The following is a 72089-nucleotide window of genomic DNA, read 5'->3' as shown; positions in this document are numbered from 1 at the left end:
TCTTTTCAGGTTCTGGCATATAAGCCATATCATATGATATTTGTTTTTCTCTGTCTGACTTACTTCACTTAGTATGATAATCTCAGGTCCAGCCTTGTTGCTGTAACTGGCATATTTCATTCTTTTTAACTGCTGGGTAATATCCCACTGTATATATGTACTGTGTCCTGTTTCTCCATTCTCTGTTATGACATTTACATTGCTTCCAAGCCTTGGCTGTTGTAAATAGCACTGTGATGAACCTCAGGCGGCATGTAACCTTTTGAACCATGGTTTTCTCCTACTGTGTATCCAGGATGCGTATGCTGGGTCACACAGTATTGAGTTTTCTCAGGAACCTCTGTATTGTTCCCCTTAGCTTTCGTATCATTTTACATCCACAGTAGCAATGTAGGAGAATTCCCATGTCCCCCTACCCTCTCCAGCATTTATCATTTGTAGACGTTTTTAATGATGGCCCTTCTGAAAGCTGTGAGGTGATATCTTATTGCAGCTTCAACTTGCATTTCTTTAATACTTAGTAACATTGAGCATCTTTAATATGCCTGTTGTTCATTTGTATGTTGTCTTTGAAGTATCTAAAACAGGATTATTTTCCTTCGCTAAAACTGGTTTGTGTGCTACCTATTCATCCCATTAATTCTCCTTTGGAATTTCCAGAAACCACTATACTTTTTCCTGATTCTAGTTTTTCGTTTTCAAGAAAGGAAATTCATAATTCATATATGTGTATATAAATAATTCTTTCTCAAGCATAAATAACTTCTGACTTATCTCATTCATCATATTCCATATATTAATATTTTGAAATTCACTAATATCAACTGTCTACACTCTATCTCCAACCCCACATAAATCTATTTATTTTATAATATATATCTATATTTATAATAGTCCACCATTATTGTTTCAATATCATGATTGGTATGATTCAAGAGAAACCTTAATATTGTCCCCAAATTAGAAGAAATCATATCAGGAGCACAATGTGCACGTGAACTAAGTCACTTCAGTCATGTGAGGAGCACAGTGTAGATTTTATTTAAAATGTTAAACTGAGAAGAAACTTAACAATTAAAACCTTCTTAAGACTGAAAAAAACTGACCTCAGAATGTTAACTTTCCATCTGAGAAGGAAGGGTCTGGTTAAACATATGGTAAGAATTTGGAGTGAACAATAAATAATTGAAAGAAAAAAAATGCTAAATTATATACTGTCTCTTACTACATGAAGCTACTGCAGTTATTTGAATCTAGTATTAATCAGGGGGAAAAAGGCTAATTGAAGGGCATTGAATAGATATGATGAAAGAGAAGCTTTTAATAAAAGTTAAGAAAACAAAAAACATACTAAGCTGTGTATATAAGACTATAGGGCAAGGTTACATAGGAGCAAACAGTAGACAGCAAGGTGAAGAAGGGTGGGGAACACATTAGATGAAAACCACATAGACATTGATCCCAGGCAAGTGAGAGACATAGAGACGCAGCATCTAAGCTACTGGGCTTTAGAGCCTGCTTATACCTACTGTCCTCTCGTCCTCTACGTAAGACTGACTCAACGCTAACGAGTATCTGCGTGCACACATGCTTTCAACCTTAAGGGCAGTGGCTGTCACACGTGAAGATAGAATTACATGACTTCACAACAAGAAGAGAATGGTCTCTATGGACTTTTTCTAGGTCAGTTCAAACACTGAATAAATCTTGAAATTTCTATCCATCTTTTGTCATCTGACATCAACTTCTTGCTCCATAACATCCTCAGGGCATTTTTCACTTCTGCATTCCTCAGGGTATAAATCAGAGGGTTGATCAAAGGTGTCCCAATTGTATAAAACACAGCTATCGTCTTATCCATGGAGAAGGTGGTTGCAGGGCGAGTATATATAAATATGCATGGACCAAAGAACAAGATGACCACGACGATGTGGGAGATGCAGGTGGAGAGGGCTTTTTTCCTCCCTTCAGCACTGTGGTTTCTCAGAGAGTGCAAGATGACGACATAGGACAACACCAGCATGAGAAAACTCACTGTACAGATGGCCCCGCTGTTGGACACCAAGAGTAAGCTGGTCACATAGGTGTCTGTACAGGCAAGTTTCAACAAAGGCTGCAAGTCACAGAAGTAGTGATCAATTACATTGGGACCACAGAAAGGCAGAGTCAAGACTAGAAAAATCTGAGCTGATGAATGCACGCAGGACCCCAACCAGGTCAGGGACATTAGCACACCACAGACTCGATGACTTATGATGGTCGTGTAGTGTAGAGGCTTACAGATGGCCACATAGCGGTCAACAGCCATGAGGACAAGGATGAAGATCTCCAGGCAGCCAAAGAAATGGAATGTAAAGACTTGGATCATGCACTCACTGAAAGAGATAGTGGCATTCTTCAAAAGGGCATCAGCAATCATCCTAGGAGCTATGGAAGTAGAGAAGCAGGCATCATATAAGGATAAGTGGAAAAGGAAGAAATACATTGGACTCCCAAGTGCCCTGCTGGTCTTGATGGTAACAATAATCAGCAAGTTACCCAGCAATATCCCCAAGTAGAAAATCAAGAAAATGACAAACACTATTTTCTTCCTAACAGGATCTTGTGTCAACCCAAGCAGAATAAACTCAGTCACATTATTTTTCAGCTGCATGATTTCGTGAAAGAGGAGAAGAGATGAGTACAAAATGATTAATCTGCAAAAAATAAGGAAATAATTCATAGGATGTTACATGATATTATGAAATATTGCTTTTGGAGGCCATTGTACCTGTGATTTCTTTATGACTCATGTTAACACTTTGTGTGATAATTTTTAATGGTCACTGCAAAGGTTTACTGTGAGTTTCAAATAAGCTTCTGAAAGTAATAATTTCCTGTAAGATTTTCTTTTTAGAAAGATTGCTAAGTTTGATATCATTATTGACTAAATTTTCCAATGTGTTGAATGCATAATTAAGAGATATGTCTTTGTAATTTTTTTCATTTGTCATTTTCAAAAATTTTATGGCACGTGTTTTTCATGGTATATCACTTGGGATTTAGGATATACATGACTGCCTATGGAGGTTCATGATATAAAGTCACACTACACCTTTAACTCTGTTAAAAACATCATACATAAACACTTATGTATCACATAATTGCTATACATAGAAATATACAATCATATATGTGTATACATATATTTAATATGTTCTACCTCTTCCTTGAACTCTTATTCCAATTGTTGCAGCTTGAGCAATGGAACAGGAAATATACCCTTTAAATTATCTGCTGTTAACATCTTGAATGTGAAATTTTGTATTAGACAAATACTAACAATCAGAAGTAAACATTATTTCATATGCCATTATCTCATATATCCCAGTTTATCTTTTCTTCCAACTTCTAAAAACACTATTTAGAATACTCAGAATTCCTGAAGTTACAATATTAAATGAAGGATGGTGGGTTATTACTCAAAAGTTAGTATTTTTCTCTTAAGTATCTTAAATCTGGAATAATTTTGGGAGACAGCTGTGTGTCATCAGATGGTTGGTATAGGATCCAATCATGGTTTTATTCCCAGGAGAGTTTGTATTGTTCAAGTGTCTGAAAATTTGCAAGTCTCAGAAAAAACCAAAGAAGGAGAAACTGGAAGATGTACTTTTAAAAAGAAGCAATACTGGTTTTCAATAGATACGGTCTTCACTTCTACTCTTCAAATGGATGTTACAAATTTAAAATGACTATATTTGTTAAAAATAAAGAGATAATCTTTTGACATGGGAGCTGGGAGAGAAGAGCTAAAAGAAAAGCAGGCAGGCAAAGCTGAAAAATGGATAAGGGTGAAAGATTATCTAGTTAACATTAGGCAGATTCTTCCATGTTTAAAGAGCTATCTTACGGCAGAGGCCACAGGGAGAAGCATCGCTTAATTTAAGGAGACTCTTTGTCCACTTCCCCCTGACTCAGTTGCCCTAGATGTCCATCTTTAGAGGAAATTCTACACTCACTTTATTTCTTTGCAGAACTTGCCATTCTTTGTGAAAAGTTTAACAGATTGTCCGAAGATTATTTATCACTCAATAGTCCAAGTAAAAGAGTATATAATCTACCCTCGTTGAGCTCCTCACTCTGTCCCCACGATTCCTGATTATCTGACCCACAGACACCTTAGAAAACAGCCGGCCTGCGAGTCAGAAGTGCCCCCAAGGTGCTCGTTATTCATGCCATATATATATATATTTATTTATTTATAGATATATTGATAAATTAATACTTCTTTTCTTTTCAGATCGTATTAGACATAGAACTGGTGCCTGGTGGAGGACCAGGGTAAGTAAGGCCAACTGTGGAAGAACACTGGCAGGTACAGGTGTTGACGAAAAGGGAACATTTCCACCCAGCATTTCTCAGCAGCGCTCATCCCACAGAAAGGGCACATTACCTTTCACCTTAATTATTCTTTTCAGGTCTTCATGGCCATGTTTCTTCCAAAAGCTTTCTGAGAATTAGGTATTCACCTTTTCAAATTAAACCTTTGAAATGTGGAAGGTGCCAATTAAAAACTTGTGGTGCTATTTGGGAGAATATGAGGAGTGATGATTCTGTACTGTGGTATACAGTACTCTGTGCAACGCTGTCACATGGGGGTGGAAGGGTTGCTCTTCTCCCAGAGCTCTGTGGGGGTCACTGTCTCCACGAGCCTTATGCTTATTCCCAGGACTCCTGGCTCCAGTGAGGGTTCATCTTGTCACACTACCTACATCCACAGTACGTATGAACTTTCTCACACTCTGCTGTCTCTAGAATTTGTAATGAAAACAATAACGCATGAAATGCATTCCTCTATTATTTAATGACAATAATGAGCTTTAACATGTCAAGATTCATTGAGTTCATAACATCATTTTTCCTTGTTTGTGTTCATTTACTTCTTATATTAACAGTAAATCTTAAAAAAAAAAAAAGAACTATTTCTTTTGCAGAGTTTTGTGGTAAAAAGTGCATTCAAAACAGATATGGAAATATATTAGAAAATTGTGATGGCTAATTTTTAATTACACCTCTAGAGTAAAACATGGAAACTGTTTTTCACCTACCTGTTAGAGGACAGTGAGTAAGTGTCGATTCTGACCATCCCTTTTGATAGCAACCTTTTCACAGAGCAGTGAAAAAAATGCTCTTCTCTGAATCCCAGGGGGAATATTTTAAGAAATAATGACATAAGGTTTTGGCTTCATAGTGTTCTCCCTAAAGTTTTCCCCACTATGCTAGTCAGAAACATCTCATATGTAATAAACAGCTTTCATTTGTCTATTTAGCTTATTAGGAAAACAAGTTAATTTTTCTCATGCCCTTTAATCACACATAAACAAGTATTTGGAATTCTTAGCTTCTTCACACTGAACAACCTTACCAGGGAAAAAGAGGAATAAAACAAATGAATGATAGAGAGAATAGGTAAAAAAAAAAAAAAAAAAAAAAAAAAAAAAAAAAAAAAAAAAAAAAAAAAAAAGAAAGAAAGAAAGAAAGAATAAAAATAGTTATTCATGTAAATCCATGGCTGATTCATGTCAATGTATGAAAAAAAAACACTACAATATTGTGAAGTAATTAGCCTCCAACTAATAAAAATAAATGGAAAAAAAAGGAAAAAAAAGAGGATGAGTTAAATAAATTATGGAATGTATTAAAAAAAAGTTATTCATTAAAAAGAAAGTGGGTCATCCAGAAACAACTCTGCTACCTGTTAGTACCTAAATTATCCTTCCTGGTGTTCTAACTTAGCAGATCAGAAAAGTGTGTTATAATATAGTCAATGAAATGAGATATTTAGATAGGATCACGGACTCAATGGACATGATAATAATGACATAGGGCATGAATTAAATATTTGAAGTAAAAAAAAGCATAATCTAAACTAATCTTAGCTCTGCCCTTTTTAGCTGCCTGATTTGAGGTAGGCACTCTACACTTCTACTTCTTAAAGTGTAAAATAAGTATAAAAATGATAGTAGTAACTACAGAGACAGCCAATCCCTAGGCAGGTTGATAAGAAGTCTGGGGTCCCCAAAGAGGAGAAGGGGGTCTGGTGCTCTCAAGGAGAAAAGGACAAATGCTTTTTTTCTGTATGTCTTAGTCAATATAACAATGCATCTTGCTTGTTTCTCCTTAAGAAGAAATTTCTGACTAATCTTGTTATCTTAAAATGTATATTATGGGAGTAAATGTATATTATGGGAGTGGGTCTGGTAATATCTTTCTACTGTTAGTTCTAATCCTGTCATCTTAAAATGTAAATTGTGGGAGTGGGTCTAGTAAGATCTTTACAACCTTGAGACATCATTTTGATTTTTTGTAATAATCAACTGAAAAAGTACCTAACTCCCTTTTCTAAGACTAGCGAAGGGGGCACTCTCCGTCCCCCTCCTGAAGTCTATGTCAGAAGCTTTCTCTGTCTCTTTTCATACTTTAATAAAACTCTGCTACACGAAAGCTCTTTAGGGATCAAGCCTGGTCCCCGGTCCTGACTCAATCTTCTTCTTCAGAGATCATGAATCTGACACCGTTCACCATAAGCTATCACACCTTATGTGTTTTTAATGAAGCCTAAATGACAATGTATCTTTCCTTTACAATTAGCTTTAGCTAATATTATTATTATTTTTTGTGTGTGTGATTTATATTTTTATTTTTTTTTTCTTTTTTTTTATTTATTTATTTATTTTTTTTTATTAGTTGGAGGCTAATTACTTCACAACATTTCAGTGGGTTTTGTCATACATTGATATGAATCAGCCATAGATTTACACGTATTCCCCATCCCGATCCCCCCTCCCACCTCCCTCTCCACCCGATTCCTCTGGGTCTTCCCAGTGCACCAGGTTATTATTATATTATTAGTGCTATATAATAAGATTGTTTCTCACCTGTTTTATGCATGAAATAATACCAATCACGATGTGGCCATTTGCAAACCCTTGCACTATACAAATGTCATGAACTGGCAGGTGTGTGGAGTGACATAAGTCTGAGGTTTTCTTCATGGAATCATACAGATCTTCTTCATCTTCAGATTACCCTTCTGTGGCCCTAATGTCATAGACCACTTTTTGTGTGATCTGAACCCTTTGCTCGACATTGCCTGCACTGATACTCACACTCCAGGATTCTTTGTTGTTGCCAACAGTGGATTCCTCTGTCTGTTAAACTTCCTCCTCTTGATGGGCTCCTATGTGGTCATTCTGTGCTCCCTAAGGAACCACAGTTTGGAGGCAAGGAGCTAGGCACTCTCCATTTGTGTCTCCCAAATCACAGTTGTTATCATATCCTTTGTGCCCTGCACATTTGTGTACCTGAGACCACCAGTTACTTTACCTATTGATTAAGCAGTTGTTATATTCTGCATTTTAATAACTTCCATGTTAACTCCCTTCATCTATACCTTGAGAAATGCCCATATGAAAAATACCATTAGGGATGTGTAATAGAAAAGTGATAAAAAAAAAAAAAAAAGACGCATGGAACCCACCATGGGTTCCACTGATGCAAATGTCAAAAGTGCATTACTGATGTTTCCATCAAAGAATATGAGATAAAAGAAAAATAGATCGCCAGTATACTTGATAGATGCTGCAAGGGAAGAAGAAATGGGTGCAAGAAAAGTGAGGAAAATTTGGATATCTCACGCTTCCTGATCTTAAAACTTACTGTAAAGCCACAATAATCAAAACAGTGTGGTACTAGCATAAAGACAAACATATAGAGCAGTAGAAAAGAGAGCCAGCAATATACCATCACACGAATGGTTAAATGATTTTTTACAAGTGTGCTAACATCATCCAAAGGCAAAAGAGGTTTTCAACAAATTTTTTTGGCAAAACTAGATGTCTATGTGTAAAAGAATGTAGGTAGATCCTTAGCTTACATCATATCAAAATATACTCAAATGGATCAAAAACGTTAACATAAGAGCCAAAATCTTGAAACATTTAGAAAAAATAGAGGAAAAGATTCAGGCCATTAAAGTAGGCAATGATTTTTTTTTTCGATGACACCAAAAACAAAGGCACAAGAAGAAAAAGTAGGTAAATAGGACTGTATCATAATTTAAAACTTCTATGTATCAAAGGATGCAATCAACAGAGAGAAAAGGCAACCCACAAAATGGAAGGGAACAAAGACATATCTGATAAGGAGTTCATATCCAGAATACATAAGGAATTTCTACAAATCAGTGACTAATAACAACCCAATTAATAAATGGGCAAATAAGTTGAAAGGAACTTTTATTCCAAATTTGTATAACCATGTTCTTTACAGTATTATTCAAAAGAATCAGATGTTTAAGCAACCAAAGTATCCATTTCTTCATGAATAAATAAACAGTATGTGGTATGCAGTCAATAGGACATTATTCAACATTTAACAAGGAGCAAGTATATGACTCATGGTACAACACAGGTAAATTGTGAGGATTGTTAAATAAGTTATTCATTTCTCATAGACTTTATCTTCTCTAATAGGTTTATATTTACAGGTGAAGTGAAGTGAAAGTCAGTGAGTTGTGTCTGACTCTTTGCGACCCCATGGAATGTATAATCCATGGAATTTTCCAGGCCAGAATACTGGAGTGGGTAGCCGTTCCCTTCTTTAGGGGATCTTCCCAACCCAGGGATCAAACCCAAGTCTCCCACATTGCAGGCAGATCCATTACTGTCTGAGCCACTAGAGGAACTCATATTTATAGGTAGTTTGTAAAAGCATACAGTTTGCATACACCTCACATTCAATTTCCCCTTCATCAGATTATATTATTACAGTACATATGTCACAGCTAATTAATGACCATATCACATATTTTAACTAAAGTCCATACTTTAATTTGACTCCTTTTTTACTAATGCCATTGCTTCTCCTCCAGAATGTGATCCAAGCAACCACATTATATTCACTTCTCGTTTTTTTCAGCTCCTCCAGACAGTGATGATTTCTCTGACTTTTCTTGAATGACCTAGACCTTGATAGCTTTGAAGAGGACTAGTTATACGCTTTGCCTTAAAACTCTCCCTGGGGGCTTGTCTGATATTTTACTCACAATTAGACCAAGGTTATAGGTTATTGGAGAACCAACCACAGAGATAAAGTGCTATTTTCATCATATCATATCAGTGGGTAAGTACTCTCAGTGTGATTTATCACTGGGCTCTTAATTCTGACCACCTACCTGAGGTACTGTTTGTCATAATTGCTCCCACCTACCCTCCCCCCCCCCCCATAAATTTACTGTTTTCCCTCATTCTGCACTGCATTCTTTGGAAAGAAGTCACTTAAGTGTGTGCACAGCTCACACTGACGTGGTGGAGAATTTGAGGGCAGAATATCTATATAAATTATTTGGAGTTCTTCTGTCTATTTTCCCCTAATTATTTAGTTATTCAATTATTTGCATCATTATGACTCGCAGATATTTATCTTGTACTTTCAGGTATATCTCAGTTTTATGTTCTTTGTTTTCTTGCTGACCTTTTTCCTAGCACTGGGCATTGGGGGCGTTCTTGTTTGGCCCCTGTGTCCCTTTGAATTATCTTCATCAGTGTGTGTGAAGGGAGGGGACACTTAAGGGAATGGCCTTCTCGAGAATTCTATACTTTGCATCATCCACAGGTAAATACAAAGGCAAAAGAGATACATTTGCACAGTCAAGGATTTCAGAAAGTGTGGGGTGAAGTTGGAATCATCTCTGTCTTCTGATATGCAGGTGAGGACATAAGTCTCCTCATGAGATCAAAGAATCCCTGGTTCCAGATAAACAGAATTTTAGGATTACTTGTTTTATTCTCAGCCGAGTAAACAGTGTTCAAATTTTCCTTGGGCTGAAAAGAGGGCAACTGAACATCCTAACCTCTGCATGAACTCTTAAAGAGCTAACATTACTTTTATTGAAGAGTAACAGTTTATATGACACTTGGAGAAAGAGAGTCTGATTAATGACACTGTGAGTGTCTAACACATATAGCCCAGCTATGGAGAAATAGAAAGCTTAGAACATTTCTAGGTGTGTTTTGCATTCTAAGGTCAGATGATAGAAATAAAGGACTTGCACAGCAACTTCTGATGAAAACGAGCCCTGCTTGGTAGGACTACTGGAACTGAGGATGCAGGAGATGAACAAATAGATATAATATCTTCTTGTGAGTTTCAGGATATATTCCATAGATATGATAGTTCGCGGTGGATGTATGAGAATGCAGACTTCCCTTTTCCTCAATGGCATCTGTGCATAGTAAAGTGAGAAACACTGCTAAACTGTAATCACAGAAGGTTTCCTTAAAGCTTCCATCCATTCAACAGACATTGGTCAAGAAAAGCACCTACTATTTTCTAGGGGCTCAAATTCAGTAGTTTATGGGTAAAAACTCTGATCCTTGTTGCTTCCTTCCAACTAGTGTGATTTGTATACATGCAATTTTAATATATGTATATCTATATGTCTACATAGTTATACAGATATAAGTGTGTTATGTGAATGATTCACATGTGGCTATTATTGATGTGTATATATATATATATATATATATATGTATGTGAACATACATAAATATAGATGAGGTATATTTATATAACATTCTTCATATATATAAACAGCAAACAATTTTTTATTTGATTGTTGAAGTCTAGACAAGAGTATACTTGGAAAACACATAATTAGACAAGTACACCTTTAGTTAAATGTAGCTGCTGCTGTTCAATGTGATTTCAAAGCGTTTAGTTCTATAACTACCTCTATTCTTGCCTCAGCATCTTACTCATGCTCTCAAGTCTTATATTCTCTCCAAAATATCACTGTCCCTCCTGCCTAAATCAGAAGACAATTGTTATGGCTCAAGGATGTGCAATTGTTAATAATAACCCATCAACTAAGATGAGGTTTCAAGCAACATTAATTTTTTTTTAGCAGAATAAGTTTGATTTTTGTGAGAAGATTCAGAGTCTTGGGCATTTAATAGAGATTTATACAATAAATTTTTTCAACATCAGAATAAGAAATGATACCTAACTATGATAATTGAAGTATCATGTTTTCTAGAATAAATCTGGTTAAAAGAAATATTGTTTAGTACAACACATGATAATGATGTATTTCAAATTTACCAAAGAGTACATCTTAAAAATTAGGCATGGCTCATGTAGCTGATGCCAGCAAATGTTTCCTCACACAGAGAATACAAATCTATGCTCTTGTTGACATCCTTCTAAATATACATTGTTAATATATGAGTATATACATGTAATATGTATTATCCTATTTTTAATTGACTTATCATTCTAGCATACAATTCTATGCTCTTACTTTTCACTTTAAAAGACTTTAGATAGCATTGATTATGTATCTGCTTTGTTTTTATGAATGGCTCTATCAATGGATGGTATTACTGTAAGCATCCCTATTCATTAAACTCCTTTCAGATGTGTTTTAAGTCATTTTTTATCTTTCGCTGCCTTAGAAAGTGTTGCAATGATAGCTATTGTCCTTATGAGCAAGAGTATCTGTAGGGAATGGAATCACTAGATCCATGTCCATGTGCAGTTGTAATATTATAGATGGTGAAAATTACCTCTTAGGAGATTGTGCCCAATTACACTCCTACAAAAGTGAGGCTGACTAACACCCACAACTCATCAGCACTCTATGTCAACAGACTTGCACCACAAAGGACACTTTATAAAAAAGATAGATGAAAATATCATCTAAATGGACATTAAATTTGAATGTATTAACTAGTGAATACAAATGAGCACATTTTCATGTGGTTAATTTTCTGATTGCTGTGACCCCATGGACTGTGGCCCATCAGACTCCTCTGTCCATGGGATTTCCCAGGCAAGAATACTGGAATTGGGAGCCATTGCCTTCTTCAGAGGATCTTCCCGACCAAGGGATTGAACGCTGGTCTCCTGCATTAAAGGCAGGTTCTTTAACATCTGAGCCACCAGGGAAGCCCCTAAATATATTTAATAAGGAGAAAAGACTCTTTTAACATGGATTATTTTGCCTATTATTTATTTTGCCATATTTTAAGCTTTAAAGTGAAATCCATTTATATTTGAAAATTATGATCTTTCTAGCATATAAGTAGTAAACATCCTTTTCCAGTTTGACATTTGTAATCTGCTATTACCTTCTATTTGAATAAAATAAAGGTGTGAATGCATGCTCCTTCACTTAGCCGTGTCCTACTCTGTGACCCATGATCTGCAACTCACCAGGCTCTTCTGTCCATGGAATTTTCCAGGCAGGAATAAAGAGTGGACCGCCATTCCCTTCTCCAGGGGATCTTCCCAACACAGGGATTAAACCAACTTCTGCTGCATCTCCTGAATTGGCAGGCAGATTTTTTTTTTACCATTGAGCTACCCAGGAAGCCCTAATATAGGGGACATAAGCCAATTTGTCTAGTGTTTGGCATTTAGCTAGATACGATAAATAATAATTGCCTTTTAATTTCCATATTTTCTTACTTAAGATGAGAGGACAGGACTTTTAAGACATATCACAAAAATGTTAATGAAATGTTTCAGGTATGACTTGGAGCTTCTTGGGTTCATTTTATAATTTCCTGGTGTTTGATTTTAAACCTGAAAATTGAAACAGTGTTCTGATTTATGGGAAATGTTCTATTTATATTTTTCCTTCATTTTAGATTCACTTAGACTCTGTGTCTTAAGAAAGCATATTGAAAGAAAAAAAAATAATGAAGTGGACAGCATATTATAGATTAAAGATTTTACATGTTAATAACAGGAGCTGTCTTTAAAACTGTAAACAACTCGAAATGTTTGAGAAGTAGAATAAAAAGTAAACTTTGTCAAAAGCAACCTATTAAAATAAGTGACATGATGACCTGGACCAAATTACTGTGTATTCATTACTAAAATTTTATGTTTATTTTTTCTTTCTCTCTGTCTCACCCTCTAGCCTGTGTGTGTACTTATTATGTCTGAAGAATAATTTATTTTTCATTGTTTTCCCATTTCTTGTATTATTATTTTCATATGCAATCAAGGAAATTAAGTATTATACATTCCTTTTCATTCAGATAAAAGTAATACATAGCGGATAAATGAGTGCCCATTGAATAGTGGCAGTCCCACACTTATTTGGGCTCCGACCCTTGTAATCATAAGTACCTTTCCTTATGATTACAGAATCTTTTTTCTAACCAGTGTTTTCCTCTCATCAAGTGAAACAATGCTGCAAAACAACAGTGTAACTGAGTTCATACTGTTAGGATGGACAGAGGATCCTGAGACAGAAAATGGTGTATGCAATCTTCCTCATTTTCTATTTCGGAACCATGGTGGGGAATTTGCTTATTATCGTGACCATCAAGTCTAGCCGGACACTTGGGAGTCCCATGTACTTCCTATTTTATTTGTCCTTGGTTGATACCTGCTTTTCAACTTCCATGGCTCCCAGATTAATTATAGATGCTCTGTCTGCAAAGAAAATCATATCATACAATGAGTGCCTGACTCACGTCTTTGCACTGCACTTTTTTGGCTCCATGGAGATCTTTGTCCTGTCCTCACGGCCATTGATTGCTATGCAGCCATTTGCAAGCCTTTGCATTACCCAACCATTATGAGCCGGAAAACCTGCATCATCTTGATTGTTCTTGCATGGACAGTATCTTTTATACATTCTATGGCCCAGATTATCCTGGCCTTGAGATTGCCCTTCTGTGGATCCAATTTGATTGATCACTCTTGCTGTGATATGCAGCCCTTGTTGAAACTTGCCTGCATGGCTATTCATGTGATGAACCTACTGGTGGCGTTTAATAGTGGGTTCATTTGCACACACAGTTCTATAATTCTGATAACCTCATATATTGTTATCCTGCATTCACAGGGCAGAAGGGAAGAAAAAGGCTCTCTCCACTTGCCCTTCCCACGTCATTGTAGTTGTCTTATTTTTCGGGCCATGTATATTTATCTATTCCCATCCCCCGACCACGTTTCCCATGGACAAGATGGTAACGGTATTTTACATGATTGGAACCCCCTTCCTCAATCCGCTCATCTCCACACTGAGGAATGCAGAAGTGAAACATGCCATGAGAAAGGTATGGCGTGTCAGAATTACCTCAGAAAGCGAGAGATGAATGGAGGGCCTTGCTTGATTACTTACTGAGTCATGGTTTGACTTGTCTGTACAGATATATGAGAGTATGTCTTTATTGTGGGAATGATCTATTCTCTCATAAAGGGTTATGAGTTGCTCCTTTTTCTAGTTCACAAGTAAGATGAATGCCAAAGTTTCTCATTCTTACATGGACCATACTTACAAATTCTAACCTTGTTCTCCTGTTTATTTTGAAATAAATTCAGTAAAATAGTATGAGTTTTCTTTTTCTCATTTTTTTTTAAATTTCCGAGTCAATGCAAAGTTCACTGACTACATGTCATGCATAAGGAGGGCCATATAGTATAAAAAATATTTTTAAAATATAAAAATTAAATATATATATATATAAAACAATAATGGCTCCATCATAAAATCATCTAATTTACTCCTGTATAAAACCAGCACACACATATATACATACAGACGCTGTACAGGTTGTCATGGTTATTTGTATTTTAGATGAAAAAGTGATGAAGTTAAAGAGATAAAGAAGAAAATAAAATGAGTTAACATGCAGGTGAAAAATAAAGTTAAGATAATAGAATAAGAAGTTGTACAAGGAAAGAAAATTTAGGATTTTTTATGTGTTTCAAAAGTATTTGTAGTTAAAATTTGGAAATAATGCAATCTTTAAACAATTTTTAGAACATCATATACACACGATGCATAATTTTGAATATTTACCTGCCCTCAAAAGTGATTCAGAGAAAAGAGAAACTATGAACTCTAAGCATCCTTTCACTTCTCTCAGGAAGAAGTAGAATTCCTGATATATATCCAGTGCTTTTTTGTTTTCATGCTATGTCTCAAAAAATATTACAAAGTTCCATATGTCCATTGAAAATATACAAACAGAAAATCTGAAGTTCAGAGAAGTGAACATACCCTTGAGATTGTTCTAAGAAGTACCAGAAGCAAGGCTTTAAACCAGATCCATATGTATTCTCTGTAAGAAATAAAGGCCTCTAATCCGCTTTATCCCTTAATTCACACATCTTCAACATGACCTACAACACAGGAAAAGTCAGGAATTGATGAAGTGGTCATGAACTGTTTTTATTCTAGTTTAGCGATGAATAGTAGAATATTATGATTAAGAGTATATGCTTTGAACTCAGACTCTATGAATCTAAATCCTGTCTCTACCATCTTATGGTCCTTTACTTTCAAGGAAAAGAGATGGAATGCTGGGCCTCATTTTTGTGTGTAGATTGAAAATGAAAATAATTCCTGTATTATAGGCTTGCTGTAAGGATTAAACAAGTAGTATACATAAAGAACTCTGAATAAACATGACAATTTAGTAAGTCTATTTTCATCATAAAGTGGATTTTTTTTAAAAATCTACTAAAATGTATAAATTTTAATAATAGCCATCATATATATTTACCAATAATAGTTTTATTTCACTCAGTGAAGGCACTTTATAATTACAAATGTTCAGTAATGGAGAAGGCAATGGCAACCCACTTCAGTACTCTTGCCTGGAAAATCCCATGGATGGAGTAGCCTGGTAGCCTGCATCATGGGTTAAAAAAAAAAAAAAAAATTTTTTAATAAATAGATAAATGTTCAGTAAATATATCAGTCTAGTATTGTTAACACTATTAAATTTAAATCTAAGAGAATGTTAAACACATTGCTATTGCTTAAGACATAAAGAAATCTTTAGGGCACAAGCGTCAAGCTTTTTACATTTTGTGTCATCAACTTTAAATAGAGTTAATGTGGAATCTAAATCTAAAATCTAAAAACCGAAAGAATAACAAATAATAGTCAACTCACAGATGAATGGATAAAGAAGCTGTGGTACATACACGCAATGGAACAATACTCAGTAATAAAAAGTCAATTCTAAGGAGGTGGATGAAACTAGAGCCTACACAGAGAGAAGTCAAAAAGAGAAAAACAAACATTGTATATGAACACGTATATACATGGAATCTAGAAAGATGGTACCGATGAACCTATTTGCAGAGCTGCAATGGAGACAGACATGGAGAACAGAGTTAGGGAGGAAAGTGGGGGTGGGGAGGAGGGAGAGGGTGAGAGGCGTGGAGAGAGCAGCCTGCAAACACAGACGCCACCGCATGTAGAACAGAGTCAGTGGGGTTTGCCTTTGGCTCAGGGGACTCAGACTGGGGCTCCGTAACAACCTAAAGGGCTGGGAAAGGGTGAACGTGGGAGGGAGGAACGTATGTACACCTATGGCTGATTCATGTCGGTGTATGGCGGAAATCAAACCCATACTGTAAAGCAATTATCCTTCAATTCAAAATACATGAATAAAAAATAGTCACCGCATACAAAAAGAGAATAGGAAAGTGTGTGCTAGGGGCTGAGGGCTTGAGGAAATACAAATAGGTTGATGAAGCTCTACAAACTTTCAGGGACAATATGAAAAAGTTTTGAAGATATAACGCAGCATAGGATGACGACAGTTGAAAGCATGGTGACTGTATTGCATCACTGAAATGTAAGAGAATAGAACTTAAACACTCTCACCAAAAGAAAGAAAAGAAAGTTGAGGGTATGGATGTGTTACTGAACCAGATGGGAGAAGTCATTTCACAATTTATTGCTGTTGTTGCTAAGGGCTGAACTCCTTTGCTCCGCCGTGGACTGTGTCCGCCAGGCCCCTCTGTCCATGAGCTTTCCCAAGCAAGAACCCTGGAGTAGTTGCCATTTTCTCCTCCGAGAGATCTTCCCGACCCGCCAGGGATTGAACCTTCATCTCCTGCACTGGCAGGTGCAGTCTGTACCCCGACTCACCTGGGACGCCCAGGTTCCTCTGTCCAGAGAATTCTCCAGGACAGAATACTGCAGTGTGTAGCCGTTCCCTTCTCCACGGGATCTTCCCAACCCAGGAACTGAACCTGGGTCTCCTGCATGGCAGGTAGACTCTTTACCGTCTGAGTCACTTCCACGGTCCTCTATGTGTGTGTGCTCAGTAGCTCAGTCGTGTCTGACTCTTTGCAACTCCATGTACTAAAGACCACCAGCCTCCTCCGTCCATGAATTTTTCGTTCAGGAATTCTGGAGTGGGTTGCCGTTTCCTCTTCCATGGGATCTTCCAACTCAAGAGTCAAACCATGTCTCCTGTGTCTCCTACATTGGCAGGTGGACTCTTTACCTCTGTGCCCCCGTGGGAAGCCCATGGAACCCTCTAATGTATGAAACAGATTTTGAATTCAAGTACTTTGACGTGGCTTCCTGCAATTTTATGCTTGCACTGCAGTCTGTGACTCATGTCTCATGCATTGGCAGCCAGATTTTTTAACACTAGCTCTAACTGGGAAGCCCAATCAATACTAGGTTTCCAGAAAAGGTTTAATGTTGAAAAGAAGAGAGAAGTTCTCTCTCTGACATGAGTGTAGAAATTAACTATATTGCAGATCCCACACTAGAATTATGCCATTGTTGCTATTCACATAGAAACTCAGGTTCCGATGGAGAAAGGGAATTCACATGCTTAGGTTACATGTGCAGGGGATACAAGTCCCTACTCAAGAATAGGTGTTTTTCAAATATGTCTCTTCAGACAAAGCTTTTCCATCAAAGAAGATAATTAACTCCTTGGAGAGAAAAAGAACCTATAAGACAAAGTACTTGAATCTTAGTGGAAAACTCTTTAAATATCCATGCATTGCAGGCAACAATGTTTCTTTAGCTTGTTCACATCTACAGAGCAAGATTCATCAAGGGTGAAATGAATCCTTCCGTGTGTTTCCACCTCACATTATTCCTCCTGTCCCTGAGATGAGAGCCATCTGAATCCATTACGAAGTGAAGTTCCAGGTTTTCTCTAAACGCTTTTTGATGCTTTAGGCTAGAAGTGAAGATTTAAGCCTTATAAAATGACCTACTTATGCACTGTGGATGTGGTACTGAATTGTATGAATACTGTCTTTCTGAGTGTGTCATAGTTTTTGTACTGAAAGCTATTTATCCCAAGAGGAGGTCTGTTTGCAAATGGGATTAGTTCTGAATACCCCCAAATATCACTAAGATCATAGAAAATCTGAAGGTAAGTTCTTCAACAGTGCTGATTCTTATTAAAGATTGTTAGTTTCCATATATAGTAATGACTATGTTTCATCGCTTTTCAAATAGGGTAATAGAGCATTTAATCTTCACCCCATTCCTCTAAAGAGAGTTAATGAATATAATTAATCTAATTTAGCAGAAATAATTGAGGCTCATAGAGATTAAGAAATTTGTAGGACTTAATTCTCTAACACCAGATGCTCTTCTTTCTCCAAGAGACATGTCTTTTAATAATTAAGACTAATCATGAGAATGAAAACAAATTTGAAACACACTTCACACTCAAGACTTTTACATTTAGCAATGTAAATACTAAAGGATGTAAATTGTCATTTGTTTAATCCAAACATGAATAGGAAGAACTCTTCCTGTAATCAATCATTATGGATAATGTGAGTCTCTGTGGTTTTTTTAAAAATAAAATCCCAGGTGATTATTCCTCAGTTTATTTCATGGTTAAATATCTATTTGTATTATTGATCAAAATACCAATTCTTTCTGTCTCCTAGGTGCATAGACAGTCATAAAAATAAGTGAAGGTCCTCTGTGTACCCTCTGCAGTGTGGTGGAGATATTCATATATGTTTCCTCAATCAATTCACATAACAGCCTGTGAGGTGGACATCATTGTTCTCATTTGATACTAGAAAGAGAGAGAGAGAAACTGGGATGTGAGTTACCAAGAAATATACCCCAGAATCAAGCAGCTGCAAGTGGAGAAATACAAGATCCTTATCTGTTGTGGTAGTTTTTTTTTTTTTTTTTTCTGATTCTCAAATCAGTATGTTTAACTGCTGGAATCATCATTTCAACATTTTGCAGAAGAGTCTGTGGGTTAATGCTTTGTAAGGAAATTGTGGAGAAAGGAAATAGGGGTGAGGAAGAGACAAAACTAAAATTGACCTTCAGTGAAAGTAGTACCACATGGTTATTCAAAATTAAGAATTTCAGTAAGTTTTACTGTGTGTGTATGTGTCTGAGTCTGTGTATATATATGTATATTTGTATTTCTTCAATGACATTGCCTCATAAACACTTGCCTCTGGAGTAGCATTAATTATAATTATTGTGATAATATATAAAAGTCTTTATTAGATCAACATAGTTTATTTTAACCTAACAAGATAGAACACTATTGCTAGTCTTAGATCTGCTCTATTTTGTCAAGATCCTTGCTTTCTCTAAGCTTCTCCTCACTAGTGTGAAAAATAAGTGTAAAAATGATAGTAGTAATCATTTCAGAGGTCTTCAGTGATAAATAATCAAATGTCTGAAAAAACATTTAGAGCACAGCAAGTGTTCATCATGATTTTAAAACTAGTTTTATTGTTGCTAGTGATTAGATTAGAGTTTGCTATAATTAGATTTTATTGTTATCATTATTAGTCTTACTATTAACATTAGTCTCTGATATCCTTTACCTTATGAAAATGGATGAAATAATACCATGTACAGGTTACTACCATGTCATACACATAGCAATCAATCACTATTAGCTACCGTTAAGTTACTGGATTTAGGCAACATGGCTTTTCAGTTCTATTACAGTATCCAGAGTCCCCTGTATGCATTCCTTTCCTATTATGGATGCCCCATAACACTTAATGTGAATGCTTAATTACTCTGTTACTTATAACACTTTGATCTCTATCTCCTTACTGAACCTCATCCAAGTCCACTTGGTCCCAGTCACAAAAAAACATCTTTACGAGAGTTATATGCAAAATTCACTCTTTCTCAAATTCGCCTTCATGCCTACACTCATGTGCTCATATTCTTACACTTATATTCTAATATTTACACTCAAATCCTCATGCACTCACAGTTGAAAAATCTTTAAGATATCAGAATATCTTCCATCTTAAAAAATCTTATTAGAATTTAAATATCTATAGAATCTAGGCAATTGCTATTTATTAGATGAAAAACAATAAATTCAAGACTGTGTTTAAAAAAAATGTGACTTTTTAAGGTACTGTGATCAACATGAACACGAAAAACATGGAAAATAGGAACAATGTGACAGAGTTTATTCTACTGGGACTCACACAAAATCCAAAGATGCAGAAAATCATATTTGTTGTGTTTTTGGTTGTCTACATCATCTCTATGGCAGGAAATGTATTCACCATGGTCGCCATCACTACCAGCTCATTACTGGGGTCCCCAATGTACTTCTTTCTGGCTCATCTCTCTTTCATTGATGCCTGCTATTCCTGTGTTGATACCCCTAAACTGGTCATAGATTCACTCTATGAAAAGAAAACCAGTACTTTCAAAGGATGCACAAATCAAATCTTTTGGGAACATTTCCTCGCAGGTATTGATATTATCCTGCTCACTGTGATGGCCTATGACCGCTATGTGGCCATCTGCAAGCCCCTGCACTATACAACCATCATGAATCGCAGGTTATGCTGGCTGCTAGTGGGAGTGGCATGGATGGGAGGCTTTCTTCATGGACTCATCCAGATCCTCTTCATCTTCAGGTTGCCCTTCTGCGGCCCTAATGTCATAGATCACTTTCTGTGTGACCTGACCCCTTTGCTCAAACTTGCCTGCACTGACACCCACACTCTAGGGCTCTTTGTCGCTGCCAACAGCGGTGTTCTCTGTCTGCTAACCTTCCTTCTCTTGGCTGGCTCCTATGTGGTCATTCTGCGCTCCCTGAGGACCAAGAGCTCGGAGGCCAGACGCAAAGCCCTCTCCACTTGTGTCTCCCACATGACAGCCATTGCCATATTCTTTGTGCCTTGCATATTTGTATACATGAGACCTGCAGTTATTTTGCCTGTCGATAAATCAGTTGCTGTATTCTACACGATGATAACCCCCATGTTAAATCCTTTAATCTATACCTTGAGGAATGCCCAGTTGAAAACTGCTGTTAGGAAATGGTTTAGTAGGAAAGCTATTTCAGGTGAAATATAAATGTGGCCAGAACTCAAAATTGATTGAACAGAGGTAACTGCCAAAAGGACATTGCTGATAATCTCTGCAAAGAATAAAGTGAAATAAAGAACAACAACAACAAAATTACCAAACAGATTCTGTAGGAGGGGAGTAGGAATTGGTGCAAGAAAATGGGAAAAGCCAAACCCAGGACCATTCTTTGAATATGTAGAAAATTTTACCAAATTGGGACTTGATATCACTGAATCCATCAGTTTATATGGATTCAAAATGTTTATTCTAGTAAAAACAAAAGCCATAAAGTACATTCTTTCTTATTAATAATCTCAGTGACAATCCATAGAGATAGGCACTGCTATTTTTCCCTTTAACAAGTGAGAGACTAAACAGAAAGAAGTAAATTCCAAAATGAAAATATCAAAGAGCTAAAAAACAGAATCTAGCTGATCTCTCAAATCATGCTGTTAACTGTCAGGAAACAATGACAGAGGGTAACCTAGTTACCATGCAGAGGGACTGGGACTGTTTCAGACTATATATATATACATATATATATATATATACACACACACACATACATATCTATGTGTGTGTTATATTACATGTCATATATTATTACATGATAATATTACATATTATTAGCATAGTATATACTATTATTATATAATCAGTTACATTCCATGTATAGTAATATATATAGTTACATATACAATTAGTTATATAACATATTATCATGTTAGTATGTATGTGTGTGTGTTCCCAGTCATGTACAACCCTGTGATCCCACAGACTTCAACCCACTAGGCTCCTCTGCCCACGGAATTTTCCAGGCAAGAATCCTGGAGTGGGTTGCCATTCCCTCCTCAAGGGATCTTCCTGACCCAGGTAACGAAACTGCATTTTTGGGTCTTCTGCATTTGCAGGCAGATTCTTCACCACTAACACCACCTGAGAAGCCCTAGTATGTATACTATTATATAATAGGTTATTACATAATAGCTAAATACTAATAATTTTATTAATAATTATGCCTATCTATATACATCATAGTAGATTATTAGACATTGACTTATCACTGTGATATGTAATTGCAGTAGCTAGTCTCTTCTCCAGGGTATCTTCCAAACCCAGGAATCACACCCAGGTCTCCCACATTGCAGCGGATTCTTTTTCAGATGAGCCACCAGCAAAGTCCTAGAATACTGGAGTGGATAGACTATTCCTTCCCCATGGATCCTCCCATCCCAGGAATCAAACTGGGGTCTCCTTCATTGCAGGCAAATTCTTTACCTGATGAGCTACCAGGGAAGCCCTCATAAAAGCAACAGGGCATTCAATCTCTAAAGGGCAAGTAATGAATATCCCATCATGTGTCCAAATTTCCCTTTAGCATTCAGAATCCTTTTGCACTGTCTATGTGACCTTCTGATGTTTATGGTCCATCACAAAGAGTGATGATTCAAATCAAAGAATATTTTAAAGTCAAACAGAAATTTCAATTTATTAAATAAACTGTCATACTCATTAAAACATTTGCTTACTTGATAGAAATTGTTTCTACAAGTAACATGATGTATAGTTTATAATAAATATCAAGTGAATAAATATAAGTATTTACAGCAAGCAGAATAACAAGCACCTAGAATGTTGTCTTCCCTGGTTAGGGAAGATCCCCTGGAGAAGGGCATGGCAACTCACTCCAGTATTCTTGCCTGGAGAATCCCATGGAAACGGAACCCTGGGAGGCTACAGTCCATGGGGTTGCAAAGAGTCAGACATGACTGAGCAATTTAGCATGTGTATGGCACTGTCTAATTGATTATGGAATTTTAGCTCAGGTCGCAGGGACTGAACCCATGTGGTTATTTTCTCAGATCTATAGTTGAAATAGACAAAGAGCAACCAACAGATTCTTATTGTTGTTCATTGTACCATAATCCACTATGTTGATCCATTACATTCATTGATATTATGCTGACTGCATCTTCTGATCAAGAAGCAACAATTGCTTTAGATTTTTTTGTAAGACATTTCTGTGTCAGACGTTAGAATAAATCCAAATAAAATTCAGAGTACCAAACTCAGTGATCATTTATAGGCACAGTGGTATGGGACATATCAAGGTATTCCTTTTAAGGTGAAAGTTAATTTGTTCCCTCTGTCCTCTCCCATAAACAAAGAAAATGCACCATGCTCAGTGGACATCAATGTTCTTTGGAGAAAGCACATATTTTGTGTGGGTGTATTTCAATGACCCATTTATAAAGCAACTCAAAGAGCTGCTGGTCCTGAGTGAGGCCCGGAAAAGAAACAGCTCTCCACAGGTTAGACTGGCATTCAAGCTTCTCAGCCACTAGGGACAAACGATCCAGTAGATCCATGGTCCTTGACGTGTCAGTGGAGATAGGGCTGCGGGAGCCTTTGGCAGGCCTCCACATGTGAGCTGCCATGCAGGCACTTAGGATTGTGGAGCAAAATCTTGTGATCCTTTTCAGATAACTACGCTCATTTTGAGAAATAGCTCTTGGTTGCTTAACAGAGACTGAATACTAAACCATGGGCCACCAAGTTACTAGGCAACCTGGGTTGCTCATCATGAGCTTGGTGCTGGACCCATCAAGGACATATTGCTTGGGTATACCCAGTAATAGCTCATTAGTCATTAATTTCATCAAATGGAAGCACAGTATATGTAATCGGGCTGAGTTGATATGTGTGTGTGTTCAGTCGGTCAGTCATGTCTGACTTTGGCCCCGAGGACTGTAGCACACCAGGTTCCTCTGTCTGTGGAATTTTCAAGAAAACTGGAATGGGTTGCAATTTCCTACTCCAGGAGGTCTTCCTAATCCAGGGATCAAACCGTTGTCTTTTGCATCTCCTGCATTGGCAGGTAGATTCTTTATTTTTTTTTTTTTTTGTTAATCATATTTTAGTTGATTTATTTTTTAACTGAAGGAAAATTGCTTTATAGAATTTTGCTGTTTTCTGTCAAACATCAACAAGAATCAACCATAGGTGGACCCATGTACCCCCACTTCCAGACCCTCCCTGCCATCTCCCTCCCCATCCCACCCTTCTAGATTGTCACAGAGCCCCTGTTTGAGTTCCATGAGTCATAGCAAATTCCCATTCTTTACCACGGCTCCATAAACTCAAAAGTGGAAGGTTGCAGTGCTACAGCCCCATTCTGGGAAATCCCTAAAGGTCAGAAGGAAGGTAACTCCTCTCAATTGATAAAACTTCAAGCAGTGTACATGGTTTTTTACTTTGCTTGGAAGGAAAAATATCCACATGTGTACTGTATACTGACTCATGATTTTAATCAATGGTTTGGCCAGATGGTCAAGAGACTTGGAAGGAACATGGTTGGAAGATAAGCAACAAGAAAATTAAAGGAATAGGTATCTTTACGTACTTTTTTAGATATACTAAAAAAAATATGTGTGTGCCACATGCCACAATGTAAAGATTGGAGTGACACCACTCGCTACCACCTTTAGAAATCTATTAGCAAAATCTGTGCTTTCTATTGCCATTAACTTAGGTTTCACCTGCTTAAAGGTCTTATTTCCAAAGGCAGAAATGAGTCACCAGGAAACACAACAATGCTATATTGATCTGAGAGTTAAGACTCCTGCCTGATCAGTTTGGGCTCCTCATGCTTCTGAACCAAGCAGAAATGTAAGGTAGTGTGATCCTGACTGCTAAGGAGAATTGGACTCCTCCTTAAAGGAGAGAAGAAAAGTACGTCTGGAATAGAGTAGCTCCCAAAGGCCCCCCCTGAGTTACCATATCTGATGATTAAGATCAATAGAAAACTGCAACTACCCAATCCATTTACAGTTACTAATGACCAAGAATTTTCAGCAATGAAGGTCTATGCCATCCCACCAGGCAAAGATAATGAACAATTAGGTGATTATTGAAGGCACAATCATTCCTCTTTGCTAAAACAGCTCCACTTAATTTTATCTCCCTTTTTACTGTTTTCTGGTCCTTAATCTTTTTTGTACAGTACCTCCTAATGAAAATAACTGTTGCATTTATATATTCTAAAATTCTTCCATTATTTTAACTGCATTTCTTTTCATAAAATCCCATTATCCAGTTCCTTCTCTATTATGATATTTTCAGTGATATTTCAGATCATCTTAAATGATCTTATTTTTAAAAACTAGTAAACTTGCACAAAAGATCTTTTCATAAAAGTGAAAAGTGTGGGGTTTTTTCCCCTAAATTTACTAGAAAATCTTTCTGAGATTCTCTTCTTCACTTAGTTATAAGATTTCGTTTAAGTATTGTACCACAATATATTTGCTAATCAGTAAAACTTTATTTTAGAGAGGTTTTAGGTTCATGGCTAAACTGAGATTAAAGTACAAAGATCCCATATAACCTCCTGTCCCCACAATGGGACACTCTCCCCCTCAGAGGGATACACTTGTTAAAATCAAAGGAACCTACAATGATGCATCGTTATCACCCCAGATTTACAGTTTACATTAGGGGTCACTCTAAGTACTGCATATTTTGAGGGTTTTGACTTATACATTGATAAAATTCAAAATTATAGAAACAAGCAGAAGAATCTCACTGCCTTAAATATCCTTGGTGCTCCACCTATTCATCCTTCTCCCTTCCCTAATCCTTTACATTCATTTATACTCTTTCTGTCTCCATAGTTTTGCCTTTTTCAGAATGTCATGTAGTTGAAATTATATAGCAGGTAGTCCTTTCAGTCTGGTTTCTTCCATTTGGTAATATGCATTCAAGTTTCCTGAATGAGTTTTCACAGTTTAATAGCTCATTTATTTTTAACTCTGAATAGTATTCCATTGTTTGGATGTACTACAACTTATTTATCTATTTATGTCCTATTGAGGGACATCTTGGTTGCTTCCAAGATTTGGTAATCACTAGTAAAGCTTCTATAAACATCCATGTGCAGCAAAACTGCTTTCTTCGTGTGTGTGTGTGTGTGTGTGTGTGTGTGTGTGTGTGTGTGTGTGTGTGTGTGTGAATCTGTTTATAGGCCACATTTTGTCTTTTTACTAGTTTTTGTTTTGTTTTGTCTTGTTATTTTTCCCCCTTTATTTTAACAGCTCAGTTGGTAAAGAATCTGCCTGTAATGCAGGAGACCCCGGTTTGATTCCTAGGTTGGGATGATCCACTGGAGAAGGGATAGATTATGCAATCCAGTATTCTTGGGCTTCCCTTGTGGCTCAGCTGCTAAAGAATCCCACCTACAGTTCAGGAGACCTGGGTTCGATCCCTGGGTTGGGAAGATCCCCTGGAGAAGGGAAAGGCTACCCACTCCAGTATTCTGGCCTGGAGAATTCTATGGACTGTATAGTCCATGGGGTTGCAAAGAGTCAGACACAACTGACTGACTTGCACTTTTCATTTTTACAGGAGTGGGCTTTGATTCTGGTTCCAATGACTAGCCACTTACTTATCAATTTAGGTAAATAATTTTATTATACAACTCTTTAATTAATATTGGAAATGGTTTTAAATTATGTCATTAGGTGAAAAGCAAGTAAATATGTTTACAGTGATCTGAATTATTGATTCTATCTTTGTATTATTATTATTATTATTTTCTGTAGGGCACCAAGAGAGTTGACTCACAGGAACCACATTAAAATAGTTGCTACTCTAAATATCTCTCTGCTGCACAAATTCTTCCTTAAAGGTGTGCTTCCTTTGAAAACAAAGCTTGATACTAAATTTTTTCAAAGTATTTTTCATCTCTGCATTTCTTAAAGTATAGATTAAGGGATTGAACATGGGGGCAATGATGGTATAAAATAGTGCAAATACCTTATCCTCAGGAAAAGTAGTGGGAGGTCTAAGATAGAGAAAGATAACAGGTACAAAAAATAAGATGACCACAGTGATATGAGACCCACAGGTAGAGAGGGCTTTGTGTCTTCCTTCAGCTGAATGATTTTTTAAAGTGAATAATATAACGCCATAAGAAACAAATAAGACAGCAAATGTAACTAAGGCAACCCTTCCTGAAAAGGCAATCACAAGCACACCAGTGATGTAGGTGTCAGTACATGCAATTTTTAGCAATGGAAAAATATCACAGAAATAGTGATCAATTTCATTAGGACCACAGAAAGGCAAGCCGATTGCCATAAAAAATTGAGGCAAGGAATGGACGGCTCCACCAGCCCAGGCAGCTAAGAGGAGAAGATTGCATCTTGTTCTTTTCATGATAATCACATAGTGGAGAGGCTTGCAGATGGCAACATAGCGATCAAAAGCCATGGCAGTAAGAATAAAGATCTCAGCACCTCCAAAGAAGTGCATGATAAGGACCTGTAGCATGCAGTCACTATAGGAAATAGTCTTCTCTCCACTAGCAGATCTCCAATTAATCTGGGTGTCACGCTGGAGGTATAGCAGATGTCTTTGAGGGATGAGTGGCTGAGGAAACAGTACATTGGCTGGTTACAAAGAGGACTGCACTGAATGGAGAAGAGGAGCAGAAGGTTTCCCACCAACAGGACAAGGTAACAGAATAAGAAAAACACAAAGCAAAATATTTGTATGTTCTGGTCATATGCAAGTCCTAGAAGAATGAGTTCTGATATGTTTCTCTGGTTTTCCATTTGAGTTTAGTGTAGGTTACACACAAATGACTTATGTTTCTGAGAAAAAGAAGACATATGCTCGGGTGAATATGAGCACAATAATATAAAATTTACCAAAAATACATTTACATGAATAAAACCTTAATATTAATTATTGATTTAATAAATGTTTTTAATCTAACTTACTTTATAAATCTATTGCAAAACAATTTATAATGAAAATGATTTTGATTTACTCAATTACTTGTAAAGGTTTTAAATGTTTAAACACTATTTTGAAAGTAAAAAAGTTAATTGTTGTTAATAAAATATTTTACAAAACAAAGAAGGCTAATTGTCCCAAGGCAAGAAAATATTCTTTTGTATATTTTTCAATTCTTTTTTTATTCTTTTTCCATTTATTTTTATTAGTTAGAGGCTAATTACTTTACAATATTGTAGGGTTTTTTGCCAATTCTTGTGGCCACATACATGAAGGCAACTTTCCTTTCCTTCTTTTAAAATTATCTAACCAAATTCCCTGAATTATCTGGGATGAATCCCAAAGAAACACAAATTTATATAAAATCCCAGCTTGAACTGCTGAACATTAACTTAAATAGGGCATCCTAAGGTTTTTATGATGGCTCAAGTAGCAAAGAATCTGCCTCAAAGCAGGAGACACTGGTTTGATCACTGGGTCGGGAAGATCCCCTAGAAGAGGGAATGGCAGCCACTCCAGTATTCTTGCCTGGAAAATCCCATGGACAGAGGAGCCTGGAAGGCAATAGCCCATAGCGTCTCAAAGAGTTGGACACAAGTCAGCATGTACACATACTCTGTGATCAAACGTAGTTAATGGGTCATGGTAAATCAATGTGATTGTTGTTACATCAAAAGGCAAAGAATTTTAAGAAATATACATTAAGATTTACATTATAATTTATATTTTATTTATATACTATGATTTATACACTATGATTTAAATTGCAAAAAATCTACAAATTAATTTATTTCTCATATTTATATTTCACGTGTTAAGACAATTAAAAGATACATACTGATATTGAAGTTTGTTTCGGATATTGGTAAAGAACAATAAATGTTGTGAAGTTGCTCAGGTGTTTGTTGCTGGAAACTTCACGCAAAAAAAAGCTACTGTTAATAAAAGAGATGATATAGCAACTTTTGGTCCAGTTATCCCTCAGTGGCATGTGTTGCAGTAAAGAATTAGTGAAATGTTTATAGGTTTTCATCTTTTGTAACTGAGGGATAATCTTTAGACACTATTTAATCAGTGTAAAATAAGTGCAAGATAGAACAAGTTCACTTCTAGATGTTATTTTAACCACTGATGAGGAATTATTTGTCCACAGTGGGTTTGCAAAAGTTAGCACACTTTTAGTGTTTGACAGTCATAGCCAGGCCCCCAAAGGTCTATTTAAAAGAAAAAAAAAGCAAACAGAGAATGAATGCTTTTATAGCAAGTGCATGATTTTCATATTTAAAAACTGTCAAGTCTAGGGCTTCACAAAATTATTATTAATGTTATTTATAGTCTCATTGATGATTTTAGATGGAAAATAGTTAACAGATAGCATTTTAAACAGCCTGTATGACACCAATTCTATTTTAAACTATTATTCAAAACTGCAATATCACAGAGGTTAAATTTTCTCATTATCCTACTTTGTTTTCACTCTCACTATAAAGCTTCCAACCTGTTTTTCTGTAACTACCAGAACAAAGTATCAGTTACACAGTGTTCATCAATTAGCATTAACTCAAAAGTATTTAAAAGGTTTTTTTGCAGGAGTTTCAGTGCATTTAAAAGTTTTTTTTGAGGGGTTGCAGACATTGTAGAATAATGTCTTCTACATAATTGCAATTGATACATAGATTTTTTTGTTTGTGAGGTGGAATAATATTGATATGAGAAATAAAAGCATTTATATAAAATTGATTTAAAGAAATGTATTATATAAGTAGACAAAAATAAATAAATAAATTAGAGAGAGATAACTTCATTAACTTGAATCTCTGACTTTAGAAGAGACCTAGATAGAGAGTCAAAATAATTCCTGAGAATTGGAAAGTAATTCACTAAAATGAGAACACACAAAACCCTGACTCTTTTTTAACCTGAGGTTAAACAGGAGAGTTGAGATAAATGAGGAAGAAGGTATCACAAAGGGCAGCAATGAAAATAATGAAATCTCAATTCAGAATCCTCATCTGACCAGAAAGCAACATGCAAATATTGGGTTAATGAACGTCCAGTATGTCTTTCTGAGTATTTGCACTTGTAAAAAATATTATGTATTTAAAAGAAACACATTTAATTGATAATAGATTAAAACAATATCCTATATTCTGAGTTATTATAATGTAACGAATGGTGTTAACAGAGGTAAAAAGAAATGTGAAAAGTCAGGTGAGGAGAAAACATTGTCATAAAACAACATTTTGAACATGAGATGGTAAGGAAATCTATACAAAATCTGAAGACACAATGGATGAAATAAAGAATACCAGGCAACCGCTAAACAGATGGTTCAAGTAACTACAGCAAAGTTCTGGGAAAGTTGAGGAGTGCTAACCTAACTAACCAGTGTGATTCTCAGGCTAATGGATTAACATGTTTGAAAGTCTCATCGCATTTATCTTAGAATTACGATATTATTACATAATACAGAAATTTGATGAAGAATATAAAATACCCAGTGATATATATGGTTCATAACATACTTCTTTTTAACACTCATTTTTGTTTGAGTAAGTCGTTTAGCTGTCAAAGAAACTGTCATGCCTACATAAAAGTTTAACAAAAAGAAAAAATCCCACATAATTTTAAAAAGTGCAATCACATAAGCGTCAATTTCAACAATATGGTAATGAAAAACTTTCAATTATTTTTGAAATTTTCGTTGGTTATTTTAAGGCAATTTTAACCCATATCAATTGTCTGATTTTCCTTGCATCATGAAAAAAATTCTCCAAAATTATCTTATTTCTTCATTTTGAAAATATCTTTGCTGTTCACTATGCTGTCAGCATAAGAACAGGCCCTCTCATATTTAACTTACATTCTCCAAAATATACTTAAATTTTCTCCTGTTTTATTAAAACATTGCATGTTACAAACTTATTTTTATTGATCTAGATGAAACTAGTCTATGTTAAAATGGTAGATGCTTTAAATGGAGAATTACTCATATTTATGGATACTCAAGCTGAAATTTGGTCTTATCTTAAAAGTAACAAGGGAAAATGCACACAAGTAGGTGATGAGGCGCAATGAAATGCATTGCCAACTCGAGGATGCTTTAATTCCGTTATTAAACAGAACTTTCCTTTTAAATGATACATGATTAAAATTAAATATGCTGTGACATTAGTATAGTAATTAAATTATCACGTTACAAGAGAAGCAATAGCTTTGAGAAAGAAACTACATCAAACAAACACACAGCATTGAATCAAGCTAGCACACGGCTGGGGACAGGACCCAAACCAGGGCCACAGACCTCAGGCCTGAGGGGCTGTCAGGGGAGTTCTAGGACGCATCGAGAAAACTCCTCCCCCAGATACTTACTCTGTCAATTTGTTCCTTGTATAAAAAATCTGAAGTTAATACAGAGAATAAAACCAGTAATTCAAACATAGCTCTCAAATATTTTGGAAAGTTAATGCATCTTAAATTTTCCACAGGTTTACAAGGGAAGCAGGATTAAAATATTCACTAACATTATCAGTAATGAAAGAAGTGTGTCTTTATCCCTCAGGAAATCATATTTAGGTCCTGGGTATCATCTCTTTTATACCTATGCCTGAAGAAAATTTGGTTGGGAAGAACAGAATATAAACTAAGTAACTAAGCAAAAATGAATGTCTTTGAAATCTCTTAATAATTATATTCCCAAAGGTATTTGTAAACATATCCAAAGCAAAGATTGTCAAGCCACTGTCCAGGGTAATGTCCCTCTTCCTCTGATTGTTTACTTTCCAAATTTATCTTATCTTGCCTCAGATAGTATTCACTCGGGGGCTCACAAAGGCTGTAGACAAGGCATTTCAGAAAACTCTGCTCTGTCTTCATCCAGTTTTCTGAAGGCTGGGAGGGAAACTGAAGTAGCTTTCAGAAAAACCTGAGATGACATAGGACAAAGAGAACCAGTCATGTGCATTTAAAGAATCAAACACGTGGACAATCAAGGTCCTACTGTGTAGCTGGTGGCTCAAACAGTAAAGAATCCACCTGCAATGCGGGAGATCTGAGTTCAATCCCTGAGTTGGGAAGATCCTCTGGAGGAGGGCATGCAACCTGGGTCACAAAGAGTCGGACAAGACCAAGCGACTTCATTAAGTCACTTAGACATTTAAGAGATGTCTGAGATCAGAATCCTGACCTCAGAATTTTCTTCAAACTTCATGATGATTGAAGATTCTTGTCTAAATTAAGGAAACACCTGAATGTGCCAAAAAAGATTTTAGTTTAAGCCCTAGTTGTCAGCTGGCTATACCTGTTTCTTAGTCTAATCACCTTTATTTCTCCGTAGAATGAAAACCTGTCTGAGGGAAAATGAGACAGATTTACCTAGTTTGACTAATGGAAGACACCATCAAAACACATTATTAGCATAATGAGAGTGAGGATTAACAAAATGCTTCCCAGGAGCTTCCATTTCTTCAGCTATATGCCTCCTTAAGCTCATGACATTTCACAGAATGGGAGATATTCCATGTCGCACTTTTACAAAAAACATCAGTTTTATATACTCATGAAGGTTGTTTAAATACAGTGATAAATATGGTCATAGAAATGCATTTATAAAAATGAAAAGAATTGCTCATTTTTCAAGACTTTTAATTACCTGAAATAAGGTACTAAGTTTTACTTACAATTTCTGTAAGTGTAGTGTAAGTAGGATAATTATATCCAATACATTGTTTTAGATGCAGGATTTGTTAATGTAAAAATATATATATATATATACAACATTTGTAAAACCTTTGGCATTGCTTTATTTGAAATTATTGCAGTGGAAACCTCAAAAAAAAAAAAAAATGAAAGTGTTTTAAGAAAGCTCTATGAGAGATGTCTCACCCAAGATTATCTGTTTCCTGAAAGAGGTCAGAAAAGCCAATCATGCAGTTTTCACAACTTTCCCTGAAAAAAAGTGCTGAAATGCACTCGTCATGTCAGGGAATACAAAGGACAGAATGTTCCCGAATGTCAGTGCTGGAAAGGACCCGAAGGGCATCAGATCCACTCCCCTTGTGGGCAGTCTCAGTCAAGTGACAGGGGAGAGTGGCTGAGGGGGCTTCACTCCTCAGGGTTGCCCCTTTGAATGACAGCACACGCTCCTTCCGTATCTGTTGCACTTGTCAACATTAACGATTGTGTGGATAAAATAGATCCGGCAAAGGGCAGGACAGCCAGATGTTCGTTTTCCCGCAGAGTGTTTATCTCGGCCCCACACTTTCCTCATGGCATTCTTCATGTCTGCGTTTCTCAGGGTGGAGATGAGAGGGTTGAACATGGGGGCAATCATGGTGTAAAACAGGGCAAAGACCTCCTAGCTCCTGACACAAACAGCCATGGGGACATAAGTGAAGATGAGAGACAAGAAGAACTTGAAGACCACAGTGATGTGTGAACCACAGGTGGAGAGGGCTTTGCGGCGGCCCTCGGATGAGCCAGTCCCCAGGGTGGACAGGATGATGATGTAAGAAATCACCAAGGCAACAAAGGTCAAAATGGACAACACCCCTGTGGTGGTAATGATTGCAATCACCCGCAGTCTAGTGTCCGTGCAGGCCAGCTTCAGCAAAAGGAATGCATCTCAGAAATAGTGGTCTATTTGATTGGGGCCACAGGAAGGAAGTCCAATAATAATACTTGCATGAGAATGGCTAAAGGCTCCGATAGCAGAAGCCATCACAAGGACAGAGCACACCTGTCGGCTCATGATGACCATCAGTGAAGAGGTCTGCAGATGGCGGCATAGCGGTCACAGGCCATGGCCACCAAGATGAAGAGCTCAGTGGCTCCAAAGAAGTGGGCATAAAACACCTGGGCCATGCAGCTGCTGTAGGAGATGGCCTTCTGCTGGGCCAGCAAGTCAGTGATCAATTTGGGTGCCACCGTGGAGGTGGAACAGACCCCCATCAAGGACAAATAGCTGAGAAAAACTACATGGGCTGTTCACTGAGGCGCCTGCCCCTGATGGTGAGAAGAACGAGCAGATTCCCTGAGAGGATCTCAATACAGCAAAGTAAAAACAGCACGAAGCAGGCAACTTCCGCATTCTCATCAGTAAAGAGCCCCAGGAGGATAAATTCTGTGACATTTTCACGTCCCGTTGCTTCTGTGGGTTTGATCGTTTAGAAGGGCAAGTTAGTATACCTGAAACACGCAACTTTTTCAAGTTATCTATGTATTTCAAAAGTCACTCATCTAGTCAATAAATATATATTGATGTTTCCAAATGAAACAAACATTATAACTGCTGCTAAGGGTACCGCAGTACACAAAATACACACATCTCACCCGCACATAAAGTTTATTAGAGAAGACATACAGTGACAATAATAGCAAAAGGTAATCGACTTATTGAGGTGGAGCCAAGGAGAATGCAGAGTCTGCATCTCCCCACTGTAGGGAACCTAGATGACAGTGGTGGGGATGTCAACACCCAAGCAGATGGGAGGAACCTCTGAGTGACTGGAGAATATTAACTCGAGTGAGGTCTCCTGGAGGTCCACATTTCAACACCAAGACCTGGCTCTACCCGACTCTCTGCAAACCCCAGTGCTGGAAACCTTGGGCCAAGTAATCAGTAAGACAGGAACACAGTCCCGTTCAAAAAAAGGAAAAAAAAAAAAAGAGGCAAGAAAAATATATAGATTACAGACAAAGAAGCAAGGTAAAAACCTACAAAACAAAATATATGAAGAGAAAATATATTCTTATATTTTTTAAACTACATGAGAAAAGAATTTAGAGTAACGACAGTAAAGATGATCCAAAATCACAAAAAACAGAGTGCAAACAAAGATTGAGAAAATACAAGAAATGTTCAATAAAAACATAGAAGGACTAAGGAAAACATGTGGAGATGAATGGCACAATAACTGAGATGAAAAGAATCAATAGCAGAATAACTGAGGCTTAAAAAAGGAATAATTGAGCTGGAAGATAGAATGGTGGAAATGACTCCTGAGGAGCAGAATAAACACAAAATGAAAAAAAAAAAATTGAAGACAATCTCAGAGAACTCTGAGACAACAGTAAACACACTAACATTCAAATTTTAGGGGTCTCAGGAAGAAGAAGGAAAAAAGAAAGAGCCTGAGAAGATATTTGAAAAGATGATACTTGAAAACTTCTTTAATGTGGGAAAGGAAATGGCCACTCAAGTCTAGGAAGCTCTGACAGTTCCTCCCATTCAGGATAAACTGTAGGAGAAACACACCAAAACAATATTAGTCAAAGTAATAAAAAGCAAATGCAAAGAAAAAATATTAAAACTGAAAGGGAAAAGCAAAAAAACAGTGTACAAGAAACCCCCATAAGGCTATCAACTGATTTTTCAGCAGAAACTCTGCAGGCCAGAAGGGAGTGATAGGATCTATTTAAAGTGATGAAAGAGAAAATTCTACAAACAACATTACTTTGCCCAGCAAGGATCTTAGATTTGACAGAGACATCAAAAGCTTTACTGACAAGCAAAAGCTAAGAGAATTCTGCAACACCAAACTAGCTAGCATCTGTTCAAGGCTAGAATTAGCCTTGAAATTCTCAGAATCTAAAAAAAGAAAAAGATATGTATAGAAAGGATCTAGAGTTCATTGCAGAATTCACAAGTTTCCATTTCCACACTGATCTTTTTCTCAAGATAGAGAATATAAACTTCTGGGTACAATGAAAGTAAAACAAATTTTGTGCTCATAATAAAATTATTAACTTGTAAGTAGAAATAGAAGCTCCAAATAAACAAAAACACTCGTATTGAATTTTCTGTATGGATACAAATGCAAATAAGAAATCAGGCAAATCATAAAATTTCTTAATGACCATGTAATTAGAGACTTCAGTGATAATGAATGGTGAAAGATGATATCCATCTCCACTGGATACATTTAATTTTCATCCAAATATCTTAGTCTTTCTTAAGTTACTCTACTTTCTATATTGTTTTAAAACTCACTAAAACAATTCATATATGTGGTATAACTATGTTTCAAAGCCTAAATACCCTCCCCTGGATTAGAATGTTCCTAATTCAGTTGACTCTTATTTATAAATTCCCTACCATTGACTACATGTACACATTTCTCTTTTTTTTTCCATTTATTTTTATTAGTTGGGGGCTAATTACTTTACAATATTGTAGTGGTTTTTGCCATACATTGACATGAATCAGCCATGGATTTACATGTGTTCCCCGTCCAGAAACCCCTCCCACCTCCTTCCCCATTCCATCCCTCTGGGTCTTCCCAGTGCACCAGATTTCTTTAAAGCTCCATAAATGTATCTTCCTTCATTTGCAGCTTCTATGCTATAATCATAATAAACTAATATTTAAACATACTATTATAATTGGTATGATTCAAGAGAAAACTTAATAGATCCCTCAAAATAGAAGGAATCATTTTAATAGCAAAAAGTTTTTGTTGTTGTTGTTGTTTTTACAGAAAGAATGTTAATATGAGGTAAACCCCAACAGTGAGAACCTCCCTTAGGAAAAAATACTACAAAAGGGTGAATTTTCTCATAATATTCTGTCACTTTTCTAGAACAATTAGGCAAATATACAAAAAAAGATTTTAACTGTAACCCAAGAAAAAGAAGAGAGGTTTCCTAGATTAAATATTTTGTCTTTATAATATGTATGTACTATTATTATTTGAACCTGGTGATTTCTGCTGAGTTAGTAAGAACCACCAAGTTGAAGGTCCATGACCAGACATTTGATCACAGTATCTAAGAAATAAACTCTTTGAGACAAAAATATGTCAGGCTGTAGATAAAAGCATAGAGTGTAATGTTAAACAGAGGAATCCAGAAGTCAACACAAGGGAGGAAAACAGTAGATGAAAACCACAGTGATATTAGACAGACAAGAGAGCCAGAGACAGCAGTGAATAACCAAGACCATGATCTTACATGACTGTGTGTACCTGATGCTGCCAGGTCTACAAATATTTGACTCAGTGCTAACTAGCATGTGTGGTCACATTGCCTATTTTATTAAAGGAAGTAATCTTCATGCTCTGAGTTAGGATTATACTAACTCCACAATAAGAGGATATTATTGTCTATGGGCTTCTTTAAGATCAATCCAAACTCTGAAGAAAACTTTGAAACTTCCATTCATCTTTTGTCATCTGAGACCAACTTCTTGCTCCATAACTTCCACATGGCATTTTTCACTTCTGCATTCCTCAGGGTATAAATCAGAGGGTTGATCAAAGGTGTTGCAAGTGTATAAAACACAGCTATCATCTTATCCATGGAGAAGGTGGTTGCAGGGCGAGTGTATATAAATATGCAAGGACCAAAGAACAAGACGACCACGATGATGTGGGAGATGCAGGTGGAGAGGGCTTTTTTCCTCCCTTTAGCACTGTGGTTTCTCAGAGAGTGCAAGATGATGGCATAGGATAACATCAGCATGACAAAACTCACTGTACAGATGGCCCCGCTGTTGGACACCAGGAGGAAGTTGGTCACATAGGTGTCTGCACAGGCAAGTTTCAACAAAGGCTGCAAGTCACAGAAGTAGTGATCAATTACATTGGGACCACAGAAAGGCAGACTCAAGGCTAGAAAAATCTGAGCTGATGAATGCACGCAGGACCCCAACCAGGCCAGGGACATTAGCACACCACAGACTCGATGACTTATGATGGTCGTGTAGTGTAGAGGCTTACAGATGGCCACATAGCGGTCAACAGCCATGAGGACAAGGATGAAGATCTCTAGGCAGCCAAAGAAATGGGATGTAAAGACTTGGATCATGCACTCACTGAAAGAGATAGTGGCATTCTTCAAAAGGGCATCAGCAATCATCCTAGGGGCTATGCATGTAGAGAAGCAGGTATCAGATAAAGATAAATGGAAAAGGAAGAAATACATTGGACTCCCAAGTGCCCTGCTGGTCTTGATGGTAGTAATAATCAGAAAGTTCCCCAACAAGGTCCCCAAATAGAAAATCAAGAAAGTGGCAAACACTATTTTCTTCCTAACAGGATCTTGTGTCAACCCAAGCAGAATAAACTCAGTCACATTATTATTCAGTTGCATGATTTCATCAGTGAGGGGAAGGTGTGAGTGTTAAATGCTTAATCTGCAAAAAATAGAAAAGAATTAATTTGTGATGTGATGTGTGATTTTTAGGAATATTTTAAGTGAGATAAATATTCTTCATCACGGACATTTTAGTTGTGGTTTCTTAACAAGTCACCTCAACACTTAATTTGTAATGACAAACTCATGGGGTCATTATGAGTCCCATATAAGATTGTGAAAAGTAGACTTTTCTGTAGCACTCTTCAAATGCAACTGTTTGTTAATTTTACATGATTCTCATTAATTTTGCTTAATGAATATTAAGTTAAGAAATACAGTTTCCATTTTATTAACTTAATAACTTTCCATGTTCATTTAATCGGGGTGAGGGGAGGAAGCATGTTTGGAGAGTGTATCAGTTGGCATTTTGGATGTATTTTACTGCTTATGGAAGTTCATAATGTAAATGTAAAAATTACAGCCCAGTCCCATCCCCTAAATATGTCTCCATATATCAATGAGATATATATATATATATTATGCTTGTTATACTTACTTATAGAAATGTTTATTTTTATTAGTCTATAATATGATCCACTTCACTGTGCATTCCCTTCCATATGTGGCAGCTTGAAAAGAGGAAGATAAAGTACTTATTATCTTTCAATTATAACATCCTTACTTTGAAACAACTTTATGATACTCACTACTTGAAATACACTAATGGAGAGAAGTGAATGTTCTTCAATGGTTGATAATATCACAAATATTTCCAATCCCTGTTTTCTTTTTTCTCATTTCTGGAAACACCCTTCAAAACATGCAAAGTTCCAGAATTACTTGTAAATTACAAGGGGTGTTCACTCAATAGTTTATATGTTTAAACTTTAAGTGCTTTGCTTAAGCATTTTAGAACTGAGGTCCTTTGAAGAGATGTCAGCAGGTAGTTCTTTTCAGGTCTAATCATGGTTGTAATCCCGAGTATAATTTGTTTTATCTGGGTACCTGGAATCTCCACATTATTGTAACAGAACAAATGTTCAGAAGAGAGAAAGGAACATATATTTTTAGTCAAGAGGAACAGCAGATAGTCAGTAACTGCCTATATTCAAATTGTTTTCTGTCTTTGCAAAATCAATGATTATTCAACTTTGAAACGTCATTTCCTTCAATGAAAAGTTAGTATTTTTTCATGTGTGGAAAGAAATATTATCACTGACTTCACTTCATAGATAGAACAAAATCTTTCCTCCAGGTTTTTATTGTTAATATGATGCTGAAAAGAACACCATTTGCAAGTAAAGATATAAACTGAGTGTGACAGATTTAAATATAATTTGGAAAACGTACCCCACTGTATCCATCCTCAGTCCCACCCGTATCTTCAGTGCATCATCTTGAAAGCTGTGAGCCACCAAAACACAAACTGATAAACCAAATAGACAATGATCCTTACTTATTGCTTTTCTCCCCCTCAATAAATTTTCTTCTCCTCAAAGTAGTTGAATCACATATTATCTTCCTGCAAATTAAAAACCCCTGCTGTGAAAGTGTCGAAGTTACTTAATATTTCTGATATTTTAGAAAATAATCTCTTTAGACCGTGCAATCTTTGGCAAAGATCTTAAATGGTCAAGGAACTGTGTCTTGGTACTTCAGTCAGTGCAATAAACTCATCCTTTCCATATGCATCTGGATGAGTGATCCATCATGAAGTATTTGTACTTGAAAATATGGCCTGTGATTGTGGCCACTCTTTTGAGTATATGGCTTTTGTTTTGTATGTTATCAATCTCTTTAAATTGTCTATTTCTAGAACAATTTTATTTATACATTAGGACATACACTTGTAAGATAAATTAAGAATCATAAATACATGTGTGTGTGTGTTAGTCACTCCGTCATGGCTGACTCTTTGCAAGTCCATGGACTGGCGCCTCTGTCCATGGAATTTTCCAGTCAAGAATACTGCAGTGGGTTGTCATACCCTTCTCTGGAGGACCTTCCCAGCCTAATGATCAAACACAGGTCTCCTGCCTTGCAGGCAGATTCTTTACCATCTGAGCCACCAGGGAAGCCCAAAAATACACATGATTAATCATTAACTTGCAAATAATTGTGAGTTTTTATCAAATATTCACTCAATAGTGTATTCAGTAGTCTCCTTCCTTCCTTAATTTTATTTCTTGTAATTTTATTTCTAGTTACACTGTCTCGAAACTCAGGACCCAACTGCTAAGAGCACCTATGGCTGATTCATGTTGAGGTTTGACAGAAAACAACACAATTTTGTAAAGCAATTATCCTTCAATTAAAAAAGATAAACTAATTAAAAAAAGAAAAATAATCTCTTCTGAAAGCCATCAGCAATCACTTTGAGATGAAGGAAATTCTCCAGTTCTCTAAGAGTTTCTTTTATAGCTTATCTTATACTATCACATATTATACTTAAAATCAAAGCTGTGTGAACTTCCTTTGGCTGCTTTCATAGAAGCAGAATTTTTGAAGTTTTCAGGATTTTGCTTTCCCGAGATCCAAACCTGATGCCTTGCACAATGTACATGCTTAATAAGTATTTTTAAGCTGAACCTTCTTAGTTACTTCTTGTAATAAACATCTGATTGTTTTAGTACTATTCTGATTAAAAACACATTCACATTATTAATTTACTGTGGCCATGTGTATAGTATGTATGGTAGGGTAAACAGATAAATGTGCTCCCAACTTATATATTTGAAAAAACAAATTGGCATAAATTTTAAATAATTTAATCAGCTCCACAACCCGGAGTAAAACATGTTTACTCAGAACAGCACCACTTGCCCATGTAAGATTTTAGGACTTTGGCATGCCTAAGATGATCATCATGAGTTTTCTACACTTTTTACATGAATCCTTGGCCCTTCAAGAATGCAAGGACAGCCTTGACATTTTTCCTATCCTTCTAGCTTCAATGGGTATTTTTCTATACGTTTCTCCGTATGACCATATGTCGACTTTTCCCAGAAGTGTTGACATCTTAAATCAGATCCTCAAAGGTATCTGACACAAAAATGGGTTGTAATAATCTAGAGACAAAACTGCACTGATAAAACAGCATTACTTTCTACTAACTACTGTACTTTAACTCTTCAAACAAGCTTGGCCAGTTTTAGAACAGCTAAATTTCTCAAAACAGCAATAAAGAGATAGTATGTTGAGCTGGGAGCTAAAAGAGATGAGCTGAAAGAAAATCACACAGAAAAGGTGCTGAACAAAAGAGAGTGAAGCATAAGGTGTCATGTTGATCCTTCTACCTGACAGGGTTGTGTGTGCTTAATCGTTCAGTCATGTCTGACTCTTTGCGGCCCCGTGGACTGCAGCCCGCCAGCCTCCTCTGTCCACGGGATTCTCCAGACAGGAAATTGGAGTAAGTTGCCATGCCCTCCTCCAAGGGATCTTCCCAAACCAGGAATTGAACCTCGGTCTCCCACATTGCAGGCAGATTCTTTACCGTCTGAGCCCCCAGAGAAGCCCTTCTACCTGACAAATCTGTTTTATTGCAGAAGCCACAGTGAAAACTTTGGTTTCCTTAGGACTCTCTTAAACTATACCGCCCTCTCTGATTTGTTTATCTTTCACCTCTATCTTTAGGAAAATCTCTATATTCATTTAATTTCTATGAAAAATGTACCTTTCCCTGTGGGAAGGAGAACAGATCTGCCCAAGGTTCTTTATCCCTCAAAAGCCTAAATTAGAGAAAGATGGAAATTTCCCCCCACATATATGGCACATTACCCTTCACCTTCATTATTCAATTATTACCTTTCACTTTGTTATGTTTCCTCTGAATCTTCCATCAGGTGTAGTTATTCGCTGTTTCAAAACAAATCCAGATGCATATCAACTACAAGTTATATTCTTAAAATATCATTTTAGAAACATGCAAAGAGTAATACTTTTAATCTGTGATATACAGCATTCTGTTTAAAGCTGTCTCTTAGATGTGGAGTGGCTGGCATTCTCCAAGAAGCTTATGTCACAGTCATTATCTGTATTAGTTTCTATTTCCTACTTCAAGGGAAAAAGCCATATGGAAATATATTTTTAAAATTTGTTAAATTATTCTGCATGATGCCTTTCTCAGTACAATCATGTAAGTAATCTCTCACTTACCTGTTAGAACCCCCTAAATTAGTCGTCTTTCCATCCTTTTTTCAAAACAGCCTTCTCATGGAATGCTGAGAAAAAAAATAAACCTTTCTGTATGCTAAAGGGAATATTTTAAAACATAATGATGTTAGGTATTAGCATCACAGAGAGTAGTATTCCCTAAAGTTTCCCTTCCTTTGTTCATGACAAACATCCCCAATGTTGTAATAGGTTTAACTTTTGGTTTGTCCACTTAGCCAATAGAAAAATAAATTACCCTTCCTTATACTCAAGAACCAAGTGTGTAAAAGGATTTGAAGGCATTAGGTGCCTTGGGCTGACCAAAGTTACCAGGGAAAAAGAGGAAAATTCAAATGGATGGCAGGGAAAGTGACAGAAGAGAGGAAGAAAACAACACTGACTTTAGTTAAAAAACAAACAAACAAACCAGTGGATCACAAAAAAGCTACTCTGCTCCACCCAGTGCTCTAGGGTGCCCCTTTGTTCTTTTTTTTTTTTTTTTTTTTACTACAACCAAAGAGATTCAACATTTATTTTATCATAAAAGTCCAGCAAATAAAACTATATACAAGATCCATGCAAGGAATCCAGTTACACACAAGACACATTTAAAACCTGGTTAAAACACAATCGCCACAACAGCAGGGAATAAAACCGGTGAGACCAAGTATCCTTAGTGAGAAACATAATCGTGTTTATATTTTGGATGCTGCTTGAATCCAATTCTCTGCCCAACAATGAGGCACTGGATCACCCACTCTTGTGACACCACAGGCAGCTGCAATGCTTCAGCACACTTCAGCACGGAGGCTGGGCATGAGGGGTCCGTCACCACCACGTCAAACACCCCTAAAGCAATATCTTTGTTATGGGCACTTGAATGGTGCTGCTTCACAGAGGCTGCCCCCCCCACCCCCTCCTCCCCCAAATCATGAGGATCTCGGACCAGAGCTCCAGGAAATTCTGCTGTTGGTCTGATACCAAGAGTACCTTCAGATTCTGGAAAGGGTTTTCACGGGGTTGCCAATCCAGAATCCTTTGCTCCTCAAGGCTGTACCCAGCTGGCAGCAGGTAACTGCGGTAATTCTGGAGCTGGTTGGCATGGCAGCTGTCATGGACCCAGACCTGAGGCACAGAAGGAATCCCACTGGCACAGGAAGTGCTTCCGGGTTCGACAGCGCGGATCCGCAGTTAGGAGACACTGGTGGGGGGTGTTACACTGGGCTTCACTAACATCTTCAAGAATGTGGCCAGCTCCTGCTCGAAGCTGGCATTCTGTGTACTGCTTGTTGAAAGGAGGAACTTCTACAAATTCCTCCTCTTCCTCGCTGCTTCCTGTAGGACCATCTGGCAATTTGGAGCAGCTAGCCAACTTGTCGCTTGTTGTGGCATGGTGAGGAGAAAGGCATAGCCAGAAACAAGGTCTTGTTGAGGGGCAGAGGCGCTCTCTGCTCTTCCAGGGCAGAGGTCACCCGGCTTGTCGCCACTCTCACAGGGGCTCACCAGCTCTCCTGCCCCCACCGCACCAGGCTTCACAGCGGCAGATTTCCGGCCTCGCTTGGCAGGGGACCGCTCCTCTTCAGGAGTGACGAGCTTCCTTTGGCCCGAGGGGCCCCCCGCGGTGGCAGGAGGACTCTCTGGGACCTTCCGGGTAGGGGTGGTACTGCTGCTGCTGGAAGTGGTGGGGTGGCTGGGGAGTTGACATTACTTCGCCGTCTCCGTTTCCCGTCCACCACGTTGTCCAAGCTGATATCTGCTGCCTCGGTGAGGGGCGTTACCGCCTCCTGTGGGCCCAGGCCATACCGCTCTCGCAGTCTTTCCTTGCTCCAAGGACAGGATGACAGCCATCCGCGTGTACCACTTGCTTTGGCCGTCTTTCCCAAGGCTGTAGTACCGCTCTCCAGACTCCTCCTGTGCCCTCTGACCGCTCCTGCACTGAGATACCCATCCTCCGAGAGGCGGTCACGTCCGTGTCCAGGGGGATGGGGTCACACCGCAGGGTGTCTCTGCCCAACACGTCACACTCGTGCCCATCATCAAAGAGCAACTTATACTTCCCGGCTCCGACATCTTGTGTGATTTTCCCGGAGTAAAAATAGCCATTGGATGACCACTTGGCTACAACACGGAGCCCGACAAAGCTGTTCCCTGGAGGGGACGCATCTAAGCCATCTGAAGGGCCAGCAGCAGTCTGGCATGGAATCTCGGGAGAGTCGCGTGGACGCAAAGCACCAGCACCCGTGTCTGCCGTCTGCTGGAGCCTGGCGCTCGAGGCCTGACAAGGGTGAAGGATTTATCGTCCGGCGACATGCTAGGTGAAATGCCCTCTATGCCCAAGGGGCCAGGCACAGCTGTCTCCCTGGTTCCAGTGGTCCGAGAAGGCGGGCGGCCCCTTGGCCCACGCCCACGAGGCGTGACTGGAGCCTTCCCTGCCTGTCTGATGCCAAGGCCCGCATCACCATCCTCCTCACACACTGGCGTCCCTGCCTGACTGACCCCTTTTCTAGGACTCAGCTTTCCTGGGCCTCCTCGGGAGCTGGGCAAGGCAAACTCGGCAGGTCCTGTCCCGCTGGTTTTCCCTTTGGGTTGTCCGGCTCCTCTCCCGGGGCTGCCGCTGCTGTGCGTGGCGGACAGGCTCGGCCGCTCGACGTGCGTGTGAGCTGGAGGCCTTGGAGGAGAAGGAATGGTGTCCCCCAGGTCACCTCAGGAGCCGCCAGTCTGTGAAGGGGAGACTTCCGGTTCGCACTCCTGACTCTCTAGGATCGGAGGGTGCCCCTTTGTTCTTATTCGCTATCTGTTGTAAACTATCTGTAATTACAATCTAGGGAAGGCACCAGGGTGCTTGAAACAAGATTTTATTTTGTGTGCTAGAGCTTTTCTTCACCAAGAAACCACAGATTTGCAACAAGTATTCTGAGGATTAAAATGTATACGAACAATGAGTAGAAATCTCATCTTTTTCTAATTCATTTCCATTTGTTTTGATAACTAATAAAGAGACACTTATTAAGGAAAACATCTTATTAAAATAATTTTTCTTCACTATTAAGAAAAGTCACTATCTTTTTTTTTTTCCTAATAGAATTACCAAAAATGGAGACTGGGAACTCCTGCCTAATTTTACCATAATGGAGACAGCCTGATTAAAAATGAAGTCAACAAAAAAGGAAGCAGATCCAACTAATAGAAGAGACCCATTTTTATAATAAATTTTCAACAGTAGAATTCATCCATTTCCAAAAAATTTGACCATCTTTCATTTGTTCATTTTATATTATTGCCTTTTTGTGCATGCACAGTTGCTCAGCTGTGTCTGCTCAGACATGTCTGATTCTTTGCAACCCCCGTGGACTGTAGCCTGCCACTCTTCTGTCCATAGAATTTTCCAAGCAAGAATACTGGAGTGGGTTGCCATTTCCTACTCCATACTGCTTTTTGGCATTCATGTAACTAATAAAATAAATCCTAGTAAACTTACTACCATCTCAAGAACTAAAATATTACCCATAATTAAACATTTTAAACACTTTCCTATCTGTTGTCCACCTCTTCTTAAAAGTAACAAATATTTTAATTTTGTCCTAAAAATAAAACATTTTTATCTACATATATTTTCCCTGGCTTTGAATTTTACAGAACTTAACATCCTATATGCAGACCTCTTGGAATTCCTTTTATTTTTTTCATCCAACCCTACTGTATTTCATTATGGTTGTTGAATTTAGTTGTAAATTCATTTCCATGGCTGTATCACACTCCATTATGGGATTATTTCAAAATGTATTTATTCAATATCCAGTCAATAGATATTTGACTACTATGAACAGCAATTATGAACATAAGAATATGTTTCCTAAGAGTGTAATTGATAGGTTTTAGGATGTGCCAGTATTCAGATTTACAAAATAATATCATAAATTTCAATAAGGAGTAAGGAGATGCAATCTAGTTATGTGCCAAAAAAGAAGACAAATAGTGTATTTGTGACCAAAGCTGGAAACTTTCACAAGATTAGCAAAGAATTAAAGAAAAGTATGTTCTCTTTTGTTGTTGTTGCTCCAGTTAAGAACATGGATAAAATTATAATCCTCAAAACAACCTGAGTTCATAGCTTTCAATGTCAGTTTACAAATGTCAATTCTTAACCTCTTTTTCCTTGTCATTTGTAAGACAATTTTTTCAACACTAACGTGGACCAGAGTCCTGTGAAGGAAAGAAAATTTCTTTGAGGCAGAAAGACTTATTCCTATTTATTAAATATTGTTAAACTATGTGATCTATACAATTAGATTAGAGGTTTATGATGTTTCTATCAATATGGAAAATATTTATAAAAGTATTTCCATGCTCCTGCTTGCATACCTCAGTTAAAGACCACTTTTAGAATTCAGAAGAGGCATTATAATGAAGGGTCTTTATTAGCGTATTGCAAGATATCATAGTTCTTTGTTCAACTGAATATGGCCTGGATTCAAAACCCTAACCAAGTAGAATAATATATTCTGTTATTTAAATGATGAGATGTATCATATTTACTTTCCCATCGATTTGTTAAAGAGCTCTATAAATAGATTAACTTCCAGGACCTTGAGTCCTAAGCAAACCCAGCACCTGGTACCACATAATGGCAGGCACTGTCTGCAAGGACTGTAACCTATGACAGATTCCTTACACTGAGTGAAGGACTCAGAAAGATAGATTACCTTTATTCTATTACATAAATCAGAAATTCAACATGAATCGGTGGGAGGGAGGTGAATAGGTGAAGTGTAGAGGATCTTTAGGGCAGTGAAAACACTCTTTATGACACTAGTGATATAATGATGGATGCATATCATTATACTTTTCTCCAAATTCATGAAACATACAACAACAGGAGAGAACCCTAAGGTAAACTATGGACTTTGGGTTATTATGTGTCAATGTAAGTTCATCATTTGTAATAAATTTGGAACAAATCAACTCTAGGAGAAGTTGATAATGGGAGATACTATATATGTGTAGGGGTATGGGTATGTGAGAAACCTGTACATTCCTTTCAACTAAACTGTGAACCTAAAACCGCTCTAAAAAAAAAAAAGCCATTATTAAAATTTAATCCAATGTATTTACTCCCTGATGTAGAGACTTCTACATGAAAATGCCAGGTGTTTCTTTTGAGTGTAATTCCTTGGAATCATGAGCTACATTGAGGCAAGGACTATGACATATTCTTTAGATCCGCCTTACTTAGAGATGCCTTGGGGCTCCAGTTCCTGCCTTTGCCTCATGAAGCAGGTCAGGAAAAAGTGCATTCTCTGAGGTATATGGCAAACCGTGGTCACTGCCCCCTTCCAATGCAGTCTCTGGGTGTCCATGGATGATGCAATGTTTTAATTATTCAGAACACTTGGTGCCAAAACTTTATCCACACTAATAGACACTTTGGTTTATCAACTCCCCAATGACAACTTCTTTTAGCAACAGTGGTTTCTTGGAAAAAAAGCTTTAGCGCTGAATCCTACTATCAAGCTACTGAAAATGGCTCCCGTTAGCAGGCTGCAATTCCCCCAAAATGATAAAAGGTTCTCTGAAGACATTACATCAGCCACCTTGAATGGTGCCTCTGTCTCTAGTGCCCTGTGCAGTCAGGGTTGGAGACCAAGGCCCCTTTCCTTTCTTCCCATCTGTAAGTTCATGCCAACTCTCTGCTTTCACGCAGCGCATCTTACTAAGATCACTCTTCTCCCACTTCCTGTCCCTCAGGGCATGGGCACAGAGCCATCTTCACATTCAAGACTGTCTGTCCCTTTGTGAAGTGTTCTTTGTCTACATACAAGGCACCTAAGGGTACCTTTTCAATGTGTAGTCAATTATTTCTCATATTTGAGTGTCTTTCAAAAGGTTGCTAAATAGGTACTTTGTGAAGTTCAGTTTCGTGCTTGGTCTTCAGCCAAAATTATTTATCACCTTAGAATTCAGCATTTGAAAGGTAGAAGAGCTAAATGCCTACGTTAGTGTCATTTGTGACCTCCTGCCCCTCTGGGACATGACAGCATAATTTACTGCCACGTACAATCTCCATAATGATGCGTCCACAACCCTGTCACAGGATTCAGATTTATTGTTATACACACGTATGTGTGCTCAGTCTGTCAGGCATGTCCGACTCTTTGCCCCCATGGACTCCAGTCCACCAGACTCCTCTGTCCATGGAATTCTTCGGGCAAAAATACTAGAGTGAGCTGCCATGTCCTACCTCAGGGGTTCTCCTGACCCAGGGATCACAACCGTGTCTCTTGTCTCCTACATAAGCAGGCAGATTCTTTATCACTGTGCTCCCAGGATGCCCTAAGAGAACATTTACTCTCAAAATTGGTGAATATTTTAGGTGTGACTTGGAGACAATATGTCCTTATTCATTTCATTTTTTTTCACTTCAGTTTCTTGCTGCAAATTAATCAACAAAATTACTCAATAGGACTTTCACAGTTCTGTGATATTTAATTGGGTGTATGTGCATACACACACACACACACACACACACACAGAAAATCCTCTAAAATATATGATATTTATCTCTAAAAATTTACTTTTTGTTTGGTTTGGAGATTTTCATATAATGATGATCATTGGAAGGGGTGTCTGTGAATTCTTCTAATGAGATATTGGAAAATAGCTACCAGATTTGGGCAGGAAGAGGAGAAAGAAAACTTAGGATATAGGATAGATCAGGTTAAAAATGCATGGCCTTTAACAGGGAAGGAAAATAAGTTCTTCTTGGAACTAACTGAGGACGGCAGATGCTCTAGGTACAACATCTGGTACCTACAAATATTTTGAGAATGATCTTTCTGCATTGTTTCTCACCAGGGCATTCTGTAACAGAAATTGGCCTGGTGTTCCCAGCTACTGAAATGTGACTGAAGAACTGACAGCTGCCAAGATTTCCATTCTTGCTGTGGGGTGTTGGAGAGGGATGCTGGCCCATCTGAGTGTGCAGGGAGACCACTGTAATATCAGTGGTGTGCGGTAAAGCTAACTCATCATGGGTGATCATCTGAACCAGAACTGAGGAACATTTGGTGGTGACCCAGCCTCCTGGGAACATGTGATGAGAGCTCCTTCCCCCAACTGGGTCATAAAAATCCAGTAAAGTGTGCCCTCAGATTATAGTGGCTTTTGATTAGATTTGAAGTCTTCTGGAGTTGACTTTTGGTCATTTTGATGTTATCCCCGGCAAACTCTAGCCTCAGGGCCTGCAAGTTCAACGTATTTTGGCATTTCTGTTCCCATATCAGTTGTCAAAGGCTGGCTGGATGTAAACCTGATCAATGACCTTAGCTACCTTATTTTCTTTAACATCTTTTTCTTATACTCTTTGTATTATTTACTGTGTCTTCATTTTTAAAACTGCGGTTTACCATGTATGCAATTGTACATTTTGGGAAATTTCCTCCTCCTGAATTTGGAGCTGGCCCAGAAGACATTTCTTTTTGTTGTTGTGTAATTTACCGCTATTCAAGTGAAGAATTTACAGAGTGCTTTTTCTGTTTGTTTGTTTTTTCTTGAAGGATCCCTGATTTAAATGAGTTAATGTTCTTAAAACTTACTTGTGTCACTGTTGTAAATGCTAGAAATCAAACTCTCATATGACTAGAATTCTGACATACTCTAGCCATTAATATTCTTCCCGATTTTAAAATGATTTAAATTTTTGAGAACATTGCTTACCTCAAAAAAGCAGTAACACTCTTCCCCATATATAGCCAACAAACTCTCTAAATATTCATATGAATGATCAGTCTATTTTCCAATTTATTTAATTATTTGGAAGATCATAATTTTCTTTGAGCTATTTAATTCTCACAGCTTTCATGACTGTCACTCATCTTGGAGAATTTTGCTCTTGCAAAGATACATACATACATATACCTCAAAGTGAGAGTGTTAGTCACTCAGTCCCGGCTGACTCTTTCCTGCCCCATGCACTGAAGCCTGTCAAGCTACTCTGTCTGTGGAGGAACCTGGGGGACCCCAGCTCGATCCCTGTGTCAGGAAGATCCCCTGGAGAAGGAAATGGCTATTCACTCCAGTATTCGTGCCTGGAGAATTCCATGGACAGAGGAGCCTGGTGGGCTACAGTCCCTGGGGTAGCAAAGAGTCGGACACAACTGAGTGACTAGCACTTTCATGACGGATACTTCAACTTGCAAATAAAACAACCACACAGAAGATGCATGGAGGCTCATTTTCCCAAAACTTTCCCAATTGCTGTCTTTCTCCACTTGCTGAATGCAACAAACCTAATGGGAAATCAGAGCAGCAATTGCCACAAATGCCCCATCTCCATCCACCACCCTACCCTACTTTGAACAAGCTAAGACAAGAAGAGCTTCTGTGCTCCGTGAAATCCTCATAACATTGGACCATAGGAAGCTGAGCTCTCCTGCGAGCATGAGGCTAGGATCCTTGATCATCCACGCCTTTCCCTGAATACTCACACAGCTAGGAGTTCCCAAAATATAAACACAGGTCCTTCTTCTCACTACAGGTTTAAGAAAATGACTACTTTTACCATTCTTCTTTCCTTCTCACTTGTTCTCATTGCTTAAACTTTTCCATTTTCTGTATCTCCAGATTTCAAAACAACTTAAATATGGCAGAAAGCTATTATTTCTCCCCTAAAAGCAGTCCCAAGAACACTGTTTATTCCTGATTTTATCCCAAATATTTGTTGCTAACTATTCTTATAATGAGGGATTTCTTGGTAGACCAGATGGTAAAGAATCTGCCTGCAATGCAAGATACCAGGGTTTGATCCTTGGGTTGGGAAGATGCCCTGGAGAGGAGAATGGCAACTCACTCCAGTATTCTTGCCTGGAAAATTCCATAGACAGAGGAGCCTGGCGGGCTACAATCTGTGAGGTTGCAAGGAGTTGGACAAAAATGAGCAACTAACACTTTCACTTTCATTCCTACAATAGCCAGATTCTACTGAATAGCTAGATTCAGGACTTATAATTGAAAATGTGGTTCAAGTCAGTATTCATAGGATAAGTTGTTAAAATTACTGTTCTTGATAGGTTCAGTTCAGTCACTCAGTTGAGTCTGACTCGTTGTGACCCCATGAACTGCAGCTTTCCAGGCTTACCTGTCCATCACCAACTCCTGGAGCTTGGTCAAACTCACGTCCACCAAGTCAGTGATACCATACAACCATCTCATCCCCTGTCGTCCCCTTCTCCTCCCACCTTCAATCTTTCCCAGCATCAGGGTCTTTTCCAATGAGTCAGTTCTTCTCATCAGGTGGCCAAAGTATTGGAGTTTCAGCTTGAGCATCAGTCCTTCCAATGAATATTCAGCACTAATTTCCTTGAGGATTGACTGGTTTGATCTCCTTGCAGTCCAAGGGACTTTCAAGACTCTTCTCCAACACCACAGTTCAAAAGCATCAATTCTTCAGCACTCAGCTTTCTTTATAGTCCAATGCTCACATCCATACATGACTACTGGAAAAACCATGGCCTTGACTAGATGGACCTTTGTGGACAAAGTAATGTCTCTGCTTTATAATCTGCCGTCTAGGTTGGTCATAACTTTCCTTTCAAGAAGTAACTGTCTTTTAATTTCATAGCTGCAGTCACCATCCGCAGTGATTTTGGAACCCCAAAAAATTAAGTCAGCCACTGTTTCCCCATCTATTTGCCATGAAGTGATGGGACCAGATACCATGATCTTAGTTTTCTGAATGTTCAGTTTTAAGCCAACTTTTTCACGCTCCTCTTTCACTTTCATCAAGAGGCTCTTTAGTTCTTCTTCACTTTCTGCCATAAGGGTGGTGTCATCTGCATATCTAAGGTTATTGATATTTCTCCCGGCAATCTTCATTCCAGTTTGTGCTTCCTCCAGCCCAGCATTTCTCATGATGTACTCTGCATATAAGTTAAATAAGCAGGGTGACAATATACAGGCTTGATGTACTCCTTTTCCTATCTGGAACCAGTGTGTTGTTCCATGTCCAGTTCTAACCGTTGCTTCCTGACCTGCATACAGATTTCTCAAGAGGTAGGTCAGGTGGTCCGGTATTCCCATCTCCTTCAGAATTTTCCAGAGTTTATTGTGATCCACACAGGCAAAGGCTTTGGTATAGTCAATAGAGCAGAAACAGATGTTTTTCTGAAACTCTCTTGCTGTTTTGATGATCCAGCAGATGTTGTCAATTTGATCTCTGGTTCCTCTGCCTTTTCTAAAACCAGCTTGAACATGTGGAAGTTCACGGTTCACGTACTGCTGAAGCCTGACTTGGAGAATTTTGAGCATTACTTTACTAGCGTGTGAGATGAGTGCAATTGTGCGGTAGTTTGAGCATTCTTTGGCATTGCTTTTCTTTGGGTTGGAATGAAAACTGATAAGTAACCCTTACAATACCACCTTCCTTTTCATCATTATTAGGTAAACTTTCTAGACTGCACAGTCATAAAATATTTTGCCATAGTTTTCTCTGCTACTTTTCCAGATACTTTTCATTTAAAGTTTTATCTATTTTCAAATAAATAAATAAATAAAGTTTTATCTATTTTCATTTACCATGGTAAAAAAGAATGTGTTTCAGATAGCTACACATTTTTTTGAATAGTTTATATTTTTCCAGTAATTTTAGATACCACTTTAACCTTATTCCAAAATCTCTTATCCACTGTGTCCCTTTTTTTTTAAAGGTTTTTTTTTTTTTTTTTGATGCAGACCATTTTCTAAAGTCTTTATTGAACCTTGTTCCAATATTTCTTCTGTTTTATGTTTGGTTTTTTTGTTTGTTTGTTTGTTTGTTTTGGCTGTAAGGTATATGGGATCTCAGCTCTCCAACCAAGGATTAAACTCACACCCCCTGCATGGGAAAGTGAAGTCTTAACCTCAGAGCCATCAGGTAAGTCCTTTATCCATTATGTTCAATTTCAGGAGTTTGTTCTCAGTTTAAATGATATGCCTATTCTATTGTTAATACCACATGTTTATAGTTGTTGTAGCTGTCTGCTATATTTTTGATATCTGGTAGGTTTTCCCCTCATTTTTTGTCCAGAGTTACCAGCCCATATTTTGGATATTTAATTTTTCAATATGAATAAACTTTTTTGACTAAAACATGTATTATTAATTATTTTACTGGAGAACAACACTTTAATGTGTGAGTAACACTGTGGAGAGCTAAGACCCTAAGGATGTTGAGTATCTTTAGGATATCAGGCAAGCTTAGTTCCCAGAGGAAGTAATCCTCGGAACTCACACAGGACCTGTAATAGTTCTGGTTTCCTACCCATCAGAATAGAAAGCTGCCTGTCACTGGGCACCAGGTACAGTGTCCAGAAATGCAGTGTTTTTGTAGTGAGGAAGAGTTCACCGTAATCTAACCATAAATTCTGGATGATCTGTCCATTGATGCAAGTGGGGCCCTAAAGTGAAGTGAAAGCGAAAGTCGCTCAGTCGTGTCTGACTCTTTGCGACCCCTGGACTACACAGTCCATGGAATTCTCCAGGACAGAATACTGGAGTGGGTAGCCTTTCCCTTCTCCTAGGGGATCTCCAGGGATGGAACCCTGGTTTCCTGCATTGCAGGCAGATTCTCTACCATCTGATCCACAAAGGAAGCTACCCCCACCTCCGCCCATTATAAGAATAGTTAGCAACACATATGTGGGATAAAATCAGGAATAAATAGTGTTTATTTATTATTTATTATTAGGGGAGTAGTAATAGCTTTCTGCCAAATGTAAGTTGTTTTGAAATCTGGAGAATTTGCCAGATACAGTATTCACAGAATTATTAACTGAAGCACAACATTTCTGTTCAGACTCTTTAGGAAAAAAAAAAACAGAGACAAAGACTTTTAACCTGGAGGGAAAAGGAAAGGCTTATTACTACAGAGTTCTCTACACATTTTTTTAAGTGGAGAATTTGTCACACCTGAGGACAAATAAGCTAAGACAATACTATGATAAATGCTCAGATAAAGATCAGTTCCCAGGATTATTTCCTAAACAGACAGGGGGACAGATCACACAATCCAGCGCTCTGCACAGACTAGGGTAACCTGTTCACTGATGGTTTCTGCAGCTTCCACAGCCCTTCGGTTAATCTGACACCTACGCTATCTGCCCACAGGGTGGTGCTCAACTCAAATAGTGAGCTAAATCAAACTTCAGATTTCACCTAGAAATTTTGTAGATTTGCCTGTCTTCAGATAAATGCTAGCAGACTGTGTGAATTTTTCACTGAATTGTGGTTCATCCTGTGAGTAGTGTTTCAGATCACACTGACCAATCTCTCTTTAAATTCTTGACCTGGATGTCAAGTGAGTCGAAGCAGCTAAACCGTCACACGGCAGTTTCACTACCCATCTCTTCTCTCACTGTTCTAAAGTGCTTACGGGACTATTAGGACTGTCGTGATAAAGGGCTGTAATGCTAGAGCAAAATTCCCATCTTTTCCTCTGTCTTTAAAACCCCAAAACCTTCTTCCCTTTCTTGAGTCCCAATCAGTGGCTTTACCTTTTAGTTCAGGGAAAGCTTGACACAATTAGGAATAAGTTTTGCAGATTGACTTCACTCTGTCTGCTCACCTCCTATATCTGTACCCACATGATCAGCCTCCCTGCCTGTTACAGAAGTCAGCCCCCTGTGAACTCCCAGTTATATCTCAAGCCAATACCTCCACTTGTGTACCAGATCTCATTTCCTCCTGCTGTGTAAGAGCAATGGTCTGATATTTCTCCTCTTGCAACCACTCCAGTATTCTTGCCTGGAGAATTCAATGGAGGGAGGTGTCTGGCAGGCTACAGTCCATGGGGTTGCAAAGAGTCGAACTTGACTGAGTGACTAACATTCCCTGTTAGCAACATTTGCTCTTTGCAGGATCATTTCCGTAGGCAAGACACATCTTGTTTTGTTTTGTTTTGTTTTCATCGCAAAATATCACTTTTTAAAACTCCACACTCTTTCCAAATACTTTTTCCATTAATTTCTTTCCCTTCCTAGTGAAATGTATCAGGAGAGCTTTTATACTTTCTCTATATTATTCATTTTCTCTCACTCCATCTCAAGCCAAAACTAAGCAGACTTCCCCAACACTCCACCTTAACAAACTTTCTTTGGTAATATTGCAAATGACCTTTACCTTGCTAAATCCATTGCTAAGTTAATTGCTGTTTTCTTGATACAGTTATTTCATTGATTTTCAATTGACTTGCCTGTCTTGATGTTCCTCCTACTTATCAGGTCACTCGTCATTCTCCTTTGTTGATTCTGCCTTTCTTCTCTATATAAGTTCTCAGTAACCTAGGGCTTAGTCCAAGTCCCCTTTTTCCCTCTGTCAATGTATACTACCTCAATAAATGTATCCAGCCCTATAGCTTTAAATGTTATCTAACTGCTCAGTGTTCACATATATATATATCAGCATCCCAGACCATGGTCCCTAATTTGAATCTCATATATGTACCTGTCTGTCCAAATCTCCACTTTGTTGTTTAATAATCATCTCAGATTTTAAATGTAAGAAATGAACTCCTGACTCCACTTCCACTCACCAACACCCCATCCTCACCACCATGCTATACTCTTAGAGAAGGACTCTTCTTCTCAATTGATGGTGACTCCATCCTATCCATGTGAAAAGTCAAAGTGTTAGTCTCTCAGTTATGTCCGACTCTTTGTGACCCCATGGACTGTAGCCCCAGGGCTCCTCTGTCCATGGAATTCTCCAGGCAAGAATACTGGAATAGGTAACCATTCCCTTCTCCAGGGTATCTTCCAGACCCAGGAATCAAACCTGGGTCTCTCCCGCTGCAGGCAGATCCTTTATTGTCTGAGACACCAGGGAAGTCCTGTCTTACGAATTTGATATATCAGGCCAAAAACTTTAAGTAACTCTGCAATTTTCTCTTCATACCCGCATCTAGTTTAACACAAAATTATGTTGGTTCTACTTTCACAATATATCCAGAGCTCAACATTTCATGCTATCTTTATCAACACTAATTCGAGTAAGTCACATTTAGTTCTCACCTAGATCACTGAAATTCACTCCCTGACCCGTCTCCCTAATTCTGTAATTATTGCCCCTGCTTCACCCCAGTCACGCCCTTTGGAGCAGTCAGAGTGATCCCGTCACAGATAAGTCAAGGCTTGCTCTTCTCTATGACCAGAGCTCTCTAATGGTTCTCAGTTTCACTCTCATCAACAACGAGTCATTAATCAGCCTGTCAGGCACCATGTGAAGGGACCGTATCTCTTGCTACTTTCTGAGTTCCCCCTCACTGGCCAGCTTACTGTCTCCTGAACCCACCGGACACATGACTGCATGTGGTTGTCCTCATGGCTGACTCTCTTAACCTCTTGCAATATTTATTCAATTAAGATGCCCCTCATGGAGACTATCTTGATCATGCATTTAAAATTGCAGGCTGCCCCCTAGCGCTAGTGATTTTCCTTACAATATTCTGCTTTTTGTTTTTCTATAATACATATAAATGGAATGAAACATGATATCCACTTGTTTGTGTGTGTGTTTAGTCACTCAGTCATGTCTGACTCTTTGCGACCCTATGGACTGTCCGTGGGATTTTTCAGGGAAGAATACGGGAGTGGGTTGCCATTTCCTTCTACAGGGGATTTGCCAATATCCACTTGCATGTTTGTAACTGTAATTAGCAATTTCTCTCTCCTTCTCTAGAATCTAAATTCACGAAGGGGAAGGAACCTTTACATGTTCTGTTCACTCTTTTAGCTCAAACACCTAAAATATGTCTGGCACACAGTAGTTAATAAATAAATATTTGTGAGAAGATTTAGATTTTTTTCTAAAATGTATAGAACCAAAAAATTAAAAAATTCAGTAGGCTCAGATCGTTAGTCAAACATAGTGAAAATAAACTGAAACAAATCTGCTGCTGCTGCTAAGTCACTTCAGTCGTGTCCGACTCTGTGCGACCCCATAGACAGCAGCCCACCAGGCCTCCCCGTCCCTGGGATTCTCCAGGCAAGAACACTGGAGTGGGTTGCCATTGCCTTCTCCAGTGCATGAAAGTGAAAAGTGAAAGTGAAGCTGCTCAGTCATGTCCGACTCTTAGCGACCCCATGGACTGCAGCCTACCAGGCTCCTCCGTCCATAGGATTTTCCAGGCAGGAGTACTGGAGTGGGGTGCCATTGCCATCTCCGGAAACAAATCTACTAGACTTCAAAGAGTCACCGAAACATTTGCAAAACTTTTCAAAATATTTTCAAAACAACCCATTGTATATAAATATCTGTAAACCATATACATTTTTAAAATACTGGTTACTTAATAAATTTGAAAAATTGAGTGTTAGAGAAAGTGATCAGTTTGTTACTATATTTTTAGCCAAATGTCTTAGAATTCATTGCTAGACACTAAGGATGCAAACTATTCTGGTTACCAGGGAATTCCTATCCTGCCTTCTTTTTTTCCCTTTACTACTTTAAAAGAAAATTAAATAATTCCTTGTATGAAAAACTGATTCTTGTGAATAATTCTAGTCTATATTTTAAACTTGTACTTAACACTTTGCATTGGCTCTCTAGACCTCTATCCCACCTACCTTCACTTTGGAAGTCTTTGGAATGCTAAAAGCCCTGTTCCTCCCACTCCCTAGATCTTGATCTCTGTAAATTATATTCTTCCCTTTATATGCACTATTGAGGAATTTGGAAGGTGATACTGCAGTGTCCATCTGGATTCAACTCTTGGCGATTTATGCATAAAAAAGACTAACAAGAAATAAGTAACTTGCTTTATTCCCAAAGTTCCACAGCTGGTAAGGAGCAGTACTAAAGTATTTCAATTCATATCTTTAAACTTCAACTCAATGCTCTGGGTGCTAAAATATAGCTTTATTAGTGTATAAGTTTCTGTAGATAATATTTGATTATCAGACTTCAATTACACCTTCAGCTGTTAAAAATAATTTGACTAACTAGTTAGAAAATCATCACAAAGTTACCAAAGTACTTAATCATTTGTCTATTTTGGCAATCATGTTCTTCTGTGAAAATGTAAAATTTCTGGCAAATCATCTGATAGTCATTTCCTACCTGGGAGGCTAGAATATAACCACGGACAAGTCAGGGTCAGCACTGGAGAAGTATTGAAGTAATATCATTTACACCAGGGCATAAAGCAGATTATGGGATTATAAAAGCAAATCATGTCTCAGTCAGTAAAGAATCCACCTGCAATGTGGGAGATCTGGGTTTGAGCCCTGGGTTGGGAAGATCCTCTGGAGAAGGGAACAGCTTTTCACTCCAGTATTATGGCCTAGAGAATTCCATAAACAGAGGAGCCTGGTAGGCTACAGTCCATGGTTCCTTGGCCTTAGGGGCTTCCCTGGTGGCTCAGATAGTAAAGAATCTGCCTGCCAATGCAGGAGACCTGGGTTCAATCCCTGGGTCAGGAAGATTCCCTGGAGAAGGAAATGGCTACCCACTCCAGTATTCTTGCCTGGAGAATTCCATGAACAGAGGAACCTGGCAGGCTACAGTCCTTGGGTCTCAAAGAGTCAGACATGACCCTGAAACTAACACACACAGCAGGGCATAAGAAAATATTTAAATGGTATTGTTAGGTAGTTAGAATAGGAAAAAGGAGTCTAAAATAGCAGTGGCTAAAAGACAAAGAAAGGGAAAAGCCTGTGAAAATAGAACAGAGGAAGGTGTGAGGACCAGAGTGAGAACCTCAGGTGAAGCAAACAGCCCTCCTGGCTAGCCCAGTTTACATAGGGCAGGCTCAGGGGCAAGAGCAAAAACATAAAAAGAGGAGCCAAAATTGAGCCTCTGGCTTCTTCTCTCTTCTCTTCACTTCTTTTGAGTTGGCCTGCCCTCACTCCTGGAGGATATATTTTCCTTTGCTTGCCAAATAAACTGAGCTGTAACACTGGTCCGTCCATGGCTTCAAATTTTTACCGTGGTGAGACAGAACCGAGGAAATTACAAACTCCCCTTATAGTATCAAACTAATGAATGGTAGTCTACAAGAAATCTGAAGCTCAGTGGAGGAGTTGCTAAAATAATTATGATTGAGAAATAAGAGAAAAAATGGCAATTGTAAATTAAGAAGTATCTATTGGAAATATTGGAGGTAATGTAAGTCAGTTTGAATATCTCAGAATAGAGAATCTTGATACTTAGGAATTATTTGAAAGAACCAAGTTTTGCTTTCCAGTTTTGTTGTGAAACTGCTCAAGGATATCAATTTAATACCATCAAATAAAAGACTAAGCGGGTTCCAAAAGGAGGGGGAAAAAATGCATGCTAAGAAGCATATGACTCTGTTAGATGATATCACGCGTGGCCACTCTGTAATTGAGATGACAGTGCAGGAACAGATGATTGAACATTTAATGCTGTGATCTATATTTCTGCTTGCACAGCTACTTGCTGATCGGTCCCCAGTGATATCCTTGCCCCAGGGAACACCTGTTATTAAGGTAGGTGGGTGAAAATTCACTGGGTTAGGGGTTAGCATCACCATCAGAGGAGAATCAGCCTCAAGGGGTCAACTAGAATGAAGTAAGTCTGTTTCACGTCACAGCTGCTCAAACAGGCACTGAACTCTTATAGTCCAGGTTCATCTCCCCAGGGAGAACAGTACATTCATAATATAATTTCTAAGAAGTTGAAAGAGAAATGTTTCTACTTTGGCCTCAGACTACACTCAACTAGGATGCAAACAAGGATCTAAATGATTATGTAAGCACTGTACCTGGGTGACTTTTAGCAGTCATCCCTAATTAGAGAGAATGTAAATCCTTTGGTAAACCAGACGTGGAGAAGGAAATAGCAACCCACTGTAGTATTCTAACCTGGTAAATCCAAAAAGTTTATTTCTTCATTAAGACCATAAATATTTAAGACTTCTCTTTTAAATCTCTCTTTGAAAGCAATAAAAATTATAATTGTGCAAATTTGACAAAGAAGTAATAAATGGATGATATTTACTTCACCTGTATCCCAGACAGCTTGTCTTCACTGTGAAAAAAAAAAAAATCAATTTGGAATAATTTCTCTTGGTTCTTGGACTCCCTAAAGTTACCTTTTGTGAATGGAACTTGAGTTGGTAAGATCTTAGGTTAGATCTCAGATGACCTTATAACTTTTATTTATAGAATTTTCCTTTTTTGACCAACTGTTGTAACTAAGCCCTAAGAATCATCTTTATTTATAAACTATTTCATATGTAGAGTTTTACTTATTTCATAGAATTATAGCATAGAAATTACTTTCAACATATGGCAATCATTAATTAAATGAACTGCAGTGAACAAGTAGATAGATATCTATCACTCTTAAAATGCATAAATAATTCACACTCAAGATCTCTTTTCTTTATCTGTAAGCAATATATATTCTCTGGCTTAGGGACTTCAGTTTTCACTTGAGTTAGACTAAGTTATTTTTCTTGATCTGCTTTTGTATCCTTTAGAGCAAGCTTAAAAATTGAATGAGTGTCTCTCTTAGAAATGAAAATTGCTAAACAAACTAAAATGTGTTTCAAAAAACAGCAGTTGTAGGTAGCAAGAAAGGAGTGGGTAATGTACTGGAAAATAGTTACAAGGAGTTTCTTTGATGGACCCAACAGAAGCAGAAGATATTAAGAAGAGGTGGCAAGAGTACACAGAGGAACTGTACAAAAAAAATCTTCACAAGCCAGATAATCACAATGGTGTGATCACTGACCTAGAGCCAGACTATCTGGAATGTGAAGTCAAGCGAGCCTTAAAAGCATCGCTACGAACAAAGCTAGTGGATGTGATGGAATTCTAGTTGAGCTATTTCAAATCCTGAAAGATGCTGCTGTGAAAGTGCTGCACTCAATATGCCAGCACATTTGGAAAACTCAGCAGTGGGCACAGGACTGGAAAAGGTCAGTTTTCATTCCAATCCCTAAGAAAGGCAATCCCAAAGAATGCTCAAACTACCACACAACTGCACTCATCTCACACGCTAGTAAAGTAATGCTCAAAATTCTCCAAGCCAGGCTTCAGCAATACGTGAACCGAGAACTTCCAGATGTTCAAGCTGGTTTTAGAAAAGGCAGAGGAACCAGAGATCAAATTGCCAACATCCGCTGGATCATCGAAAAAGCAAGAGAGTTCCAGAAAAACATCTATTTCTGCTTTACTAACTACGCAAAAGTCTTCGACTGTGTGGATCACAATAAACTGTGGAAAATTCTGAAAGAGATGGGAATGCCAGACCACCTGACCTGCCTCTTGAGGAACCTGTATGCAGGTCAGGAAGCAACAGTTAGAACTGGACATGGAACAACTGACTGGTTCCAAATAGCAAAAGGAGTACGTCAAGGCTGTATATTGTCACCCTGCTTGTTTAACTTATATGCAGAGTACATCATGAGAAACGCTGGGCTGGAAGAAGAACAAGCTGGGATCAAGATTGCCAGGAGATATATCAATAACCTCAGATATGCAGATGACACCACCCTTATGGCAGAGAGTGAAGAGGAACTAAAAAACCTCTTGATGAAAGTGAAGGAGGAGAGTGAAAAAGTTGGCTTAAACTCAACATTCAGAAAACTAAGATCACGGCATCTGGTCCCATTACTTCATGGGAAATAGATGGGGAGACAGTGGAAACAGTGTCAGATTTCATTTTTGGGGGCTCCAAAATCACTGCAGATGGTGACTGCAGCCATGAAATTAAAAGACGCTCACTCCTTGGAAGGAAAGTTATGATCAACCTTGATAGCATATTAAAAAGCAGGGACATTACTTTGCCAACAAAGACCATCTGGTCAAGGCTATGGTTTTTCCAGTGGTCATGTATGGATGTGAGAGTTGGACTGTGAAGAAAGCTGAGTGCCGAAAAATTGATGCTTTTGAACTGTGGTGTTGGAGAAGACTCTTGAGAGTCCCTTGGACTGCAAGGAGATCCAACCAGTCCATCCTAAAGGAGATCAGTCCTGGGCGTTCATTGGAAGGACTGATGCTGAAGCTGAAACTCCAGTACTTTGGCCACCTGATGTGAAGAGTTGACTCATTGGAAAAGACCCTGATGCTGGGAGGGATTTGGGGCAGGAAGAGAAGGGGATGACAGAGGATGAGATGGCTGGATGGCATCACCGACTCGATGGGCATGGGTTTGAGTGAACTCCGGGAGTTGGTGATGGACAGGGAGGCCTGGCGTGCTGTGACTCATGGGGTCGCAAAGACTCGGATACAACTGAGTGACTGAACTGAACTGACTGAACTGATTCCAATTTCACTTTCTCTTATTCTCCCTCCCTCTTCTGCCCCCTTTCTATTTCTCACCTGTTTCTCCTTGTGACCTTTTATCTGTATCTCTCACTCTCTTTCCATTGCTTTTTTTTTTTTTCCTTTCTTCTTTTTCCCACAGTCCAAGACTTTTCTCACTTACTCTTGGCTTCTACTGTCTGTCCAGGAAAAAAAAAAAAAAAGAAGTACTACCTATTTTTCTTAAAATGTATTTTAATTAATCAATAATACATTGAATTCATGGCTGTAAGAATGAGAAAATTTTAATATTTCTCTATATGTCAAAACATCAGTACTGCGTTTAGTTTTAAGTAGATCTACACACAGGAATGACTGCAGTCATGGTGATGCTGGTGGTTTAGTCATGCTAATGGCGCTAACTCAGAGGAATCCTTGGTAAACACTAATAAGTTATTGTAGACTTTAATTTTTTTAAATAACAGCATTATTGTCGCTTTCATTCTAAAATTTCTACTGCAGTTGGTTGCACTCTACTAGACAGTCCTTAGTTTTATGAAAAGAGAAAGGCGCTTGTAAGATATTTGTGTGAAGAGACTGTTTTGAATTCCTTAAGTGACAAATCTGATCCAGTTGAATACCCACAGAGTTCTATAAGCTAAGAGTGCACTGAATACACATACAATTGAAAAATCAAGTGCAAGCACTAGAACCATCTAGGTACTCAGGTGTTCCCTGGGGAACGTATATATTCATGTATCAAACAGAATTGAGAGAAAAAAAAGCTAAGCCACAGAATCAGGTTTCCTGGAGTTTAAATTCAAGCCATACTACTCACTAACTCTGAGACCTCAAGGAAGTGACAAGCCGTGTAATTAATAAACGCCAATTATTATTATTACAGTAAATAGAAACAATATTTATGAATTGACAAAATAATTCTCACTGTCTTTTATCTATGAAACTAGTTTAAATATTTTTTGAAAGTTTTTCTGAATTATTTTCTAACGTACCATGTATTCTCATAGGATATGAGTTAGTAGAAATAAAAGAGTTCTCTGATGTAATATGGTTGAGAATAAACATTTTGAACGAAGAATATATGGGTATCTATTTGGTTTAAAATGTTTATACTCATTGATTCTGTAATTCCATTGTAAACATGTTTCTTTCTTATAGAAACAACAAATACATATACATAGAATCACAAGAAGATTTAACTGCAGTATTGTTAAAATAGCAGAGAATTAAAATAAGGTAAATCTTCCTATACTGACAAGGAGTGAAATCAATGATAATTTTTCTCATTAAATTGTAAAGTGCAGTGTATATGTGTACCTATTGTATAATTATTTAACTGTATGTATAAATATGCAAATTCAGCATTTCTAAATACAAATGCACATGGCAAAGAATGAACTACACAGCTAAAATAGTTACGGGCTTCCCTGGTGGCTCAGTGGTAAAGAACCTGCCTGCCAAGCAAGAGATGCAGGCTCAATCTTTGGGTCAGGAAGATCCCCTGGAGAAGGAAGTAGCAGCCCACTCCAGTATTCTTGCCTGGGAAATTGCGTGGACAGAGGGACCTGAGGGGCTACAGCCCATGGGATTGCAAAAGGGCTGGACACATTAGCAACTAAACAACAACAAAAAAAAGTTACATAGCTAAAAAGTGACCCAGAAATAAACTCTTGAACTGTGTGTGTGAGCCAAGACCCTTGATCTCTCTTTTAATTGCACGATGTCTCTTCATTCTACCTCTGGGCCTTGGCCCACAGTGTTCCCTCTGCTGGAAATAGACCTACTCGTCCTGTCTCTTAGCCATGGTCTAGCTCTAAGGTTTACAATAATTGCTTTGATAATTGATTTTCTTTCATGTATTACCTTCACAATGATTATTTATTTTTAAATTTATCAACCCTGCCTTTTGGTAAGGAAATGAATCACATCTGACAGACTTTCAAAATACTTGCCATCAGCTTAAATATTAGGGAAAAGTGAGGGAAGTAGACTGGCAAAGGCAAAGAAGAGTGCTAATTAGAACTGCCCCTGTCTTCATTTTACCTCCTTACTGACCCACTGTGAAAGAAGTATTAGGAAGGTAATGGGCTGTGTGATGCAACCCTGGACTGGACGGTGTAGATACTCTCTAATTCTTGGTTTTGGCTGAAGCACATCTAGGAATCCCCGTGCAGACAGTCAGTACACAGCATCGTTGTGCCTGGGTGACAGAGAAATACCAGCCAGGCTCTGACGGCAGAATTGCTCTCAAACCCAGAGATGAGCTGGCTCCAGCATGCCCTGCGCCCTATGCCTCACTGCAGCTCCCCTCCAAATGATGAAATGCCTTGGACTGTGTTGATACAAACACATTCTTAGCAATTTATTAAGAACTTGCAGAAGTGTGAAAGAAGTGACAGTCCTTAAACATGTCCCTATGGACATAAGAGAAAACATGAAATAAGCATGAAGGAATAATATAAAGAAAAACGTACTTAGTCACTCAGTCATGTCTGGCTCTTTGTGATCCTGTGGACTATAGCCTGCTAGACTCCTCTGTTCATGGGGATTCTCCGGACAAGAATACTGGAGTGGGTTGTCATGCCCTTCTCTAAGGGACCTTTCCAACCCAGGAGTCAAACTCTGGTTTCGCTCATTGCACGCAGATTCTTTACCATCTGAACCACCAGGAATTCCCTACAGTACTGGAGTGGGTAGCCTATCCCTTCTCCAGGGGAACTTTAGGACCCAGGAATCAAACTTGGGTCTCCTATGTTGCAGGTGAATTCTCTACCAGCTGAGCTACAAGGGAAGCCCCATGAAATAATAGTATATTAAAAAATATTTTATGAGCAAGTGGCATAAATGTTCAGGCTGGTGAAGGTGAGGGCAGGCATTGGGGAATGTAGCAGGCATGACACTTGCTAATGGTTGGTAAAAGGAGAGCAAGCAAAGGCAGTAAGCAAGCCTGGAACTCACAGAGATAAGGATGTGCTCAGGAAAAAAAAGTGTGAGTCCTGCTTTCCAAAGTTTTTCTATATGTATTACCTCCTTGGACCTTCACAACAGCTCTGTAATGCAGGAAGTGAGTACAGTGGGCTGGGAATTATAGGAGTCAATAGTAGGACTATGGAATGAATCATACGCATTGCAAGGAGGTCATCACAGGTTCTCTAAGCCTCAGTTGCTACTTCAGAAAACCCACACAATTAAAATACTTACAGCACTTGGTTGTTTGTGATGACTGAGAAACACCAAAACAGAAGCTTTGCACATTTCCTTCAGATAGTAAGCAATACATATACAGAATCTATGGTTTCTCTTTTACTAATTGCACCAGTGCAGAAATTGAGGCTTGAGGAAGCTGAGGTTGTGTACGAAGCAGTAAACGGACTGGCAGTGATTAGAGTTATTAATAGGTTTTCTGTGTCTGGACCCAGTGACATTCCCTGTAAACATAAAGGCAGGTATGAAAAATGAAATGATGTGAGTCTGGCAGGAGGTGGATGAGATGACAGTGAAATAAAGTGAGGAAACAGGAACATTGAATAAAGAAGGGAGGGGCGCTGATGACAGGAGTTGAATGTCAGGTAGGAGTCACTCTGGTCATAAGGACAAAAGGGGTACTAGATATTATTTAGAGTGGTGGCTTTTTCTTTCTTTTTTTTTTTTCTTTCTTTTTTTTTACATGAAACAAATCACCTAAGGAAATCTTGCCCAGAGGCATAGTCAATGAATATGATTAAGGGTAACTATATGAAGAGGACAGTTTCCTTTCCATTGCCACTCATGAGTGGACCATCCTTATACTGAAAATGAGGAGACAGGCTCAGAGGTGCCAGCAACACGCTCAAGTGATAGGCTAGATTAGTGACACAGCCTGGAACGAAACACACTTCTCACTTCCTGACTCCTGACCAGTGCTCCTTATAATTCACAAGGGTGCTCGCAGGAAAGATCTCAGCTCTTGGGCTGGGAGGGAGGGGATGAGATTAAGGAACGTATACATGGCAGTTCCATAGTCTCCTGTGGATGCTTGCCATTTTGTGCAATGTGTAGGGGTGGGGCTGGCGTTGTTGAACAGCCAGAGTGACCTTTCATCATTTGCCAAGTATTACAGTCCAAATGTCAATTTGAAGCTAAGCTCCTTGCAAAATTCATAAAATAAGGCAGCTAGCTTCCCTGAAAAATCCCAATAATAGGAAGCATATTTTCATTGTAACTTTTTTCCCTAGGTTGCACCAACTCTCCTGAAACACCACATAAATCTGTTCTCTTTTCGAGTAGTGGAAACAGAAGATAAGAATTTGAGCTATGTGACCAAAATGCCAGCTTCATAGCACGCTAGTTATATAATCTTATGCAATAGATTTAACAACACCTCAACATTTCAATTTCTCTTCTTTAAAATTGGAATATTAATGGTACATAGTTCATATGGTATCATATGAGAATTAAATCATATGAGGTCTAAATGAGACAATGTGGATCTTGGCACTTTGCCCAGCAGCATAGTTAGTGAACCTAAAAACTAATCATTGAATTGTCACTATTGTATTCTAGAATCCTTAACTCCACTGAGGGAACAGAGAAAACTGAAAGGAAGGACTAGGACTGACTCAGGTTTGAGTGGATTATATTGTGACCTGGGTCTTTGCTAGATCGTCATGCTTTGTGATCTTCATTAATAAGCAATATATTATTCAGAAATTAAAGTTTTAGATGTATTTCATTAACTTAATATTTATAAGTAAGGCACTGAATTACTGAAAGAATCATCATAACATTTGAAAAGAGCACAGAAAGAAGAAGCTACTTCTTATTTATTTGAAGATAAAGCAGGGTTGTATGGTATATTGTAATATACTTAGCACCATGATTGGTAAATGATAAAATCAGAACGCAATGACCAGAGAAGAAATATTGATGTTTGAGGGCACTGATTCTGGAGTCAGAAAATATGGTCCACATTCTGGCTTCACCACTCACTTGCTGTACAACCTTGGCTATGTTGCCTCAAGTCTGTGAGAATCGGTTCTCTCATTTGTAAAAGAGAGTCAGTCGTGGTGTTATTCTAGTGCCTGGAGAAGGTGGGTGCTGACAATCAATAATAAGAGTGAAAGGGAGAAATGTATTTCACATGAAAACACCATTTAAAAAGAGAAGAAGAAAAAAAAAAAAAAGCCTGAGGGGAACATAGCATTAATGAAGTAGCTCTCTTTTAAGCTCTTTATTTAGCAGGCTCAGTTCAGTTCAGTTCAGTTGCTCAGTCGTGTCTGACTCTTTGCGACCTCATGAATCACAGCACGCCAGGCCTCCCTGTCCATCACCAACTCCCGGAATTTACTCAAACTCATGTCCATCGAGTCGGTGGCGCCATCCAACCGTCTCATCCTCTGTCGTCCCCTTCTCCTCCTGCCCCCAATCCCTCCCAGCATCAGGGTCTTTTCCAATGAGTCAAGTCTTTGCATGAGGTGGCCAAAGTACTGGAGTTTCAGCTTCAGCATCAGTCCTTCCAGTGAACACCCAGGACTGATCTCCTTTAGGATGGACTGGTTGGATCTCCTTGCAGTCCAAGGGACTCTCAAGAGTCTTCTCCAACACCACAGTTCAAAAGCATCAATTTTTCGGCACTCAGCTTTCTTCACAGTCTAACTCTCACATCCATACATGACAACTGGAAAAACCATAGCCTTGACCAGATGGACCTTGGTTGGCAAAGTAATGTCTCTGCTTTTTAATATGCTATCTAGGTTGGTCATAACTTTCCTTCCAAGGAGTGAGCGTCTTTTAATTTCATGGCTGCAGTCACCATCCGCAGTGATTTTGGAGCCCCAAAAAATGAAGTCTGACACTGTTTCCACTGTCTCCCCATCTATTTCCCATGAGGTGATGGGACCAGATGCCGTGATCTTAGTTTTCTGAATGTTGAGTTTTAAGCCAACTTTTTCACTCTCCTCTTTCACTTTCATCAAGAGGCTTTTCAGTTCCTCTTCACTCTCTGCCATAAGGGTGGTGTCATCTGCATATCTGAGGTTATTGATATATCTCCTGGCAATCTTGATCCCAGCTTGTGCTTCTTCTAGCCCAGCGTTTCTCATGATGTACTCTGTATATAAGTTAAATAAGCAGGGTGACAATATACAGCCTTGATGTACTCCTTTTCCTATTTGGAACCAGTCTGTTGTTCCATGTCCAGTTCTAATTGTTGCTTCCTGACCTGCATATAGGTTTCTCAAGAGTTAGGTCAGGTGGTCTGGTATTCCCATCTCTTTCAGAATTTTCCACAGTTTATTGTGATCCACACAGTCGAAGACTTTTGCGTAGTTAATAAAGCAGAAATAGATGTTTTTCTGGAACTCCCTTGCTTTTTTGATGATCCAGCAGATGTTGACAATTTGATCTCTGGTTCCTGTGCCTTTTCTAAAACCAGCTTGAACATCTGGAAGTTCTTGGTTCACGTATTGCTGAAGCCTGGCTTGGAGAATTTTGAGCATTATTTTACTAGCGTGTGAGATGAGTGCAATTGTGCGGTAGTTTGAGCATTCTTTGGGATTGTCTTTCTTAGGGATTGGAATGAAAACTGACCTTTTCCAGTCCTGTGGCCACTGCTGAGTTTTCCAAATGTGCTGGCATATTGAGTGCAGCACTTTCACAGCAGCATCTTTCAGGATTCGAAATAGCTCAAGTGGAATTCCATCACCTCCACTAGCTTTGTTCGTAGTGATGCTTTTAAGGCCCACTTGACTTCACATTCCAGATAGTCTGGCTCTAGGTCAGTGATCACACCATTGTGATTATCTGGCTCATGAAGATCTTTTTTGTACAGTTCTTCTGTGTATTCTTGCCACCTGTTCTTTCATTGTATATGCTGGAGTGGATCACCATTTCCTTCTCCAGGAGATCTTCCCGACCCAGGGATTGAACCCGGGCCTCCCGCATTGTAGGCAGACGCTTTACTGTCTGAGCCAACACTGAAGTCCATTTAGCAGGTTACTAAGAGCCAAATGCTGGATAATGAATAAATGGGGGTGGGGGGAGACACAAAAAACAAAACAATCAAAAAACCCATGAGTTCCCTGAGATCCCAGAAATACTCGAAGTCAAATAATCACTATTTATAAATCAGGTGCTGCTTTTTCAGGTCTTCTAACTCTTAGCTGGAGCTCATATCAGCAGCTGACACATGGGAAATCAAAACAGTGTGACAGAATTCATTCTCTTGGGCATTATGCGGTATCCAGAGCTGCGGAAAATACCCTCTGCCGTGTTTCTAATCATGTCTCTGTCCACCGTTTTGGGAAACCTCCTCACTGTGGTAACCATGGTTACGAGTCAGAGTCTGAGATCACCCATGTATCTTTCCTTACCTCCTGTCCCTTTTGGATGTCACTTTCTCTTCCGTCATTGCCCCAGGATGACTGTGGACTCCCTCTCTGAGAGCACTGCCGTCTCCCTGGAAGGCTGCATGGCCCAGCGCTTCGCTGAGCACTTGTTTGGTGAGGTGGGCATCCTCCTCCTCACCGTGATGGCCTGTGACTGCTCCGTAGACATCTGTGAGCCTCTTCACTATGTGACCATCATGAGGCCTCGGATGTGCTGCCTGTTGCTGGGAGGGGCCTGGGTGGGGGATTTTTCCATGCTGCAGTACAGCTTCTCTTCTTGTATCAAATACCCTTCTGTGGTCCCAATACAATAGACCACTTTATATGTGATTTGTTCCCCCTGTTGAAACTGGCCTGCATAGACACCCGCACCCTGGGCCTCTTAGTCATCCTCAACAGCTGGGTGATGTGTGTGGCCATCTTCCTCATCCTCCTATGTAGTCATCCTCTGCTCCCTAAAGTCCTGCAGCTCCAAAGGGCAGCGTAAAGCCCTCTCCACCTGTGGCTTCCACCTCACTGTGGTCAACACGTTCTTTGTGCCTGGGATGTTTTTGTATGTCAGGCCTGTGGCCACCTACCCCATAGACAAGGTGGTGGCCGAGTCTGATTCCATCATCACACCCATGTTAAATCCCTTTATCTACACCCTGAGGAATATGGAGGTGAAAAATGCCATGAGAAAACTGTGGATGATACTGGGGAGTTTGGTTGGCAAGTGACTGTCATGCTCAGAATATCATGTGTTTCCATTAAAGAGAACTCTGTTCTTTCAGAAATGTGGGGGAAACAAAACTATCCATTCTCCACTAACAACCAGAGAGATTTCTTAAAAATATAAATCTGATTTTGACTGACAGTATTTGCAATTTAAGGATTATGATATCTTTCTGCTTTCTGTTCTTCTTTAGCTTCCTATTGCCTTCATAGCTTTTTTCATTTTTCCTACTTATTTTTAAATTATAATTAAATTATAAATATAATATATATAATTAAATTATATATATTATAATTTTATTTTTTATAATTTTAAATTATATTAAATTTTAAATTTTAAATTATAATTTTATTTTTATAATTTATAATTTATTATAATTATAATTTCATTTTCCTACTTATTTTTAAATTATATTAGAATATATATTTATTATATTATATACATTAAATATTATATATTATATTATATACATTAAATATTATATATAATATTATGTATAATATGTTATATATTAATATTTATATATTATAAATATTATATATATTATATATATTATATATATTAAATTATATATATTATAATTTTAAATTAAATTAAATTATAATGTCCCAGAAAATATCTCAACAGCTTAAATCAAAATGTGAATAAATGCAATTATTTTAAAAGAAATAACATGAGAAAGGAGAATTGATGGAAAAGTTCATTCCAAGCAAAATCGTCAAATTTCTTGCTATTATTCCTATTGTTACTATTTTTATTTTTAATTCATTTTCATTAACATAATTCCAATTGGATTTTGATAGTTCTATCATAAAGCTGGATAACAAACTATCAAGTACTTCATTATCAATAATGAAAAAATACAGCCATCTCTTGGCAGAACCACTTCTAGATAGGAATGTTTTCTGATAGTTTATTTTTTTGTGAAAAAAATGAACTTTTTAAAACCACAATTTAGTATAAAATTTAGATGTTTTTCTTGGACTCATTCTTAGTGACTTTTGAAAGTGCAATGTACCGGGCCTGGTGCACTGGGAAGACCCAGAGGAATCGAGTGGAGAGGGAGGTGGGAGGGGGGATCGGGATGGGGAATGCATGTAAATCCATGGCTGATTCATGTCAATGTATGACAAAAACCACTACAATATTGTAAAGTAATTAGCCTCCAACTAATAAAAATAAATGAAAAAAAAAAAAGAAAGTGCAGTGTACACATTTTTAAAATCTCAATGAACCATTTTATTTATTGTTTATCGGTTATTTGGAATCTCCTTGCCTTGTACTAGAATTTCCTGGTTAATCTTTCTACTTCCTCTAAATCTCTAATCACATCTTGAGTGCCTCACCCAACCCCTTGGTGTGCATCAGACATCCTGAGATTTGTCATTTGCCCTTAGGACTTTCCTGGCGGCTCAGTCAGTAAAGCGTCTGCCTACAATGCAGGAGACCTGGGTTCGATCCCTGGGTTGGGAAGATCCTCTGGAGAAGAAAGTGGCAACCCACTCCAGTACTCTTGCCTGGAAAATCCCATGGACAGAGGAGCATGGTAGGCTACAGTCCATGGGGTTACAAAGAGT

General features: G+C 38.2%; 3 protein-coding genes and 4 pseudogenes across 3 annotated transcripts; 3 read left to right on the top strand and 4 right to left on the bottom strand.

Annotated features, from left to right (window-relative positions):
- Positions 1-1684: 1684 nt before the first annotated feature.
- Positions 1685-2653, bottom strand: LOC122449346 (olfactory receptor 4C16-like). The gene has a single exon (XM_043480861.1). The coding sequence runs from the start codon at positions 2651-2653 to the stop codon at positions 1685-1687; it is 969 nt and encodes a 322-aa protein (XP_043336796.1).
- Positions 2654-13240: 10587 nt separating this feature from the next.
- Positions 13241-14156, top strand: LOC122450557 (annotated as a pseudogene).
- A 6056-nt stretch (positions 14157-20212) lies between these two features.
- Positions 20213-21157, top strand: LOC122450505 (olfactory receptor 4C46-like). Its single transcript, XM_043482884.1, has one exon. It carries the CDS (start codon positions 20213-20215, stop codon positions 21155-21157), a length of 945 nt encoding a protein of 314 aa, XP_043338819.1.
- Positions 21158-26797: 5640 nt separating this feature from the next.
- On the bottom strand, positions 26798-27762 carry LOC122449345 (annotated as a pseudogene).
- A 9340-nt stretch (positions 27763-37102) lies between these two features.
- On the bottom strand, positions 37103-38035 carry LOC122450531 (olfactory receptor 4C16-like). Its single transcript, XM_043482905.1, has one exon. It carries the CDS (start codon positions 38033-38035, stop codon positions 37103-37105), a length of 933 nt encoding a protein of 310 aa, XP_043338840.1.
- A 4654-nt stretch (positions 38036-42689) lies between these two features.
- On the bottom strand, positions 42690-56101 carry LOC122449344 (annotated as a pseudogene).
- A 13497-nt stretch (positions 56102-69598) lies between these two features.
- LOC122450553 lies at positions 69599-70516 on the top strand (annotated as a pseudogene).
- Positions 70517-72089: the final 1573 nt, after the last annotated feature.

Source organism: Cervus canadensis, chromosome 11, assembly GCF_019320065.1.
Source record: "Cervus canadensis isolate Bull #8, Minnesota chromosome 11, ASM1932006v1, whole genome shotgun sequence".
Classification (NCBI taxonomy): Eukaryota; Metazoa; Chordata; class Mammalia; order Artiodactyla; family Cervidae; genus Cervus; species Cervus canadensis.
Note: the sequence above shows the minus strand (reverse complement) of the source record. Positions and strands in the feature narration are given on the sequence as shown.

What these genes read in the sequence shown, in the direction of transcription:
- LOC122450531 (XM_043482905.1), bottom strand. Translation starts at nt 38,035, where the DNA reads ATGCAACTGAATAATAATGTGACTGAGTTTATTCTGCTTGGGTTGACA.
- LOC122449346 (XM_043480861.1), bottom strand. Translation starts at nt 2,653, where the DNA reads ATGCAGCTGAAAAATAATGTGACTGAGTTTATTCTGCTTGGGTTGACA.
- LOC122450505 (XM_043482884.1), top strand. Translation starts at nt 20,213, where the DNA reads ATGAACACGAAAAACATGGAAAATAGGAACAATGTGACAGAGTTTATT.